The 72,089-nt window shown below is 34.0% G+C and overlaps 3 protein-coding genes and 1 long non-coding RNA gene across 4 annotated transcripts; all 4 read right to left on the minus strand.

Moving 5' to 3' along the window:
* Positions 1-21,859: 21,859 nt before the first annotated feature.
* LOC149796769 (uncharacterized) lies at positions 21,860-26,818 on the minus strand. Its single transcript, XM_089960641.1, has 3 exons — positions 26,573-26,818; positions 23,847-26,351; positions 21,860-22,003 (listed from the first exon to the last, which is right to left on the minus strand). The coding sequence occupies exons 1-3, from the start codon at positions 26,816-26,818 to the stop codon at positions 21,860-21,862; spliced, it is 2,895 nt and encodes a 964-aa protein (XP_089816767.1).
* Positions 26,819-32,784: 5,966 nt separating this feature from the next.
* LOC149796770 (uncharacterized) lies at positions 32,785-35,904 on the minus strand. The gene is made up of 5 exons (XM_089960642.1): positions 35,732-35,904; positions 35,315-35,360; positions 33,898-34,001; positions 33,416-33,715; positions 32,785-33,276 (listed from the first exon to the last, which is right to left on the minus strand). Exons 1-5 carry the CDS (start codon positions 35,873-35,875, stop codon positions 32,785-32,787), a joined length of 1,086 nt encoding a protein of 361 aa, XP_089816768.1. The 5' UTR covers positions 35,876-35,904.
* Positions 35,905-36,000: 96 nt separating this feature from the next.
* LOC149796771 (uncharacterized) lies at positions 36,001-40,784 on the minus strand. The gene is made up of 5 exons (XM_089960275.1): positions 40,415-40,784; positions 39,541-39,657; positions 38,023-38,112; positions 36,829-36,961; positions 36,001-36,136 (listed from the first exon to the last, which is right to left on the minus strand). Exons 1-5 carry the CDS (start codon positions 40,544-40,546, stop codon positions 36,042-36,044), a joined length of 567 nt encoding a protein of 188 aa, XP_089816401.1. The 5' UTR covers positions 40,547-40,784; the 3' UTR covers positions 36,001-36,041.
* A 210-nt stretch (positions 40,785-40,994) lies between these two features.
* Positions 40,995-45,127, minus strand: LOC149796772 (uncharacterized). Its single transcript, XR_016421633.1, has 4 exons — positions 45,044-45,127; positions 43,619-43,754; positions 42,953-43,112; positions 40,995-41,158 (listed from the first exon to the last, which is right to left on the minus strand). It is a non-coding gene; the product is annotated as an uncharacterized LOC149796772 (long non-coding RNA).
* Positions 45,128-72,089: the final 26,962 nt, after the last annotated feature.

The raw sequence follows: 72,089 nt of genomic DNA on the forward strand, positions 1-72,089 counted from the left end.
ACACTATACGCGTCAGCAAAATTCAAATATACATTGTCATCATTTATTGGGACACCAGAAAATAATTTCTTTTCCTGTCCCAGAACTTATGGTAAAACTTTAATTGAGGTCATATGTCCCAATACACAAGAAACAAAATAAATCTAAACTGCATTTGTACTCCCAACTGTGATTTGAAATAAAGCAGATAAACAAAACACTTGTTGGATAATATAATAAAAAAACTAACCTTTTATTGTGTTATCATATATATATTTTTTTCAATGTCAGCATTAAAGAATAATATATATCCACAAAAACTGTAAATGTACCATAGACTTCTGTACTGTAGTGTGCATCGCTTATGTGTGATAACATGAACATTGAGAAAAATTGCATTTGGTTGTGCTCAGAGGATTAAATGTTATCTGACTGAAAAGTGGATCCAACAAAGTAACAAACTAGATGAAAATAATTGACCAATATCTTGAAGACAGCTGTCATTCATGCATGACATGGTGTTAGTTGCAGAATCACCAAGATTGAATTATATCCAGGTCTACTGTATGACAGTATCTTGCAAATAAAAATAATTATTTGAAAACACATTCACTTGAATACTAGTGACAATCTTTTCTAAAGCATGGGTTATACAATTTTCATTAAAACAAGTTACTGCTACGTATACAATTTACCCACCGACGTCTGTGTTCCTATGTATTAATTATAACTACATATGCCAAGCACACAGAAGCCCGATCCAAATATTTTGATATAAAGCAAGCCAATCGCAGAAGCCAAGTTTGGATTCTTTTGTGTCGATTTTTGTTGTTGTTGATTATATAAAGAAAGACCAGTGAAAATAAAATCATATAATGAATTCGTGAAGGTCAGAAGAGAAGCAGATGATTTAGCCGACGGTATGATCATTAACATGGCGAAATTCTAGTGTACTTTGATCACATTCCTGGGTTGACTGATAAGATGGGGATCAAAAGTGACAATTGGCAAGACCGGGGCAGATTTGAAAATGTCCGACTTCTTGCAGTTTCTGCTTCACATGATGTGTTGCCGCTAAAAAAAAATTCATAGTAAGAGAAAGCTAAAAATATATACTGATACACTGAAGGAATGGATCATACGTATGCATGAGAAGGGTTCTATTAAGTTTTATATTTTTTAAACCTAAAGTGCATTTTCCGACATGTCATTTTAAAATGATTTAAAAGGTGTTCCACAACTTAAGACTAAAAAAAAATGATGTGTCCCAGAACATACAGTGCACAAAAAATACTTTTAAAATTAATTTGTGTCCCAACAAATAAGGTGTCCCAACATATACAGTAAATATGTGGTCAATATAGCATGTACACAATTGTGCCGTCATCGTGGTCCAAAACTTTTCAGTATGTTGTATTAATTCTTTCTTTGTCCTTGGATCCTTCATTTCATTGTTGCTTTTTGACCATTTATACCCCATAGTTTAATTAGAAAATGAATAAAAATATATTTTGAATACAATTCCACTGTCACCATCGGGGTCCGAAACTCCAGAATAAGTAGTATTCTTCATTTGTCTTTGGCTCCTTCTTGGCAATGTCCCTTCATTTAGTTCCAAGTCTCTATTGGATTGAGATCGCAGATTTATACGGCATTAATAATAATGGCTATTTTGTAAAATGTTGGGGGTAATTTCACAATGGGTGCCATTTTAGTAGTTCAAGTTGAAAATGAATTAAAAAATAGTTTGAACAATTTTAAGGCCATATAATGGTTTAGACTAAATCGTTCATGAAAGTCATTTACATTTCATGATTATTGATTCACTTTGATATCTCTATAGGTTACTCTGTAATGTACAGCCGGGTCATACCAAAGACTTGTAAAAATGGTACTAACAGCTGCCTCGCTTAACGCTCAGCATTAAGAGGTTAGTGTTAGGACTTGTCAGCCTGGTGTCAGGATAATGTGACTGGGTGGGACATCATGCTACATGTCTGCGACATGATGCATCAGTGCTAGACAGCACTATAATCTGCAACTCTACAGACACGATTTAAATTTTTTTGAAACTACATTAAAAATCCAAATCCCCCCTCCCCACACACACACATACACTGTGTCGCAGAATAGAAACCGAGTGGGTCTTTGGACTAAATAAATGAGACAAACACAATGTGAGAAAGATGGAAATTTAAAAGTGAATTAATAAAGATAAATATATGATGTAAAAATACAAGATTCTCTCACTCTCTCAACATACGATTGACTCAAATCACTCTACACAACATTCACACATCGAAAATAAACCAAAAATATTAAATCAATATGAACTACAGATCCAAGAAACCTCATGGATTGCAGATGTGCTTCAAACAGTATTTTACACTACAAGAAAGATTCACATAATCTCGAATATGAACTCCTATTAAGATTCAAAATAATCTTATGAACACAACTAAGATTCAAAATAATCTTATGAACATAAAAATGCAATTGGAACAATAACTGAACCAAACGTATGCTTCTAGACCCCATGTACAGTTGCACGATTCCTTGTGTTGGCCCACACTCTTATCAGCCGCTCGCACCCTTTATGGATCCACCATATGTACAGTCATACGTATACATGTACTGACAGCATACAGCATCCTTTTTAATTTGCTACGTCTATGTCCATGGCACAGACATATGTATCGACAGCACGCAGCCTTAAATACTTTGGAAACTCCAGACAGCTCTAAACAACTTTATACAGCTTCAGACAGCTCTAGTCATATTCAGTCACAATCACAGCGACAGTCGCAATCAGCTACAATGAAACCAAATTGGTCATGATAATAGTTTCTGTATAATCTCTAGATATATATAATACTTTAACATCTAATAGTGACTTGTAATTCAGAATTCAAATCTGCGTTGTAATAAATGTATTATTACGTGATGATATTACAAACCGACTAAGCTTTGCGTATCAAATGAAATGTAAATTTAACACTTAACCCTATGGCTGGAGAACAATGGAGAGCATAAACTTCTTGATGTGATCCAAAACGGCCAGTGTCGGTTTTAGAAATTGATCTTACTTAAATCCATAGGAGAGTGAGCAAAAGTCAGGGTAAAATACTCGTGCATATCATGTTATTAATGTTCCTTCGTCAAAAGTAATTTCTGGCGAGGTACATGTTAATACAGTCGTTTACCTGGATAAACACATATTCATCCTAGATAACATTGTACGCATGTACAACGAGAAATAGTCAAACAATTTTAAGGCAAAACCAAGTTATTTCTTGCCTAATTCTGTGACACACTGTGATGTACATTGTGTTCTTAAAAAGTATTCTGGTCCTTCTGTGTAACACTCCTTTCAAACAGATGCCGAAGATCGGTTTTCATTTTGTCAATTTGCAATTGATCATAAAAGTATCTAATAATTTCCGATGATCTTTCTGAGAACAATTGCTTAAGAAGTTACCCGTAGCCTTGCCATTTAACATAGTCAGGATAACTTGAACACAGTTCCACTGTCATCATGGTGGTACAGAATTTCTTATGTTTTAATTCTCATGTCCTGGGCTCGTTCTTTTGATTCGGGCTTTTGAAATGTTTTCATTTCTATCTTATAGTTTGAGTAGGATATAAAAAAAAAAATGGAACGATATTAAGGCCATATGTAATGGTGTAGACAACATTATGCAATTAAAGCAATAGGAAGCATGACAAAATATGAGATGATATATTTAATTCATGAAAATCGTTTACATCTCAAAATGTATTTATTATTTCGTATACCTGTCCTTATAGGTTAGTGTCTAAATAGCAGTCTATTCCTTCTATCTCAAGATGTATTTATTAATTCATATACCTGTCCTTATAGGTTACTGTCTAAAAGAGTAGTCTATTCCTTCTGTCTCAAGATGTGTTTATTAATTCATATATCTGTCCTTATAGGTTACTCCGCCTAAAGAGCAGTCTGTTCCTTCTACTATGAAACGCCTTTCCAATAGACACTTGGTTTTCATTTCATCAGTTTATAATTGATCGTAAAAGTGTAATACTTTTTCCTTATAATCTTACCGGGAACAGTCACTTAGGGAAGTTTCCTACAGTTAATATAACTTGAACAAATTCCATTGTCATCATGGTGGCTACCTGGTAATACTCCACACCTGCAATCTATGTCTACCAAATAGTATAAAATTCCCAAACCAAATAAGGAATTATTAAAATAGTTTCCAATGCTCTGGAACTTTGCTCTGGAATAGTATTCCAGTTGAGATTAGAAATGCCTGCTCTGTTTCCTTCTTCCAAACCCAATACATCCAGTAGCTTCAGAGATACAAATAAAATAAATAAATTCCTTTGTATGAGGGCCTTAAGGTAGATCAGTTCTTACACTAATTTTGTTACCTTTGTTAACACATTAACCCCTAGCGACGACTTAATGGGGCAGGAGGTAGTAGCCTACTGCTGAGCTTTGTAGCATCATGGTCATGCATGATACACTAAAGTGGGTGGTATTATAGAAAGGTTGACAGATGTAGCCCTATAATGATACCAAGAAATCTGGAATATCTAGTTGCACTTCAAAATACAGATAATAAAAACCTCATTTTTTGGACCATGCTTTTTTTTAACCAAAAATTCGCCCGTGATCGGAATCCAATTTTGTGTCCAGATTGTAGAGTTTTTGGTCTCAGATCTAAGGCAAACCGGTATGAACTGGAAACAGACAGATGGGCCTTTGCAATAAGTAGGATAAGATTGGCATTTGGAATAAAAAGTTGTCTCCATACAAAAAAAAAAAAGAAGAAAAATAATGAACTCCAAACTTTTACCATCCTGCTCATGCACGAGTCAAATAGCCGATAATAGAACATAGAGTGGAGGTGGAGCACAAACTGAAGAAAGGAATAGTCAAGTGTTATACAATAAACTTGAAAAATGCTAGTCATCCAGACCGACCTGATAACCTGCCCTAGCAGCAAGCAGAATTGAATTTGCGAAGTCGAAAACTTACAGAATCAACCAATAGTTGGATAAACTTGTCGACTTTTTAATTCCAGCATGCAGAGTATAGCTAATATATGTAGAACTGAAGATCCAGGGGTGTAACGATATTGATTATCCTCTTACAAAACTAACAAAATGACGCCACAGAAATTTATACTTAGGCACTGTTAGACAAGCTGAAAAATGTACTATAGTCGTAATCATATGTAATGTGTTAATATAAAGTAAACTAATGTGGCAAACCAAATGAACGTGCTAAGGTATTTTAAGGAAAAGGAACAAATATGGAAAATAATTATAAACGCATTTTTTTTATATTATTTTATTTTGTTGCAAGCACCCGTGATAGCACCCATTAGAGATTTATACAATACCTTTGTTTGACAAGTGCATGCTGTCTGCCCGGAATTTATCCCTGCAATCCTTGCTTTTGACGGGAAAAGGAAATTTACCATTGTGTTCCCAGAATATCATGTATGGATAGGAAGTGACTTTCGTCCGCAGAATTTCATTCACCGACCGTGCAATGTCGCAATAATTATAAGGTGTATGACCACCAAATATGAAACATGGAAGCATCTGGCACAATACAATTTGTTTGACATGGTACTCGTGATGTAATTGTGAGGTGAGTGAAACCAGTTTGAATGCTAATGCGTGGGGTGAGTATCAGTTTGTATGTCATTGTCACCCAAAAGCAACACAACAATATCGGGACAATGAAAACAAAGGGAGGACATGTCAAACTTCATCCATTTCTCCACTGTTCTTCCTCCAACCCCATGCAAATAGAATGGCCCGTAATTAGGGCAAGAGGCATATTGAAAATAGTATTGTAAATAAACGAGTAAAACAAATTTGTACACACATTAAGAATATCCCCAAAAGCTTCAAAGCACAATGCAAAAGGCAGAGGTGGGAGTTCAAACTTAAAATTCCACACCAAATATTTTCTGAAACCAGGATTGCATCTCTGCTCCTCTACAGTTCAGTTGAAAGTGATGCTAATTACAATTCAAGTAACTGCGAAGTTGCAAGCCCTGACAAATGATTGGCAAATGAAACCCATGTGACCACTACAGGGCAGTTCAAATGGCCCTTCCAGGCTCTGTTCATTGCCATAACAGATTGTAAGGTAAAAAGTAGACCCAACCACATCACACCACCCATAAATGTACTTGCGCAGGCGTAAGTAGTTAAAGCATGGATACAGTTTATTGCATAATCTGCATATGAACTATGGCAATTATACGACGAGTCAAGTTACTTAAATCATGGTCTAAGAAAATTTCCTAACCTGTTTTATCTTCAGGTGATGGAAACTTTTATTCCACATGTCCAAAAATGTTGACCGACTAACTGCATGGGTCATTTGTTTTTTCAATGCAGATTCTGCTCATAGATTGTTAATTTTCTAGATTTGTAAGGATGCATCATATCACCATTATCTGTCATTTTGTCAGCATGGTGGTATGCATAATCCTGAAGGCAAGATATTGCATGTTCTCTTCCTTGTCCTTGACCACTCTCCTTTCTGTATCCAGCTGAAGTTGTGCCACCCTTAGATTTCTTTATGTATTTGTCAAAGACGTTTTTGTCAGTCCTATACAAACAGCTGAAGCAAATCCACAAACACACTTTCCAGCGACCATTCCACAGGTCTAGTGGTTAGAGCATATGCCTTCTATACGGGAGGTTGTGTGTTTGATCCCCGGCCAAGTCCTACCAAAGACTTACAAAAATGGTACTAACATCTGCCTTGCTTGGCGATCAGTATAAAGATGTTAGTGTTTGGACTGGTTGGCCTGCGTTTCAGGATAATGTGACTGGGTGGGACATCATGCTACCTGTCTGCTGCATGATGCCCCAGTGCTAGACATCACTGTAAACTGTCATACTGTAGACATTGTAGCAGTATGACTGAAAAATTGTTAAAGCTATGTTAAAAATCCAAATCACACACACACGCTTTCCACCATCAGTAAAATAAGAAACATTCCTTTTTTGTCCTTCCCTTCAGCTATTTTGTCAAAAAAACCTCAACTCTGCTTTCAAAACAATTGTTTAGTATCAATATCTTGCTTGTTTGATATCAGCTTCTATTATCATCAAAGATGTAATTGTATATGCTTAATCATACATGTATATGCTCAAATCGTAGGTTTTAGAGTTAAAGAGTGTTACAAAATGTATAAGTTTAAATTTGTTTTTTGTTTTTATGTTTTACTTCACATTTTGGTACAAGAACATAAACATCAATAAAACACACTTTATAGCTATAATGATTCAACAATGAATATTTTATCTTCAAAATACAAGAAAATTTGAATTTTTTCGGCTTTCTTAAATGACACTAAAACCCTGAGCATCACCACATGCCCTATATTCCAGCAGCAAATAATGTCATAACTAATTAACATATTTCTTGCTAAAATGCAATTCTGGATAAAGTGCATACATTTGTTGTTGTTGGGTTCAACACCATTTTTCAGCACACGATGGGCTATACATGGTGGCCGGTATTAATGGTGGAGGAAGAATCCAGAAAGAACCACCGACCCACGAGAAGCTGGTGGCAAGCTTTCTCACATACCCACATTAGCCAAATCCAAGACCCGAACCCACGCAGACAGAGGTGAGATGGCAGTGATCCGTAACGGAGCGCTTTAGACCACTTGGCCACTATATTACATTTGATGTCACATGAAAACCAAGGATAACTATGATCATGAAGATCTTTAAAGGATGAAGTGAACATTTAAGTGTATTCATGCTGAGTTGTGTCCCTCTCCCAGTTTTGAGGCATAAATTGCATGCTAGAACTGGAAACTACATCAACAGATTAACAGTTATTTCTGTATTGCTGTGATGTGCTTATATTGGCAAAGTAAGAACTGTAAAAATTCTACACATACCTACATCTACAAAACGTATTGTTCCACACCACATGGTTAAATAATAAATGATACTAAATTTTAATTAGAAGTAGGATATTGAAGAATCATATAAAATAATGTAATTGCTAACTGCTACAGCTGAAATTAAAATATTAATTACAATCAGAAAAGATAGAATCCTCAAATACATTGCATTTATTTTAAGGTTTATAAATATTTTGTGGTATAACATTTAAGATGCTACATACCTTGATCAATTCAGTAAATGATGGGTTTTCCATCTGAATATCCATGAAGCAACTGCTTGAACCTGCTGGTTTTGTAGAAGTTATTGATGATCCAAATCCATCAACATCATCTTTCTTAGACATGTTGTCATCTTGAAAAGTTTTGTGTTCCTCTGCAACTGATGTATGTGAAGCATCATGACTTTTTGACAGATCTTCTTGCAGAGAACTTCCCAATTTATCGATAAGTGATGTACCCAGAACTTCAGTACTTTTGGATATATCATTATCCTGCCACACATAATTTTCCATTAATGAGGTTCCTAAAGCATTATTACTTTCAGTTTAATAATTGTTTTCCATGGAATTGCCTAGTTCATCAAAGACAAAGTCTGTTTCACTGGCCATTTCAGTGTTGTATGGCAACACATTCAAGGATTTACCTCAGGAAGCTTATAATACTATCCCATTTAATAAGCCATGTTTACTTTTACTGCTATATATTACCAGTTATAATAAAAAGCATTGGGCATTACATGAATCACATCTAGCATAGCTAATGTTAGTGATTGGATTTTCTCCAGTCCTATTGTTGACACTCCTTAGCCCCATCCCAGCACATGTAGCTGGTTAGGACTTAGAAGTGACACCCTATTTATCTCTAAAAGTGTTTGGTATGGGTTTTCCCTGCATCCCATAAGGTCTGTAAGTGTTTTTGTTAAAAAGCACAATGCGGTATTATTGAATTTAGCAGGGTTGATTTCTTTTTTATCCACCAAATTGTATTGAGTTTTATTTATCCCAAGAAGCATAATCTGTGTACTTTCTTCCCTTTGTCAAGGCTGACAGTGGGCCTGATTTCCAACAAATTTGCTTCAGATTAGGGTTGTACTATTACCCCAGTGGCAAATTATTGCCATCAGCTAATTTCCTTCCCTTTTCCCTATTTGTGTAGGAGTCAAATGTCCATTTTTGTAAAACTTCCAGGCATAAAGATTTAATAAGGACTAATTATCAAAAATTAAAAAATTTCTAAACAAGCTAATAATATATATATATATATACACACACACACACAAGCATTATCTACATTAAGAGGACCTTGTAAATCCACATACATTAGGAGGTCCACCTCAAGGAAAGCATTTAATACGCTTCCTTCATAGAGCGTTTTGTTTGATTTTAAACAAAAACATATCTCAGGGTCTAGATGTTTTGAAAAGCTACATTTTTATTTTATTGATATGGTTTGTTTTCCACATACTTTGGGGGGATGACACACATGTGGTAAATGGCATACACTACAGGGACAGAGATTTACACACCTGTAGTTCACTACACTTAAGTGGACTTCGCAGAATTACCTCCTCCTTGTCCAAGGGAAAATTTCAGAATTCCGTTTACTTTGTAAATGTTATTTATTTAATTGATCTTTGTTTTCAACTTTTTTTTTTGTGTAGTATAAAATAAAAACAGAAACAAAACAATATATAAGTATATACATTATTCCTATATTTGTTTTACTTTAGTATAAGCTATTCCGATGACTACAAACGACCCAAAGTTAAATATCACTTGTCGTTTTACAATTTTATGAGACAATTTAAAATTTTAAGGAATTTTATGGATCCAAATAAGACAATAAAAACATGCAATTACACAACAGTAAATTATTTTGGCAGTAGCATATTTTACAAATTTGTCAAAAATTTTAGTACCTATTGAAGTTTTATGTCGAGAAAAATAAGGCTGGATAAAAACGGATCAAGACTACAAAAACACTAACTTACATTTCTATGCAAAATGGCAACTGCTTTAGGCTTCTTTGATTAGAATATATCCGACTGCACCAGTTGTTAGTGACATAGCTTATGATATAAATAGCTTCCAATCAATACAAGCTGGAGTAAGAGTCTTTACTACACCTTTTTTCCTTCTTCATTCATCCGACAGAGAAACACATTATCTCTCAAGACTCGTTAAAGCGATTCCATTAATAACAAGGCCATTTAACAATCGTGACAATCATGTTCCCAGACACTGTTATTGGGTAGAATGAAATATCAATTTTATCCTCTTCGACTTAATACAAATTTCGTGTCAAGTAATGAACACACATTTAAAAAGTATTTAATTGGATCACCTCTATATTGATTTTTAATTGAAAAAAGTACACAACACATATATTTCTCTTGCGAATATTACGTAGAACAAGGTCATGTAATGTCCCAAACCCTACTCCATATAGTAAATTAACTTTAGATATATTTAATATGGTGATACAGTGCTCCCATATGAAATAAGCATTAATGTATTTAGGTCAATCCAAATTTATTTGATAGTCATGTCTTGAACAACCAAACATTTGCTCAGAAATCAGCCCACAAAACAGACGATATTTGTTTTTGATGAACGGAGTTTTCGGCTATCTGCCTGTCTTTGTTGTCTTTTTTCAGTTTAAAATCTGTTATAGAAGGACAGAAAGGATCTTATTGCATGTGCTGAAATTCATATCTCAGTATGATTTTGCTTTTCATTTCTTCACTGTTTTTACGTGTTTGGGGCTGGGTGGGTGGCAAGTGGTTGAGTGGTCTAAAGCACTCTCCGTTACGGATCATTGCCATCTCACTTCTGTCTGCATCAGTTCGAGTATCGGATTTGGCTAATGTGGGTATGTGAGAAAGCTTGCCAGTAGCTTCTCGTGGGTCGGTGGTTCTTTTCGGGGATTTTTCCTTGTTCTTCCTCCACCATTAATACTGGCCTCCACGTATAGCCTATCATGTGCTGAAAAATGGCGTTAAACCCTACAACAACATCAACAACAACAACAAAATGTTTGAAAATGATTTATACCATAGAAACTTAATAATTATTAACTTAGGATCTATAACTGTATCATTTCTACAAAGACAGCTCAAGTGGTCTAGTTGTTAGAGCATCCGCTTTGGATGCGGGAGGTCGCTGGTTTGAACCCCGGACGAGTCATACCAAAGACTTGTGAAAATAGGAAACAGATGTCTCACTAGGCGCTCAGCACTAACACCTTAGTGTAAGGACTGGTTGGGCTGTTATTAGGATAATGTGAATGGGTGGGACATAATGATGCATGTCTGCGGCATGATCCCCCAGTGTTAGACATCACTATAAAATGCCACAATGCAGACAGCATATATATATATATATATCTGAAATATTGTTAAAGGTTTGTTAAAATCCCACATTGCACACACTCATTTAAAGAATGCGTGTCCAGTAAGTTGCTATAACAAATATTCTATTGCTGTGTTTTATTGATCTTTTTTGATTTTCTGTTGGAGTTAGCTTGACCTGGCCCACATTGAGATATCGTTCTGTTGTGCAGTCAATCCTTTCGCATTTCACCACCAAGGGTCCGTATCTTTTCCAGGGAGATTATGTTCATTTATATGCAAATAAAGATTGTAATGTGTTAATTATCAAGGTATTGTATGTGCATTTTTATTGTACCTTCTGTGCCGCACACGAGATGGTATCATAAAAAAAAATGTACGTGCGCTCGTGCTGTACTGGCGCCCCACATGCAGATGCTTGTGATTAAAACACTGTACAAATTTACTCGTAACCATACATGAGATGATATTGATTAAAATTTAAGAGTGCGATTGTGATGTACGCATTCCCCTACACAAACATGTGATATAGCAAGTAGGTATATCATTATATAATAACAGTGTGGTAGTTGGCAAATTTGAGAAAGATACTTCTTTATTCAGACCCCATACCAAAAATAAAGAACTATTCTACAATTTACGCTAAACTAAATTAAATTCACTGTTTTGTTTCCAGCATGGTCGGAATATGTTTAAATGTATTAAAATGTTTAAGTTTCATATTTGGAAACAATATGTATTATGGCTAAGTATATCTACGAAGGAAATAAGATATTCTCATAGACTCTAATTTTGTTGGTGTATTTGTTACGTCTCAAAAAATATAAACCATCCTTTGCTATCTCATGATTATAATCCGCATGTATGTTTTTTGTCTCATTTGGAGTATTAATTTGTAAATGTATACTTTGCATGTACAATGATCACACTTTGGATTCTTTATTTTGCTGCAAGGTTCCAGATTTATTGGGGATTTAAATAACACATTTTCATAGTTGTTCTGAGTTTACTTAAGCAATACAAATTGAAGGCAACACCATAGGTCATATGTATTTTTAGAATGTTATTCAGTTGATATAGTATCAAAGCACTTTCAAGAAATGCAAAGTGAACTTTTCATTTCTCACTATCTGGGTCTTGATTATGAAAAAGTATAAAAAGTAATTACACCAGTATGGTGTATAGTGACTGTTGGAGAAGACAACTAGACACAAAATAGATTGACTATGAAAGAAAAAACAGACAAGGTTTCCATATATTTTGCTGAAGGTCGTTTGAATCGCTGTTAAAACGCGGCAAACATTCTACTGGTTAAAAACTCTGTTCATAAACGTTGATCAGAGATTTGAAAATTGAGCTTTCTAAAAATGATACCAAAGATTGTATAATCGCTATGGAAACATGATACACTTCGAATGGCTGAAACTACATATATTGATCTTAAATGATAGTGTACGTGTGTGTGTCTGTGTGTGTGTGTTGGGTGCGGGTGTGTTGCATTGTGTCCAACGCAGCATGAGATACATTGACTTATCACAACAATCATGGAGAGCAACATACAATATGTTTCGTGAAAGATCCATAAGATTTATGAGAGGATTTAAGAATATTGAACAAGTGACAGTAAAGATGCACGTCAATTATCTGAAACAAAACATAGTCTCGTATCAGTCCGATCAGCTCAGCTTATCACGAAGGCGGTGAAGCCAGGTATCTTGACAAGAACAATCAGACAGATTTTCATGTTGAGGTCATTCAAGAAAGATATTAAGCTGGAAGGACTATGTCTGTATAAAAATTTGTTTCGTTTTTTAATGATGACACATAGAAATACGCTCCTTTCTGATATACTGATGTGTGATATTTATTTTCTTTGATCCGCCTTTCCGACTGTCCAGAGATTATTAACACATTAACCCCTGGAGTGTTTTGTCGTTTTTGCCTGAAATTTGAGTAGGAAACACGCTTTGAAAGCCATTTCTAAATAGATCCGAAAACACCAAAATCCCAGGTGATCCTTTAATAAAATGCTACATATTTGTATTAGAAACATCATTTTCACTGGCTATTTGGCTCGCGCATAAGCAGAAGGGTAAAATTATAATTTATTTTTAAAACACTAAACAGAGCCATTATTTTTGTATCGAGACCACTCTTTATTCCAAATGCCCATCTTATCCTACTTTTTGCAAAGGTTCATCTGTCTGTCTGCAGTTCATACTGGTTTGCCTTAGATCTGAGACCAAAAAGTCTAAAATCTGGCCACAAAATCGTATTCTGACCATGGCGAAATTTGGGTAGAAAAAAATTGGGTTCAAGAAATGAGATTTTTCCCTCTGCCCTCTGTATTTTGTAGTGCAACCAGAAATTCCAGATTATTTGGTATCATTGTAGAGCTACATATGTCTGCATTTCTATAATACCACCCACTTTAACATGACTGTGATGCCACAGAGCTCGGCAGTAGGCTACTACCTCCTGCCACGTTAACCATTCCAACTAAAGAAATAAATATACATGTAATAGGCTTAATATTTAAGGACCAATAGATGACCTGTCTGAGCTTTAAAACTTCTAAAACATTACTGCATTTGTTCACTTTATCTTTGTATGGACTTGCATTTTGTGTTAAAAGCTGGTCAGAAAAGCATAGATGAAATTTCACATTCTAATGTATGTGCTCATTTAGATCATCTCATTGGATTTTTGCCTGCTTTAACAATTTTCTCAATGTGGTGTGTTGGTATCTTTTTCATGATGATGATGCAGCTTAGCAGAACAGTTAAACTTACAGGTGCGAAAGTTGGCTATCATTTGCTTATTAACGTTCATTGGATGCTAAAGTTTTATTCAAGGATTTATAGTAAAATTAATTTATTCCCTGTTATGTATTAACTTGGTATTTCTAACACAATGCCTTTAACTCATTAGTACAGACCCCCAAAGTAAGTAAATAAGTATTATTACAACGAAATCAAACAGTACAATCTGTGCTAAAAAGGCTTAGTGCAAAATTGAAACATTGGGATTTATTAGACTACCAGCACGACATAATACGTTAGGATCAAGTATATCAAAATTATACGTTTAACTACTGATTGTACTGTCTTAGCCATGCCTTCTTAGGTATTCGGGTATGTGGCTTAGACTTACATGATAAAACAACAACACTACACTAACCAAACAAACTAGATCATACAAAATGAAGAAATAAGTCTTTCTCATTATCGTAAAATATATGCTACCAGTAATGTTTTGTCATGTAAGTCTAAGCCACATGAATGGACACGTTGAACTTTACAGTTTACAGAAGTAGTTGTATAGGATTCATTGGAATCGGGGGAAACTTATGACTCATAAAGGGATTCATGCCAGGGTTTGACATCGCTCAGTCAAGAAACCCCTTTGGTTTATTGCAATATTTCTTGAGTGAGCATAATGCAAATATGCATACTGGCTTGCACTGTTTTCAGCCAGTATGATGTACATTGCTGAGATCTCAGTCGGTCAGGATATTCTTTAACAATGGTATCATTTATCCTAACACTTCTTTAAATACGGTTCCATTTCAATACGGTACCATTCACCCCTTGCAATAAATTATATCGGGTTTCGAAGATGAACTAATCGATAATCATTGGCTCTGAGTACTATTTTGGTCAATATTCTGATCTCAGTAGCAGGTTATTGTCAAAGAAATATATTGGTTATAATCAACGACACCTTTAGTTGTGTGATTATTAAAACATTCTTTATAAATCCAGCATGGTATTAGTTAATATTTCGACAGTATTGTTATATGTGCCCAGTACATTTGAACAGGTATGTTTATAGACATTAAAATTAGGTATTTAAACTGCAGAAAAAGAATTCTACTGGAAAATGATTCATCAGCATAAAGAACTCAGGATTGCCGAATCCAAGACTAGACAATATTTTATAGTACCTATATGTTCCCTTTTTTTGTTTGGAGGGGGGTGCACCAGACAGATACCCCCATTCTGCCAAAAAATATAAGTATTTTATGTTTGTGTTTCCCCCTTAGATATATTGTATGTTTTTATTTTTAAAAAAATTTTTTATTCAAAAATTTTTGATGGGGTATTTATTTTTCCCTAGTGTTATCTTTAGGGTTGTTTGTCCAAGCCTGGTTTTATTCACCTTGCTCGGAGTTCCTTCCCTAGAATAGTTTTTGTGACCTTTGCTAGGGGTCTCCTATGTCATCGTGTTTGCTATGTGTACGAGTGCTATATTGTGTATATGCAATATTGTCTGCATGCATGAGACAGCAAGTTTATATCAGATTTCTTTCCCAGTTGTCTTATTTCGGTCTGTTGGATTTAGATTCCAATATAATATATTTTAAATTATATTTCATAATTTTATTTGCAGTTTAGAATTTTGGTGATCGGAATGGTGCGGTATATTAATTTATAAAAAATATAAGCCTATTGTTTTAGTCAAGTGGGTTATGTGTGTCGTTCCTCGCAGCATGTGCTAAAAATAAAAATAGGATGTGATCGATTCAAGATCCACACTTTTTTCTTCATGTTATTTCTCTTGAATCGAGTTAGTACCACCTTTTTAAAAACTTTTTTTTTCATATTTTTCCAAAAATTCCAAAATTATTTGTCTGTAAGGAGTAGAATGATCAAACATACAGTACGGGAGCTGTATGTTTAGAGAAAAGATCAGTGGAGTGTATCTTATGTAAGCTATGCGTGTTTTTGTGATATGATCATGTTATGTTTGCTTATATCCTATATGGGGGTGTTTTCCAAGACTCTTTCACAGGCCTGTCCACTTCGCGTATTGCCATGTGACATAGCCACATGACGTTATTGTCCTGTAGTTCCCTCATTTAGGAACCCTGTCCTTTCCCTTCTACCCTTCTAATCTAAACAAGGAAGGAGAGTAACACAATTATCTGTCTTAAATTAGGTACTCTAGAAACAAAATTTAAACTGAAAACAAATTTAATTTGTAGTTTATGTTTAAGATTTAATATGGAATTTAAAGGTTCATAACGTTTGGTTGGGTGCATGTCTGGATCGGAGGATGAGATGGAAGCTCTGACCTGCACCCTGGCAGTATCTCACCCCTAGTGGGTGGCCAATCAAAGCTCTCCCTCCAATCCTCCTCCCCTTGATGTTCTACCTCCCCGAGGAACATAGAGTTTATATGAGGGCCAATATAATTATGTTTGTAATTAAATTATCTTAAATTTAATAAACTTTTGAAGATTTGGGCAGTTTAAAGATTTTCTTGGAATTATATCTAATTTTGTTTTACTGATTTCATATTTTGTCTTCCTATTGCTATAATCTGCCCACATGCCTTCATAGTGTCAACTATATATTGTTATTTTGTATAGAGTTCTCTTTGTAAATTTTTCCTCTAGGTACAGTATATTTTCTTTTTTGTATCCCCCTCCCCCCTTTGATTATTTCATTTATGACTCCTATTCTACAAGTTTTCCTATTTTTACACTGTATTATTGTATGATATTTAGTAAAAGGGGCCTTTTTGGCACAGTGGACACTTTGGCAATAATCTGACCATATGCCGTCTCACTGCCCCCTCTCCTGTCAACCATGCATTATGCATGTATTTGAAGCAGAGGTTCTGGACTTTGAAGGACCCCAGTTTAGCCCAGTGCCCCCACGCTCTCTCCCAGTTGACATGTACATTTTCTTGTTCGATTTTACATCTGATTATTTTGTAATTTCTTCCCTTATCCAATTATATGCTAGTTTCTCATTGGACTCCCATAGGTTTTTCTCATCCCTATATTTTAATAGTAAATCTTTTATAGTCTTTTGTTTTCTCTTTTCAGGCCAAATTTCACGTAATGGCTTGTTTTAGTAGATACTTGAATTCACTTGCTTGTTTTTGTGTGTGGTTTTTTTTGGCCCCTCGCACGAAATGCGCATGTGCGGAATTTAAATTGCGTTGCAGGACTTTAAAGGTTACCAGCCATACTACAATAAATTTCTTTTTACATCAAATTTGCATAACATGATTAAAAATAGTTATACTCGCAAAAAAAGAACAAAAAAATGTCAAGTGTAAAGAAGGAACAATAAATTAAAAACTTGAAATATAAGCATACAATGCTGTTACTTCCCCTTAGCTACGATTTTCCACCTATAGAGGATGCCAGCAGGAAATGACGTACATTATCCCCACAAGACAAAGTACATGCTTCTTTTTGTCGGAAAATAAAACACTATAAACTATGGATAGGGGACATTTAGATGAAACTATTGAAAACTAATTTACTGTTTAGCCTTATATAGGTATGCCCGATGCACTAGATTGTGTCGCTTTAAAAACTGTTCCATTGTTTCAATTTATTTTGAAAAATTCCATTAATACAGGTAAAAAGGAATCATTGCTGTCGGCTGACGTTATAAAAGATAAATATTGGCACACTTAAAAGATTCCAAAGAAACCAAACCTGGCTTCCTTATGTCGGCAGACTTCATAAGCAAAACTCGGTACACTTTAAAGATACAAAAGTCACTTTCCTCATTCGATTTACTTTGTAACAAAATAACCTTTGTACTTTATCCTTTCGATAAGTTTAAGCAAGGAGTTATTGCTCACAGCCAGTTCTGTTTATTCATCACCCAGGCTTCTATTTGTTTGCCATGTGTAATCATAATTGATGTTTGCAGGACAAATACTTGTTTTAATAATATTTTCGTAACCCATGCTAATGAAAAGATTATCATTTGCACTCACATTGGATGTATTTTAGAATAATGATTTTTTATTTGCGAGATATTGTCGTATAGTTAACCTGGATACAATACAATTGGTCCGTTTGGACCTTGTAACTTGTCATGCGCTCATGGCAGATGTCTTCAAGCAATCGGATGATATTTTCGTCCCTTTTGCGATTTTGTTATCTGACATAAGCGATACACATTATAGAAAGGATGTGTATGCAAGCTGGCATCCGCTACATATATGGAGTTCGTGGACATATTTAGTTCAGTAAATTTCGCATGATGAAACGAGAAGGAATACATGATAATGCAAGGTTAGTTAATTTCATTTTATTTTCAAACAAATGTTTGTTTTATAAATTTTATCATACTGTGCCGGGGGCGGGGGAGAGGGGACACAAATTCAACACAAAATTAGTTCCTTTTTTATTTGTATGGAATAATGAAGCAAACATGATCAACGATATTGACTAGCTTTCAATTTACACGCGTACACACTAAGACAACTTAAAAAATAAAAACAAAACAAATTTAACTGGTAAGAACTTCATATTGCAGCAATTATAAACTGACAAAAGGTTCAACATTTCTCTCTCTCTTTCTCTCTTATGTGTAATAGTGTATATTATATGCAGCAGTACTACAACCTGAAGCCTAAAATTAAATAATTTGTTATAATATCTCATTACGCTACCATTAGAAACATGTATGCGTAATCTATAGAATATTACCTGTTAAGTATTTATTTTTTTATAAACCAATATCAATAATTTGAAATGGAAGACTTAAATTGAGAACATCGTTGTGCAGTTGCATATGTTTTATTAGCATTAAAAATAAACTTATATAAATATTTTAACTAGAACGAGCAAGATATGTCAGTTTGTGTTTTCTCTCATATATATGTACGTTACGATGTATTATTATTTTCTTTTACAGAATATCAAAATAATTTGGCTTGTTTAAAGTAAGTTGTTTTCTTTGAAACCTATTCTTAAAACCTATCTTACATAGTATATACTTGTTGTTTCAAGAAAAAGAACTTGTTCCAATTATTGTTAAATAGGGCCAAATTGTCTTGGGCCGAATAGTCTTTGGGCCAAATTGACTATGATGATAAGGTCAAACGTTTGTCAGTAACATGTATAGATTTAATATTAATGATAAGTTCATAGTTGCCTATAGTTTCAAATATTTATAAGAGTTTTTCCCGATATAAATATTAAGCAGATGCCAAATCGTGTTTTTAACTGTATGAAAAATTAATTTTAAAGAAAATGAATTATTTGTAAGCGTTTGTAAATTTGCCATTTATGATTTAATAAGCATTTAATGAATACTAAGATTGGCATTGAAATCTGTGTATTACTTACCGTAAGCGTCAAGTATTGTTGTCTTTTAAACTTTTTTTTGTTGGGTTAAAGATCTAATAATGGTTTAGTGAATATTAAACATTATTTCTACTGAAATCTTAAGTAGCGAGTTTAATAAAATCTTATTTTGGGAGTAAATTGTAAAAACCCTTGTTAATGCATATAGTTTCCCTCTTCACAGCACAAATATGTGCTGATGTAAATAGCTATTGCTTATGCGCTGTGATAAAATTGTTCTAACGAGAAGAATAGTAAATCTGCATTCTTTTGAACTTGAAAAGTTTTATTTACGTTCTCCCTCTGGTAAAGAAAGTATATTCCTTTTGGAACGTCATCATAAACAATAACTGGAGTTGGTCAGATTACATTCATTTAGTTATTCATCTGCCATGAACTTCAACTAACTTAATGCAACTCCATTAAAAATGTATGTAAAATTTTGAAAGTTAACATATACTCATTTAAAGTCTCGTAAACGGTTAATACATAGCATTACTTTAAAACGTACGTTTTAATTAAGTACCAAACTTTATTTTATCAGTATATGGAACAAAAGAATCTAAATAAGCTTAACACGATAGGATAGGAAAATGTTGTCTTTGATGCCGTCTTGACCTGTACTTAACCGTTAGTTTTACATAACACCACTGCTTCATTTACAGCAGATAGCTGTGTTGCTATGGTGATGTGAGTTGAAAGTCTGTAATATAATACTTTGATTGGAGGTTTGCTATCTGGTTCTAGAAGTTCCTTCATTTTCCCCCGGTTCAATAAAAATTCGCTTTAATTAAACCATTCCTTACAACATACATTTAATGATTGTAATATTTTTCTCCTTACAGTGTATATAATAATTCTGTAGATTGTCACTGAAATGTCTGCATGAAATGGATTCTGGTGACAGATATCGAATATAGAATACAATGTACCCAAACTCTTCAGGTTTTCGGCCTATATCCTTCGGTTAAAAATATATTAAATGCTCAAAACTTCTGTCACTAGTACTTTTTTAAAAAAAAGTGTCCTTAACTGATATCTAATTGTTTAGATTTGAGACAAATGAGTTAGGTAACGTGTTGAAAATTAGTAATAGTTGTAAGAGTATTAGTAGTGGTAAAAATGATAGTGGCAGTAGTAATATTAGTAGTTGTTATCGAGGCTGTCTTTTGATAATACAACAACAACAAATAATAATAATAATAATAATAATAATAATAATAATCTCTGTTGGAAGTGACTGTTCCTGGTTTTATCAGAATGGCCATCATGACTGCAGTAAAACTTTGAATTATTTAATCGCTACATATATGCGATATTTTATCATACACATTAAACTTGAATTTAACACACACATTACCCTTGATCTGTATTGTCATTGAGTCGTCTTACACGCTCACATTGCTCTAGTCTCAGGAAGAGAATTTCTTCTGTATAGTTTGAACGTCTATAATGACTACAGTCCAGCTATTAAAGTATTACACATATCCAACCTTTCATCATACACATTACCCTTGACCTGTATTGAAATTGAGGGGTCTTGCATAATTATATTCATACAGATTCTAGAAGCGACTTTTCGTTGTATTGTTAGAATGTCTACAATGACTGCAGTCCAGTTATTGAAGTATTACAGGGTAAAACAGAATGAAAACTACGACCCAAGCTAACGAAACAACGCTCCACCTGTGAGGAGACACTGTTATATAGAGGATATTTGCTTGAAATGAGTGAATAACGGATATGTTTCATCGAGTGGATGAAAAACTCAGTATTTTCACAAGTGGCAAAGCCACGAGTGAAAATGCTAGAGTTTTTCACCCACAAGATGAAATGTATCTGTTATTCACTCGTTTCAAGCAAATATTCTTTTTATTTTATGCTCACATACGTTGACTACCTCAAGTTTGTGACACAGTGAATTAGCAGATTTCTTATGGTAATGTCAGCTGTTTACCATACATGTTCTGCTGTGCTATGTGTACCTGCGCACAAAATTAGTTCCACATCAGATTGATAAAAATTAACTGATATTTCCAGAATAACAAACTACAGGTTTCAGGAATGACAGACAGGGATTATTAATAAGAAAACAACCACAAGTAATTCATCAATGTATAATTGTTATTGTTTTTAGATATATATAATTAAAACAGAAAATCAAAAGGAAATATGTTCTGACCCAAAAAGGTAGTTCCTGTAGTGAAAAAGTATTATTTTTTCACTACAGTGAAATATCAATATTATTTTAATTAGAAAATCAAGTAGTTCACTGCTTAGCATAAAATAAAAACACTTTGTGAATGACAAGACTAGCACATTTATTATTATTTTTATTATTATTATTATTTCTAAAATCACTAGCGTGTACTTTGTCGGCAAAATGTATAACATATCCGTAATCTCTGTTATTAGTTGCTTGTTTAATATGATCAGTCGCACAAAAGGCCTTATCTTAATTTAAAATGTGATTCCTAAAACAGATAATTACTCCTTTTCTGAGTAGGAAATAAGTTTAATCAATTTGGAATTCATCAGCCATTCATCTTTGTTGATCATGTAGTTTGAATCCTGTTTCTGTAAGATTTTAGATATTACATGCTTGCCAAAGTTTAGCTTTTGCAAGGCTGTCTGTTTGCAAAGATATATCGAATAGAGTATATTTTTCTCAAAAGATTCACTGTACATTAAAGATCTAGTATGGCTGGAAAATTAAGGCTTTACACAGTAACAAACTCAAGATACTGCCTGGGGGTTTCGCACATGTTTCCGGCTTTCGAACTGTCTGCATGTATGGGCGCATAGACACGATTTGATGCTTTGATTTAATTGAACTTATTCTGAAAAACGAGTGGACTGTTGCAGAATATTTGATAAAATTAAATTGAGGAGGCTTTGTTTTAGCCACAAATGGTGATTTGGCACACTTAATTTTCCAATTTTTTGCAATATTGTTTTCTCTTTCTATACGGTTTGAGTCCTGTTTCATCTACCAATTTTTCAACATTATTTATGCATATATATATATATATATATATATATATATATATAGATAGTTGAGGTGCAGTAGTATGCATACCCTTTGATCCACCAAAATTGTTACGGGGTACAAAAGTTGCAAACAATAGCATCCAACACAAAGTATATTCCCAGCCAATTTTTAGTGTTCACCCAAGCTAGGGCTCAAGACGACTGCACTTTACAGAGAACAATTCTTTAGTTTTACACCAGGGCAATAGTTTATCAAAACAACAGTGGTGACAAATGCAGACTCCAACTCCTATGGGTCAGAATCTTTATCAGTATCAGATGTGAACTAGGTAGGATTTGTTTCTAACATTACCATATCTGACTGCTTAAAATCCTTTAAACTAAAACTACCATGTACACCACTGTCTCTTGTCTTAATGATAATCAATATTTATACAATAAATTGGAGGGAAATGTTAAGCATTAATATGACGGCAACACCTTCCCCCTTAAGAGAAAACTAGTTTTCGAACAACATGATAAAGGATGGACAAGCAAGATCGAAGGGTTAATATTTGGCTGTATACAGTTTTATGGAATTACCTTACTTCAGGAAATTTAAAAAGTTCTAGCATCTCCCTGGCAATTAGAGTTCTGTCAAATAGTATATAGTGTAAGCATTGAATGACTCGCTAAATATTTCCATATTACGAATACAACATTTAGCATAACATCTAACACAAACATTTTGGATTCGCTTAAAATCAAACTGATGTGCATTACGAAAGTACTTAATTAGTACACAAGCTTTAACACACATTATCATATGGGTCTTAATTCAGATAAGTCCAACAAGAATGAACACTAAAACACATGGTCTTAGACTCCAGCACGTGACAATCCATCAGCATTTGCATTCTCTGCTCCCCGACAGTGTTTGATCGTGAACTCATATGGTTGCAGACTAGGGCATAACCGATAAGCATTTTTCTACTGATTTCCGATTCCGGATTTTGGGCATGAAATTTTTCCGATTCCGGATACGATTCAATTAATCGGAAATGCTAAATTAAAAGGTTTTTCAAATTAACTTTTTAAACCGTGTTACACACGTTTTGCATATCACACCGATGTATTATCGTTTCACCCCGTTGTGTTGACCATATTGGACTTTTCTGACTTCTTATTTAACTTCATTAATGCACTATCGAATGACACGCAGTGTTAGACACGGTGCTATAGAAATTCAACTTTATTATTTTTATTATCCAAATCGGTCATTCCTGCCTTGTCCGACCCCGAGTAATCGGAAGTTCATACTATCCGGTGGAATCCGATTTCCGGATCAAAAGTCGGTTATGCCCTATTGCAGACACAGGGACCATCTCAGAAGCCGTTGGTTTTTTCCTTTGTTTTGGCTTAGCCAAGTTAGTGGGTTATGGTCAGTTTCAACACTGAATGGAGCACCACACAAGTAGTAGTGAAGAGATTCTATCGCCCATACTATTGCAAGGCATTCTTTCTCAATTGTAGAATAATTTTGCTCCCATGGCAATAGTTTGCGGCTGAGATATGCTATCGGATGTTCGTCTTTATTGTCATTGTACTGACTCAAAACAGCTCCAATGCACACATCACTTGCATCCGTTTGCATTACAAATGGGCGTTCAAAAACAGGATTGATCAAGATAGGTGCCTTTACAAGTGCATTCTTCAAGTCACTGAATGACTTAACAGCTGTCTCATCCCATGTAACACGATTTGGCTGTCCCTTCCTTGTCAAAATACAAAGCGGAGCCGAGAGCTCAGCGAAATTCCTGATGAATTTTCTATAATAGCCCACCATTCCTAGAAAGGATCGAACCTCTTTCTTTGTTGTCGGGAGTGGGAAGTCAACCTGTCCTCCTCCATCAAATTCATCACACACAGTTGCCGATAACAGTACAGCTCTCTTGTACTGACGTAATAGGTTACTATGGTAGGTTACTTGTCCTCGTCTACCACCAATGTTAATCTTGTAATTAACGTCATTAACCTTACTAATGACACGATAAGGTCCCTTCCAGTGAGCTTTCATCTTCGATGCATCAGATGGTAACAAAACTAGGACCTCATCTCCCGGCCTAAATTCCCATTTGGTAGCATTTTTGTCGTACCATGATTTAACTTTCTTGTGACACTCGGTTAGATTTTCTTTCACTAACTCACTTTCATCAACCAATCTCTGGCAAATCGAAAGCACATGTTCAACAACTGACTTATGTGTGTCACCCTCACCGGTGAATAGATCATTAAGAATCTCCATCGGCCCTCTTACTGGCCAACCATACAGCAGCTCAAACGGCGAAAACCCAGTTGCTTCATGCGGTACCTCCCTATAGCAAAACAGTGCATAAGGCAGCATCACATCCCAGTCTTCACCGTTCGTGGAACACAGTTTCTTCAAGACAGCTTTGAGTGTGCCATTCAATCTTTCAACCTTTCCATTGGATTGTGGCCTGTAAGGAGAAGTTGTGATCCCCTTGATGTTCAACATGTTGTAGAGTTCTTTCAGAAGTGTGCTTGTGAAGTTGGTACCTTGGTCTGTAAGGATAATCCTAGGTATACCAACCCTACTAAATAGGCCAATTAAGGCGTTGGCCACTGTTTTGGCATCAATGTCCTTCAAAGGAATTGCTTCCGGATACCTGGTAGCTTCATCTACTATGGTTAGTATATATTTGTTCCCCGCCTTTGTGCGCTGTAGTGGGCCAATGATATCCATCGCAATCTTGACAAAAGGGTCAGACACGATTGTTGGACACACCATTGGAGCTTTCTCCTTCCCTGTTCTCCTTGCTGTGTTTTGACAGATGTCACAGGCCTGACAGTGCCTCTGAATATCCCCAAACATTCCTGGCCAATAAAATGCAGTTGTTATTCTTACTTTCGTTTTCTCCCTTCCTAGATGACCAGCAAGCGGTCTATCATGTGCCAACTCTATCACTGCTTGACGTAACTGCTTTGGCAAAACTAATTGGATCCCATATTTTTCTCCATCCAACGACTTCCACTTCCGTTTTAAAATTCCATGCTCCCAGAAAAATGCATTGTCCATGCCTTCTACTTCACTTGCAGATGACAGGGCCTTTTCTCGCACTCCAGCCAACGAGCTGTCATTCTTTTGATACTGGGAAATTAATTCCACATTAACATCGTGCAGCTGATCAAGCGACAAGTTCTTGTCATCAGCCTCATCTTCACAATGGATGTCATCCTCATCCTCATCAGGACCATGATCACTATCTTCGTCCGAAAATAGCCTATCTAGATGCATGTCATCCAATTCATGGGATCGGACCCCACATTCTTTTATTTTCCTTTCACTTTCTTCAGCGTCCTCTTTCTGCACTCTTGCCTGGTTCCTCGTTACTACCATAGTCCTTTTTTTCCTACGTAGAATGTCCATACCCAGCAGCGCTTGTGCTGCCAAGTCAGATACCAGTCCAACTTGGACATGACCCTTGTAGTATGGCGTTTCTAATTCTACTATGGATAATTTCGCCTCAAAAGGCTGTCCAATGGCAGTGTCGAGTGTCAGGTTCTGTCCTTCAAGGATACATGACTTATCGACAAGGTCGTCACGTATCAAGGTCATTTCTGCGCCTGTATCTTTAACAAATAATACTTTCTTGTTGTTCACTGTTCCCGGTACATTTATTAACCGTTCACCAATGGTATTCTGGACAAAGTAGGTTGCTTGATTTTGTTGTTTTCTGCTGGGACAGTCACGCAAAACATGACCCTTCTGGTGACATTTATAGCACTTTTTGTCTCCATAGGATTTTTCTATCAAACCAGTTTTCTTGGACTGAGGTGAACTTGATGCTTGGTTATTTGCTTGTTGTCGGCTGTGCTTATGGTCGAACTTGCTGTCACTGATGGGCAAAACATATTCCTCAGCAGCATCGACAACAGAGCCATTGCCTTTATTGCGCCTTATCCACTGGGCCTGCACTGGTGGGAGAGCCTTCAAGAAGTATTCATCTGCTAAACATCTATGTGGATCACGACTATCAATGAACCGTGTTAAATACTGCTCTCTATACATGCCATCAGACCTCTGTATGTTTCATTAGCATCCCTTCTTATGCTAACTAACTGGCTGAAATATTCATGAGGTCTTTTCCCAAACCTATTTATCAGGGCCTTTCTTAGCTCAACATAGCTTTTACTTGTTTGTTGTGCTACCTCTCTTGCCTCCCCTGTTAGCAGCGTTCTCAGTTGCAGGGTTTTCATTTCTTCGCCCCATTTGGTGTGACCAGCCACGGCATCAAATTCTGAGAGAAATGTAAGAATGTCTTCATTCGCTTGATGATTGTAAGTTTGAAGCTTGACTTTGAATGGGAGGCTGTCATTCTTTTTATCTATGTCCTTCTGATGTTTCACCCTTTCTATCTCTAACTCCAGCTCTTTAAGTTTAAGACTGTGCTCCATTCGCAACTTCTCCCTTTCAAAGTCTAATTTTTGTCTCTCAGTTGAGCATTCACCCCTCTAACTGTAACCCGTCACGTTCAGTTTTCTTGTTGGTGTCCTTGGATGTTTTTAGTTTGCTCTGTGTTTTCTTTAGTTTTCTTACAGGCTGCTCTTCCTCTATTTCCATGTCATATGGTTCTTCACCACTGAAGTCTCCCTTAATATCTGTGAATTGCATCAAATTTGTTTGCTGTTTCCGTCTGGTTCTATCCCTTGCAATGCTGTGCTCTTCAACAATCGTTCCTACTTCCTCATCTATAACGCCACCTTGGGTCGTCATTTCAATCCTTATTTTGTTTATCCTTGGCTTAACAGGAATCTCACCCACACAAAGTTAGAGTATATCCAATAGCAATTTGCAGCTACACTACTCAGACAAAACTTTGGTACTTGTGCTGTTTCAATGTTACTGTCAAATTTCCAACAACTTTGCTATCCCACCGCTGCCACCAAAATTGTTATGGGGTACAAAAGTTGCAAGCAATAACATCCAACACAAAGTATATTCCCAGCCAATTTTTAATGTTCACCCAGGCTAGAGCTCAAGACGACTGCACTTTACAGAGAACAATTCTTTAGTTTTACACCAGGGCAATAGTTTATCAAAACAACAGTGGTGACAAATGCAGACTCCAACTCCAATGGGTCAGAATCTTTATCAGTATCAGATGTGAACTAGGTAGAATTTTGTTTCTAACATTACCATCCATATCTGACCACTTAAAAAACCTTTAAACTAAAACTACCATGTACACCACTGTCTCTTGTCTTAATGATAATCAATATTTATACAAATAAATTGGAGGGAAATGTTAAGCATTAATATGACGGCAACAAGCATATAAAAGTTTATTAAAAAGTAACGAGTAGTGTCTGGGTTAAGGTATATTATTATATTTTAAATTTTGATCTTGATAATATCTTGCCCAGAGGCGCACCTCACATTCATAGCAGATCATTCTTCCATAATTTAATGCGAATAAAATAATAAAAAATATTTTAGAAACCCCGTGTACGATACATTTTTTTATGTACAAATTCCTTTATGTATTATAGGTACTGATACATAGAAGTGTTGCTTACTAATATTGTCTTCATGTATGGAGTCGACTTTGTAATGTTTAATGCAACTGTCGAAGTATGGTAATAATTCATTCCTGTTGACGAATTGTTGCTTGGTACATTCAGCTGAGTTCTAAGATTACCAAAATAATTAAAACCAACTTCATATATATATATATAAGGACTCGCACTTACATATAATTATCACTTCAATACGTCTTTTCAGCATATAATAAAATATTTATCTTTGCCTACAAGTGAGGTTAGACAATTATTTTTAAATGCGTTATCACAGGCAACACGTATATGATTCATGTGAATGCCTTGATCTGTTTTAACACTAAATGACTTTAAATGCCGATATTACTCTTTTTCTATATGATAAATAATTGTTAACATTTCTAGATGATTTCAAAGTTGTCCACATTTTCAGGACAGACTGATGAATGTCAAAACTTGAGATTAAACAGAATTTTTTGTTTGAGTTTCGAGACTCTATTGAGTGGGTTCTACAAATTAGATACGATACCCTGAACTGCACTTGCATTGAGAGGACTTTCACATTCTTACAGTGTAAGTTGATCTGAAAATACACTTCATCATATTGTGCAATGGTCAGTCATTATTGTTATATGTTGTAAGACATACATTTGGAGGAACTGATTGAAACGTGTTGAAGTTGTTGCTAGAAGGTCTTGTAAAATATATCTTATTATTCTAAGATTAACACTATTTGCTTTATACATGAGCAAATACACACCTGATTTGTGCAGTCCTCTCAACGTTGGTGTGTAAACATGTCACCCGATAAGACCTCGCAATGTTAATGTGTATACATGTCACATAAGACCTCGCAATATTGATGTGTGAGCAAATTAAGTATTGAAATATCACAATGTTGAAGTTTACACAGTGCTGAAGGATACCTAGGTTTTGCAAGTTGTATTGTACACATATAGCCAGTAGTGTGCTGATGTGCTGTTAAAACCTTCATACATCTATAAATAAATACATACCACCCTGCAGGTATGTATCATGTGTGGGTGTCAAAATACCTATAACAAGTATGAAATTACATGTCTGACATTGCATGTTCATAAATTTAAATTTGCAGATGGTGTTTAAAATGTTTTTCGAACATGCTGTAAAATGTTTCGGAAACCTAGTGGATATGTGCAGTATGGAGTGAAATCTTAATAATATTAGAGTTCTTGATGAAACGCCGACCAATCTACTAAACTCATTGATTTACTGACGAATAAAATTTGCAGACCAAGCGCAAAATGATCATTGTAAGCAAGTTATTTCGTTCATTTGTACATTTTCATGATAAAACACAGTTGAGACTACTTTCTCGACGCTGGTCAAGAGAAAACATTTTGAAAAAATAACAATTTCAAGACCCGCTTTGAAATATACATTCTTAACTACGCTGAACAAACCGCAACACAACGGGTGCAATTTAGCAGGCTATTTAAGAGCAATTAAATGCAACATAACTGCCTGTTAACTAGTTTGTATTCCAAGTACATGATGTTTTAGAATAATACTAAGGCATATATTTGCATATATCTAGAGGAAGACTAATTAATTTCAATATCGTTTTTATTAGAACTATAAATAATTGTAAAATTTCAATCTCTTTTTTATGAGGACTATAAATACAATTTATTCTTTCATACCAATTCTAATGCTATTGTTGGTCTTCCTTTTGTATATATTTTCATATTTTGATCAAAGTTTTGACCAAATAATATATACTCTTCACGTGACTTTGGTCTTTAAATGTAAGCAACAGAAACAGTCGTTTTTCTGTTAGGTTTTAAGATAGTTTAAATGAGAGTAGTAAGTTAGTGTTAAAATAAGCAAGTAAGCATGACTTTGGTAGTAGTGGCACGCACACGCAGTTCATTTGATTATTAAAACTGCACCTGTCCTCAATTGGCCAGACGTCACTTTAAGTAGATATAAATACAAACATTTTAAGGCTGGTGTTGAAACACTGTATATAACTAAGTTTCATTTATTTTGCATGGTTACGGTTACATTTTATGAAAAGGATAATTGAACTAGTCACCTAAAATTACACAGAATTGATACATTGATATGCCACTATATTGGTTGAAACTGTACACATGTTGTAAATGATGCCTAAATATAGTTGAACCTAACGTAAAGGCAACCTCCGTTATGCGAGTACTTTTTTTCAACAGTTAAATGTGTAAGGGTTTTGCATCAACCGGAAGAATTTTTTTCCAGAGGCTATTCGTCTCACTTCCCAAAGGTGGCTGCCTAAGAGAGGTTTGACTGTAGTAATCTATTAAGACGTAATACACAAGCAAACCCATTATGGAAACGTTTATTTTGTAAGTAGAAAGAACAAGATTAACTACATGGAAATAAAACACATTACCACTTTCGCTGCAGCCAATGAAGGCCAAGCACACATGTACCTAGTATATTTTTGTTTATTAAGTATAACGAAATAAATAATATTCTGGAAATGGCAATGTTTAGCTTCAAATAAATTCTATCAAATTTCAGAAGCTCCAGTCCAGAATCTAAATATCAATGCTCGTTTTTTATATGTTACCCGTTAGTGTAATCCTTAGAAAGTAATGCACTTGAGAAAATCATTAATTCGTTTAATTAAATTATTTTTGGATTTCATATACCTCATAAAATAAACTCAATAGTATGCAAGTTAGCATAAACAATGACGTATTTGAACTTCTCCATATTCTTGACTTAAGCCCGCTGGAATGTTTATTAGCTGAAACTGTTATTTCGCGTTGCAATATGTCAATACGTGTACATGAAAGTCTTACAGATTTTTTTTTACAAATATCAAATTTTTACCCAATATTAGTATTGCATGTATTATTTTGAGGTACTGAATTTGATAGCTTCTAAATATACTAAGTTATTCTTCATCACATCAGAAATGAACTTGATATTATACAAACGTTTTGGAAACTGAGTCTGTGTCATATTTATCGAAATGACTTGAATAAATGTCAGTTTCACTACACCAAGAAAACCAGTATTGTTGAATTCATAGAGCCATAGTACAATATGTACTGTAATATTTCTTGTTATTATAGCATAATGAGGCATGCTGTTTTGGTGCTTTAAAATTCTACAAACTTCATTACCGGTACGTCATCAATAGATGATCATATTCGATTTTCATATAATTGCATAAATGTTTAATTACACCTTGTTTTGAAATATTAGTTGTTCCAAAAATTTTGAAACTTAAGAAAACCACTAGAGGAAGCAGTGTAATTTTGGAGGTATAATGGTATTTAAATCTGCATGAGCTGCTTAAATATTTAGTTCTTTACAGCATTTTCTTTTATTTTGTGTGAAGTGTGATAGGAAAGGTGTAAATATTCTTTGGCAGAACCTTTATTGCAGTTCAAAAAAGACATGAAATGTTCCAGGTGCATTTGTATGCATATGTAGATGATTTGAATATATTTTGATGCAATGATATAAACCTGTAAAAGAGTCCCAAGTGGGTCTGAGATCTCTTGCCTGACTTCCTGACTTAAAACTACCTCAAACTCCAGAGTAATTCGCCCAACAATTTCGGTTAGAATTAAGCTTCCTGACCATGAAAGGTTTCTCCGAGTTTAGTAATGTAACTTGTATTGAATGGCAGGTGGTCATAATTTGCACAATCTTGAAACAAATGTTGGTCTTAACTGCTGCAGGAGCCCAGTTTCTCTTAATACTTGTGCTATTGCTGCATGTTCCTTTGCTGAAAAATAGAATGCTGTTTGGAAGGTGAATAGTTTGAATAGCCTTTAAAAGACTAGATGCGAAAGAACATTGTGTATTTATCTTTCTGAGCACATTCTTTGATACTGCAAAACTTATTCCTTTAAATCACATATACTTTAAATGGTCATGACCATTGATTTTTTTTCCTTTCTCGCCATAATGTATTGTTCTTTATACACCTATTTCTGAAAGATTTAGTTTTCTCGCCATTGTCATTCTTTTCAAATGGTTGTTTTTCTGGTACAAGATTATGTCGCCACTAATACCTTTTGTGGTAAGTATTTTATCTTTATAAGCGTTCTTTGTTCCTTAAAGAATACTTGCCTGGCTCAAAAATTCGGGCTATAATGCATACCCCGTGCCATAGAGAGAGAGTTCATACCTTTCATGACCTTTATGTCTTTCTGTACATCACTTTTGACAGGTGTCAGGCCTGTACTGGGTGCTTTGAAAACATTAAATATGTAGTCCGTTTTGAGACTGATATAAATAAAGCATACACACATATTAAATTTACCAAACCAAGCATATACAATCAATATTGCTACCTATGGCCAGATTGCAGGAGAATCGTGAAGAAGGATGTGTAAGATGCAATAACATTAATTATATGTTACTGATTCATTACGATTATCAGTAAAAACCTTTTTATAAGCATAGGTGAAGAGCACAGATATTAATAGCTGAAATACCATCCCTACAATATAAGTTGTAACTTTGATGTCTATCAACTATTTTCGTAAACTGCGATAGTAAATGTTAAAGGTGCTGTATTCGAAGCATCCCTTACTAGATTCCTTCAACAATACATTTATTTTTTCCACGTAAAATTTGATCCCTATATTAAAAACTGCAATATTGCAAACTTATTCATCGATTATGCAAGTAGAGTGTGTTTACTTTTGCGTATTAAATGTTTGGTATTTTGCTGTATTTTGATATTTTTATTTTTATCACAGGTAATGAAAGTTTTAATTCTTTTTAAATTGCACATTAAGATAAATGAAAGGTATTTCACATGACAACATGCACACTTTGGTCTTACTTTCTTTGACAACATGCATAATCCTTTAAGTCTAATCAGTACCTTGTATCTGAAGAGAAATTGGTTTCAAGTTTGCTTTGACAATTCCTTGTTCTGTGGCACAAAGTACTCTTGCTACTTTGGTTAGTTCAACTGTTGTGTCTTTTAGCCTGTACCACTTCTTGTGAACATCAATGGAATGTCCAAGATGTTCAGTGACCCAATGAAGTTCAGGATCCGTCATGTCTAGCAATTGAAGAACAGTAGCCAGGTACTTTCTTATCTTGGTGGAGGCTAAAAGTTCCGGATACCTTGCACCACATTTATTTGCACAAAGTCGCACACTGTCCCACCCACGAATGTGCCCATTTTCAGACTTTTGTGCAGCAAAAATAAACTTGTTCGTATTGAAAACCCCAGCAATGGCTCTGTATTTAATTGTAATCCTTATTCCCCGTGTAACATCTGGTGTTAAAATGATTGGCACCTTCTTTTGTCTTTTCCCTGAAATGTAGCAAACGTTCAGTCTTGGCCAACATCTTCTCTGTATCGTCAGTTATCATTTCAAAATCTTCTTGTATCCATTGCCTTTCTTCTGCTTTGATCCAAACATGTATCGGCAACTTTGCACACTCACCACCTCTTCTGGCATTAAAGGAAGTACAACGACACAACAAATATACATTTAAAGCCCTCCAGTCGTCTGCATCCAGCTTTTTCTGTCGATCAGCCCTGTCAAAAAGCTTTTTGATCTCCTGTTGACAGAAAGTGCTGAGCTTTTTAACATCTTCCGTCAGGGGTGGTTTCTCCGGAATATCATCTCTGTTTTCGTGTAGCAGTTTCTGTGCATTAGTGCTCAGAATGGTCCATTCACTGTCCATCAGCTCTAAGAAGTTTCTACTCTTCGTTATTAATTCTTGTTTGTTTTCCTTGATTGCTTTCCCTCTTAGTATAATCCCTAAAGCTTTCAAACTGTATCCTATCTGCAGAAGAAGGCTTGGTATGCATATGTGTATGCCTTGTTCATCCATTGTGTAGCAGCTAGTTCCTTTGTGGAATCAACAATCATGTCAAAAAATGCAGGATCGATGAAACTTTCCATTTTTGCTGAGCTCTTGTTTGTTGAGGATCTCAACACTTGCAAAAGGTGACCCAAATTCCTGACTTTGTTTGAAATTTCTTCCTTGCGCTCAATACCCACTGTGTCCAATAGGGTCTGTCCATATAAATTTAAAAAAGTGTCATTTTTAACAATAAGATAAATTTCATCTTTATTCATCTTTTCTTTAGATATATATAAACATATATGTACTGCGTGTGTAATATATGGATCGATAGATAGGTTAGAAAGTTTAAAAATGATTTAATAATACATATTAAAGTAGAAGTCCATGTTTATTCAATATAGCATATTTCAATATAGCAACATATATACAAACAATATATATTAACTAGAATGTCATATCAAACTCATACAATGCAATCTCTTGTTCCTTTGTCAGATTTGTTCTTAGTTTCTGAATATCGTCTTCGATATTCTCTGTGCAGCTTGCAAGGTATTTTTCAGAGTCAGACTCTGATTTACTATAGCCAGATATTCCTTCTGTTTGAAAGTACCTTCTAGTTCTGTTGTGTGTAATAAATACAATAACATCTTCTGGAACTGGAAACATGTATACACCATTGACATAATAGAAATATCTCAAATCAAATATGTTATCTTTATTAATTGGAATACCCAATTTAATACAGTCAGGTAAAGAAAACAGACAGGCGGGTAATAAAACTTTGCCAAATAATCTTTCACCATATGTAAGATATTCATCTACACCGATTCTGGTATGGAACCATCGTGACCAGTCCTGGAAGTGGAAGAGTTAAGAAGTGTCAGATCCATTAGTTCAAACTCTATGGTAGCTTGGTTATATTCATTAGTTAAGGGAAACTTGAAATCTTCTAATGTTATATTCTCTTCTCGCAAGATTACTGTTATGAGATTGAAACATTCAACAAAGAACATTGGGTTTGCTTCAGTGTTTTCTTCAGCTAATTGTCTTAAACTTTTTGATTCTTGTGTGAATGAAATCATGTGAACTCTATTCATAATAGGTTGACACTGATCTGGGGCAGCTTCCCATGGCACCAAATTTGATGTCATAATGATAGGCTGTCTTTTCACCGTCTGTGTTGCTTGGTTTTTAATTGCTACTTCTGTAGGCAAACCTTCTTTACTGTCTCCGCCTTTTTTCACCTTTCCATTTTCTACCATCTGTATTTTGGGCCACATTAATCTACTGTGTAGTAGAGTCGGGTTCGTCCTGTTGCTTACGACGATATGGTATAGATTGGAGGGATCCAATGCGCTGAAGATAATGCTGGGGCCTGGATTTCTTGATTGGTTTGACTTCTGGAGGCTGCTCGTCATTGCTTTTTCGGCTCCCTACTGTATGGCTGTTGCTTGGCCTTTGAACTCTTTCTTTTAAAAATAGGGAAGCAGTCCGGTTCGTCGTATCCGTCTCTCGGTTCATCTGAGATTGCTGTCTCTGCATCTAGAAAATTATTGAGAATTTCATATTTATTACCTTTCTTTCTGATTGAATCAATCATGAACTTTCTCATTATTTCATTCTTTTTGGAATTTATAGAATTTTCTAATGAACTTACTGATTGGACCATATATATTTGTTGAACACGTTGTATGAACCATAGGTACCAAATACTACTGTATAATTGTTTATATGCTAACATATCTCTATAAAATGATGGACCCATGAATGCTGGACACGTGGCAACATTGTCAATTATAGCATTAGTAACTAATGGTCCAAATACATGTGCTACTCTAGGTAAGATAGCTTCTGATGAACGACTGTAACAATCAGGTGTTTGAAAAGTATCACTGTGTTGAAATATTTCAATGTTAGTTCCAGGTTTCTTAGGGTCAACATTACCTACTTCTTCATCAAATGCATGTTCTCTGGTCCTTTTGATGTTCAAGCATTTTCTTGGTATTTCACCGAACATACCTTGCTGTGCCTCCATAGATCTCTCTCTCTGTAAAAACCATAGCAGTGTGGACAGCATCCATATTCATCATACTTTCTTTCATTTCTGTCTTCAACTGGTCTTCTTTGGACTGTCATTTGACCTCCCGATTTCAATACATTGATGTTCCTTTTATAATCCCCATAGTTTGAGTTTTTTTAATAACGTTTTTCGTACTTTGGATCCTTTAGGCTTTGACAAGGCTTCTGAAACTTGTGGATTAGTTACATGTTGTTCTAGATGTTTTGATATCTTCTTTACATCTTATCCACAAATAAAACAATGATGAGATTTAGTCCAAACTCTTATTCCTGATGCAGTTGACTTAGCCTGCACAGCAATCTGGGTTTGAGTTCTATCTGTACAAAAAACATGGTAGTATAAATTAAAATGAGAATATTTTTTGAATAAGTACACTTTAGTTAAATGGATCATTATATATATTCAATATTCTTTAAATATACAAAATAAAAGGGAATTACGAGTTATAACAATTGAAACTGTCATTTGCGCTATTTCCCTCGCGCTGTCATGAAATTGTACAATTGAAACAAAACAAAACGTTTATATGAAAGAAAAGAAAATTGTATTTGTAGCATCCTTCATAACTTTGAAACAAACGAAGAAGAAAAACCAAGATTAAGGAACAGATACAAAATAGGTTAGGGAATCAATGACAAAAAGTATTATGTTAGATCAGAACACAGTTATTGCAATAATAAAAAATCTAAAACTATCGAAATGAAGACATGAATATGTTAATCTTGTTTTACGTTGATATTAATCTAATAATGCATACAATTTTTGGCATTATTTTAATAACTTGCAATCCAAACCCTAATGCATAGCTAGTATCATCATCGAAGAAAAGATTTATTTTCAGCAGATAAATATGGATTGGTGGGCATTTGAAATGGACTATGTGCTGTGTCATGATAGTTTCAGAATGATGTATTGACAGGAGAAATGTTCTGTCAAAATCAGTTTCAGTTTATGTAATGACAGCGAGTATTGGGTTAGAGTGTTATTGCGTGATTCAAGTCATGCTTACCAAAGTGACCTCTACATGTTCTGGAGAAAGCGGAGTTCAGGGTGGATTTAGTATTTACAGTTTCGTCAAGTGCCATTATAGCTGGAGACGAAATGTCAGCATCACACTTTAGGACTTTGGCTTCTATCTCGCCCTAAATGTGAAAAACAGAAGACAATCATATACCAAAGGAATGAACAAAAAATAAACACACAGCACAAGAGCACATGTGATAAAGTAAACGAAATGGTCTGAAGTTTTGCATTTGTAAAAGATTAGATGATTTTTCTGGAATATTTAGCTTTTGTTTTATACAATATCTACACATCTTTTGGTAGACGGAAAGTCTTAGGAATTTTCATATTGATTTACGTTGCTAATGAAACAAAAGAGGATTTGATTATGATTCTAAAGTTGATGTAAGTCTTCGTCTTGGTTAATTTTTGTTCTTCTACTACATTATGTTGCCATACTGTGATATTTGTAACCAAACACCCCTTTAGATAGGATGGTTGTGGTTTGATTTCTATATCATTATATCACATATTGGCATCCCTTTAATAAAGTGGATTGAGCAGCCCGTGTAAATCGATGCTTGGACATAGGGGCCAAATACATGCTGATTGTTGATGTTTTTAATATTTTCCCCCATTAGTATACATTTTGTCGGGATAAATTGAAGAGACACACAGCTACTGTCAAGTTTTACTTTGCTTCAGGTGTTTTAGTGGTGGTTACTTACGCTGCAGCCTGAATTCAAGTTAATAGTATGTCCGTATTTATCCTTGATGTATGAAATATGAATCTCATTGTTTGGATGATTTTCTGGTTATAATAGAACAATCTGCTGCCATAGTCCTAAAATGAATGTATTTCTCGAGTCACTATAAAAAAGACAGCGTTTAATGATAGATTCATTTAGAGACATTTTAAAAGAATATAATCATGCCTATAACAAGCGCGTTATTATTGTTTTGCGAGTACATTTGAGAACCCTATTTTAACTTCATTATTATTACATATTCATGTGTTCTAAAATGTGCAACCGTCTAGCAGGATATACTTTAACATCAACTTTTGTCAAATTACAGTATTTAGTTACCCAAAGACGAGATTAGGATAGCCATGAAATATTTTCCTACAAGATTTTGTCTTGAAAATGGAACTAAACATATAAAAAGTTACACAACTTCGCTTAATATGGAAGACACTTACTGGCTGTTTGTTTGGGAAGCAAGATTGGTTTTGTATTGATTCTGAACCCACGTTTTCCTCAAGATAGCTACTTCCGTCAATGTCGGCTACCTAAAATACAGTTGTAATTCAATTATATAAAATCAAGCAAACATATGTAACTGAAAATACTTTTGTAATTTACTATTAAGACACGTGTATTTCATAGCTTTAAAATGAAACCTATATATATCTAACGAAAATACTGATTTTTTTTTTCTTTTTTAAGGTGATTTGCACGTCCTTGCTCGCTCAAACAATACTGTAACCGTTTCATTTGTAGACATTGTGCATGATGGCACATGAACGTTTTGTACAATCAACTATCGTCAAACAAGATATATCTTGACATTAACGTCTATCGGTCAGCAGTATACTGTCTCCTAAAATTTAGATATACTGTTGTGCTGATTGTCTTTGAAAATGTTTCAAACTCAGTGCAACAGTTTATAATTTACATTTTCACTCAAACACAAAAATATTCAACATACGTCGATGACGATAAAAGACATAAAAGACATAAATGAGCTCTTATTTTAGGACTAATTATTATGCATTTGAAGATCATGGGAAAGTATGGTAGCAGAGCAAATCTATTTACCTTTGATCTTCTGAATTTACATCAGGGCCATGATTAATATTGAGAGTCAAAATGTCCTAATATATTCTGTAAAGAATATGCTTGTTGAGATGAGAATAATTTCGTTTCCCACCAAGTTGCTATGAAGTCAAATCCTTGAGCGAGAGGTCTTAGCCATTTGGAGAATAGGTTGCGTGCTTGGCTGCTAATGAAACTAAATTTTAATATGAGACAGATTTTGGAAACAATTTGAAAAGGATTTTTTTTCAGGAACATTTTAGTCGAATATAATTTACAAACAATTAACCGTTCTAGATGAATACTTGATGCTGACATTTACCAACCTATTATCATCGAAGCCACATCGTATCTACAAGGGGAACGCCGCAACAATTTTGATAGAGGACGTACTAAGAAATGTTCATTACAGTTAGATTGTATGGAAATTGGCAAATTGGATTTGGAGAAAATGTCACAAGTAGTTTTTTCAACATAGTTGCTACGAAGCTACACCATAACAAGCTATACACCTTACTTCTAAAGAAGCGTACCTGAAAAAGAATTGTTTTTATAGATATCGGTGTTTGTTTGGTGTTCTACTACAGAGCAGCACAGGTTATGCAGTGCTCAGCCAATCGAAATTCTTTTCTCCAAGGCAAACCACGGTAGCTGACATGGGCTGATACGATGGTATGATTCGAAGCCATACCCTATTCCGTCACAAGACCGGCAATACGGCACTATAACAACTGAGAAACTGTGGCTTCTGTATTCAGTAGTCGGCTCTTACGACATTCAGGATGGCACACTCAGAAGTGTTGACTAAGGTATTTAACCTTGTTGCTAGCAACATTTTGCAAAAGAATGCGTGTTAGAAGACAGATGGACACGATATAGTCAGGACCGTGTCATAAACTCACCTGGCCTTCAGTCGGGTGAGCTAGATATTTTGTCTGCTTTCGGTGTGAGGAGTTTCGATATGGTATTCTTTCTGATCCGGTATTATCTTCAGAAGAGTCATTTTCACAATCCATTACCTGAAATGCAATTATAGTTTCAGTGTTTATAAATATTCATGCGAAAATGTTTTTAATTGCTTTATCACAATAGTCATGATTTAATTTAGAATATTTTGGTGATGCCATATATATATATATATATATATATATATATATATTGTTTTTAAGCATAAACGCAACAGAAACAAAAATCTAACAGATCTTTAATTCAATGTACTCAGTTGAAAAACAACTTTGAAATTCATCTTAAAACATTTTTATGTCTGTACTTTACTGCCCAAGTTATTGTTGCTTTTAAAAAGTGTGACTTTTCCGTTAAATACTTATCATAAATCTGTTTTAATTATAATTAAAATTTAATGTCTTGAAAAATCTAGCCTCAAATTCCTTGAGACATGTAATGTCAACTTAGCGAAACGGGCTCTAAATAGTATTGCTACTTTGAATAGTTGAATATGAATACAGCGAAATAGCGCAAAATAAAATAGAATGATCTAACTTAATAAATCACAGAAGTTTTAATATTTAAACATTTTCTTTTGTTACTCAACTTGAATTAGGAGAAGCAAAGGAGGATATCCTCATAATGTTAGTTTCTCCTATTGTTGGTGTGTAAACATGGTTTTTTCCTCCTAATATAGGTAATGTGTACAATCTGTTATCTCCTATTACACGAATCAAAATAATTTCATGCTCAGTTTCGAAATTATTATATAACAAAAATGTTATATTGTGTGGCTAAATTATGCCATGCAATAATGCAGTTCATAGTTACAGCTTTGTTTTCATTGTAATCTTTATCCGCAGGATCATCCGTATAATCATCACATTCACTGACAAATCCCAAAAGTTCATCCATCTCCCTCTCCCTAATAAGAAATTCTAAAACAGAATCTTTTTGGCACATCTGTTGAAAAGGAAATGGTAGTAGTTAGCATAGGTCATTATCAATATCGTGAAACATCAATGATGTTTACGTTTAACCACACGCGTTTATAAATAGTTTTGAATCACTCATACTTAATAAAATCTTTACAATATAACGAATCAAACAATTAGATGCGTTAGATAAGCTCCTTTAACGAATAGGTTTCATTTTTGCATGCACAATATATAAAGAAACCAGTGTTGCAAATGTAGAAGTAAAATACAAATGCTTAAAGCGACTCAAAATCTTCAATCTATCTTTACAGTAGTAATTACTGTAGTAAATTGTCTCTCCGCGTTTACAAGTGTATTTTTTCGATTGGTTACTTCTACTAAATGGATACTTGTAAACACGGCTTTATTTTTTTGCACTATAAACATGGCGAATCACTTAAAAAAAATCTCTATAAATTTTCCGTGACGTAATATTAACTCATAAAAACTTTGAATTCAACCTTTTTTCCCGATCTTATTTTGGTCATTGCAAATGATGAATCGGGTGTATCTTCCAATGGTTCCATTTTGAAATTAGCCGAAGAGGTCATCAGCCAAGTCAACCGTTGAACTTTAACTCGTATTTTCTTTTCACCATCTACATATGAAGGTAATAATTCTTGTAAGAGATATAAATATGGCGATAAAAAGCATAGTTGATAAAACATTTGAAATTTAAAAGTTAATTTGTACACTGCTGTCGGGCATTTCTGTGCACCTAAGGTTTTCATTTCCAATATTGAAACAAAACGCATACCGAATTCGACCGATTGATGAAAATAAAATACAGCAATGCTTGCCATTTGAAAAATGCAATTTTCACCAGAATATTCTGTTCAAAATAAGATTAATTTTGGACACAGGGGATACCACACCCTTTTTCCTGACTCGCGATATGTCGGCCTATTCTGCGCATAGCTTTGAAAAAATGTAATGTTTATCTATCGTGCTATAGAAATGAAATGTATTACTTTGAACTGTTTTTGTCAGCTGTTCAGTCGAGTAATTAGGTCAGGTTTATAGCTAGTTTTACAAACTTCAACATAAAAATGCCAATAAATGGCAAGAGATATTAATGAAACTAAACCGATCTATTAAAAATGTTAGGAAAATTCCAACATTTTATGAAAAATAAGCTATTACCGGTACATGGAAGAGAAACAACATTGAATAGGATGTAATGTGTTTACAACGTCTTGTTGATGGGGAAAAATTACTACAGAATTTAGAAACAGACTATACACCGGTAAATTTGTTGAGAATTTATGTTCAAGCGGCAAGTAGATCGTTGGGTAGCGGACGATTTTGTACGTGTGGTACAACTTATTGCAAAATTGGAAACTTTGATTAAAATACAGTTTCGTTTTAAGGTACACATTTCCATCTTTTATATAACATATTTATTTGTATGATTCTAAAAGATGCATGCTACATTGAATTTTCTGGGTTACAGGTTCAAGAAGGTCATGGAGTGGGTCTTCACGTTCTCATTTAGAAATCACATTTTTATGTGCATTTCGAGTCTAAATGTGGTATATTTTTGTACACTCTATGAATATCACTTTCCTTAATTAAAGTACGATTTTTTGAACCAAAATAACACGTGATCAAATGTTTACAGAAATGGCGTTTCATTGCGCAGAATTACACGACGATCAGAATTAGCTGACATGGTGGTATAGATGAAACCTCAACACACCGTAATAACATTAATTTGTATTATGAGTGTGCATTTGTGTGTGATTTTGGATTTTTATCGTAGCTTTAACAAGTTTCAGTCTCATCTCTACGCTGTCTGCAGTGTGGCAGTTTATAGTGATGTCTAGCACTGGTTGTATATACTTCCTAATAAACCTGTCACATTCATTGCAGGGAAGTATTACTGAAATAATGTCATGTACTAAATAAATAACCTGCATATTTATTCATAAAAGAAATCAATGTGTGCATTTGATGAAAATATAATGTACAAATTTACAATTTATATGATGCTTTTCAGAGTATCATTGATGGAAATAGCCACAGATTTTATGTGAACGTAAATTTATGCAATCATCTAGTATGGGCAGGTGTTTACGTATAAGAAGTGGTAAATATATCAACCTAATAGAGCTAAGAAAGTTAGATATTGTATATAACTATAGTGGTGTACTAATGGGATTAATTACACTTTGTAATTATTTATAGAAATGTAACAGTGTTTGCCTCCTTTGAAAATAAGCCAAAGAAAACAATTGACAATGTGACAATGTTTCTTTATTTATTACTATGCTATCACAAGCATGTGTTTCTTGACATACAATATCTTCATGATTTTCTTTTAACAGCTTTGATCAAAATAGTCTAAATATGATTGATACCTTAATTTTTTGTGAAATAAAATATACTTTACCTGTTAGTAGCTTCTCTAGATCTTCCTTAACAGTATCCTGATTAGGAATATTTTTCTCATTGTCAGTAAGAAAAATCTTGAGTCTCCTTTGTGCTGGAATATTCATTCCGATTTAGAAGTATCTTTCCACCTGACATCTGTATGAGACCGTGAAGCTGTTCTGTAAATGCCAAATTATGAGATATAATAACAGTTGCATTATTAGCACTGTGCCATGCCCATCATAGTTTACAAAGGAAAATCTTTGGTAGTTGCATATAATATTTAAACTTTTATAAACATATTGCTGTATATACAACTGTGCCAATCTCCTGAGCTTAGGTAAATGAAACCTCTTTACATTGTAGAGACTGTCATAATCATCGAACTTTCAAAATTTCACTTGATTTTTCTCACTACAAATAGTTACAGACTACCCTGTATGCAGAGGTAATAATTATAGATCACATAAATGTAAGTCATTTAAGTAATTTTAGGAAATTTACAGCAAACACGTTTGTTATCGATTTTATTGTGGGGGTTCATGAATATTTTTCATCCTTTTTGAGCTAGTAACATCTATGTTTGATAAAATTAAGATTGTACCAATTGTCAGTGTACTTAAAAAAATCTTTCGAAGAGGAGTGTGTGCTTTTTAATATATTTTTATGCTAGAAAGCATCTTACCAATTGTTATTCCTTCATATTGACCATGACAATAAAATTCAGTTTTACTGAAAAGCCACAAAAATGACATTCTGGATCGTTGCGGACCTCTGTGGTATTCAGCAGTGTCTTTGTCCCCTAAAATTTCAAATGTTTCCTGAAAAACAAAATATAACATTATTTACAATTATAGAGCGTTTTCTGGGCATGACTTTTAATTAATTAATGACATTAATTTATGTTAAGTTACTCGTACACAAGCTGATCTTCCAGTCAAATTTTCGAAGCAATTCATACTGAAACTACTAGGTGTTTTGGCAGTAAAAATAATGTGTAAATAACAACTTGTGCACTTTCGTTCGCCCCCTGTTGATAAGGCTGATGGAGGCTTATGTTCGAATACATTTGATGTAGCAACATCTAGACCATATCCAGTGCAAAGAAGGAAAATGGCTTATGATGCATATGGTTCTAAAGCACTTATATATAAATGTTATAATCGTACTTCTTTATTTTAATTAAACTGTACAATGATAACTGAATCACCTTACAAAATATCGTCTTTTATTGTTTGAGATTCTGTTCAACAGGGTATTAAGATATGTAATTATAGCAGTGTGATGAGATTACTAATAATCTAATTTTCTTCTACGCAGTCGTTATGGTTTTATTTTATGTATACTGATGTACACACATTGTTTTTGTAACTTTTTAATCTTCTACATGTATCTTTCTCTACAAAAGCAAATTACTTGCATTTTAGAGGATTTAAATAAAACTAGGTTGTTTATAGATGAAACATTTAGAATTTTAAGAAACCTTAGTTTACTTAAACTATGTTACTCATAATTTATGTCTTTAAACCTTTTGTTCTCAAGCGTTTTTGACAAAGTACATGTTAACGTCACATTTAGATGACTTGGAAGATACTTGACCTCCCTCTGAGAGAATTTTGTTCACCTTGAGACATTCCTCCACCCAACAAATGCTGACTAACCAAATTTTACTTGCTACTGCCTGCATATATTTCAGTGTTGTTGGTGCCTTGTGATCATCACTGCCTGTTGAATCAAACATTCCCATTTTCACATAATTACATAACAAATACGATTGAAAGATCTTTGTTTTGCATAAAATATCATATAATTATTCATTAATAAATTCCACCTAAAGCCTGGCATTTGAAAATGTTTTGACAACTGCATGTTATAGTCAATAGACTTCTCATTTTAGAATAAGTCTATCAGTGTTACTTTGATGATTCATGGGACAATCTAATGTATTAGATGAAACGCAATTCTGATGTTGAATCAATACATATTGAAGTTAATTCTAAACATGTTAGCCAACATGTTTACTTTTTAAAAGTTTATTGTACGTTTTGTCCATGTTATTCGTTAATCATTCAATCTCGTATTAACCAATGTATACCGCTAATGTACTTACTGCATGATTTAATAATCACATGTGTCGTAGACTTTGAAAACTCGTCAACTCTACACCCCAGTTTCTCAGCAAATGAGTTAACCTGAATAAAAAGATTTAGTTGTTTATGAACTTAAATGTTACATGTATCATTCTCTTTAATTGAGATTTACAAATGAATTTAAATATGCATAATAGTATTTGTTCTCTTTGCAAACGTTATATGGTGAAATGGTATTGCATTATAGAACTATATCTGGTATTTGTTTGGTACTGTAATTTTAAAATTGGGCAGTTCGTATGTACAAAAATATATTTCTGATTCCTAAACTAGTGATACTACTTTGATAAATTTTACTTTTTCATAGATGATGAAAGAAAGAAATAATTCCAGTTCAGGTTAAGGGCGTACAAAATAATCAGATGGCAACACATTTAAAGATGACTGTTTCAAATTATACACCAGCAAGAACCTTCAATTAAATTTTAACAGTATTGACTTTCATGATTGGTACATTAAGCGCATATTTTTCAGTCTTGGCTTACATGCTTTATTGTGGGGATGTTAGTCAAGTACTCAATGACAGATTTCTCTTCCGTTAATTATTTTGATGTCACAAATGTTAACAAAAATTAAATCTTTTTATTACCATTTACGGTATCTTAAAGCAAATATGTATATTTCTTTTCAACAGGACAACTATTCTTTCTTTTTCAAAACGATTCCATATATATTTATCCATTAGAAATTGTATTGATATTTCACTCATATTCTCTCTATAAATTCCATACCTCATATTTATGTTTACCGAAATATAGACGTTACAAGTATTTGTATGAAATGCTCCAAAACTTTGAAAAATTCCCCCATCTTTGAATTTTAATTTGTATATGCAATTTCAAATTAGTTGGGATTATTCATTAATTTAAAGGCTCACCTTTTCATTCTCCGTCTTTAAAGCCGATGTTACGAACAACCATTTCTTTCACTGCTGTCCACCGAAACAAGCATCTACAATTTTTGAAGCAGAACGTAATGATTGATTTGTAACAAATAAATTGATGTCCTTTCAAAATCCAATTTTACCACTAAATCACCCCATACTGGCCAGTTCGCCCTATGTAATGTTAGTGGAACATGTTTGAACACTAAAATTAATATTAGTTACATGCAGTGCCCTTGGAAGTTTTGAAAACAATGTCCGCCTTCATGTTGGGTCCCAGATTGTTAACATGCATGTAGCTTTGATTACTTTGTTTCTTTTTTAATGACTGTTTTACGCACTTGTTTTGACGGTAAAACAGGTTGTATTTATTGTAGGGGATTATTATCATGCTCTTCTACTCTAGGTCTGACAGTACGTATATAACACATTGCTTTTACATCCATTCTTTTAACTGATTTATTTAGATTATTATATGACTTTATGAACAAAAGCCTGCTGGAAATCCATTGAAAAATTTCATTTTTCCTTGTCTGATTGACATTACGAATTCCTCTTCTGTTTTTGTTTACCCATATGTACAGTTTCTATAATTACTTTATTTTTTTTTACCATTGGCAGAGCTACAAGTTCCCTTATGACATTAGGATGGATTATTGTTTTATGTCAAAAAAACATTTTTGATGCAATCATATAGGCATCACTATGGCTAGTGGGACAGTGTGTGTGTGTATATATATATATATATATATATATAGAGAGAGAGAGAGAGAGATACAGACATGTATCGAACATAGTTAAAAGACGATAATATCTATCAGTTTACCAATCGACTAAATTGCATACCTCCATAACCCATGTATGGCATTAGAGAAATAGATAAATACCAGTCTTTTGCGTTTTGGGTATCTCTGCTGCAGGTTCCTTCCTATTCGGCATCAAAAATTATTAATATTGGTAATACGTTCAGTATCACATGAAGGAGAAGAATATGATGAACTTCAAACACTCCAGAATGGGCGAAAAATGTCTCGTTAAAGAATGCAAATGGTCAAACATAATCAAATTTTAATATTATTTTAAAAATAGTTAAGGAATAAAAATGCATTTCTTTGGCATAAAATATATCATCAAATTTTAATATTATTTTAAAGACATCCATATTTAGGAAATAAAAATGGATTTCATTAGCATAATGTGTATATATTAATTTTTCTTAAAATGCTGACATTTAAGTGTGCACGGCAGTGGCTGGAAATGCGATTTTGTAAAATATATATAATTTTATTTGTAGTTTTGTTTCAATAGATTTCCACCTACTGATTACATTAAAATAGCATATTAGCTTCCACTGTAGACCATCAGTTGTCTTCCGAAAGAGAAAATAAGACTAATTGTATTTTTTGATGAAATACCAACATTTCCAATATATTCCTACGAGTATTGCACTTTGGAAGTAATTTAAAAATATTTGTAGGCCTTTATTTATTAAAGAAATAACACTGTAGAATTCCACAAATTATAAACGCTCTACATTGTAAAAATGACAAGTGTCTTAATTAAAAATCCAAAAACAAAAAATATTTTAAACAACCAAAATAAGAAAACACTTATGCCTATTTAGAATCATATACATATAAGACAAAATAAAATGGAAAGTCAATAAAAATGTTCACTTTTAATATCTGAATTATATTAATTTCATAAATATACAACATTTTACTGTTTCGAAAAAACCTCTAACTTTTAGAAATAATTTTTGAAAATTAACTGTATCTACTGCATATTTGGCGCCGCCATATTGCATACGTAGGATCGTTGAATAAAGTGAAAGCATCCGATTATCTTTGAATGGCTCGATGCGTCACGAGGATGGTCTATGTTCATTACAGTATTAAATGCACCAGAACTGAGAACGGTTTTCGAAATAAAAATGTTCATACAATCAAACTTTAACCACACTTTAGACTCGAGTTGTGCTTGCTTTGAAGCTGTGCCTGTTTGCTGATAAGGGCTTTAGTCTATGATTATTTCCAACACAAATAAAGTAAAGATCTAATGCCGTGTTCGCTTGAACGATCATTTGAAAACACACAATGTATGCTATACCTGGACCAGAAAATAAAAAAATCGGTTCCTATTTTATATTCAAGACCAGGGAGTAAACATAGTTTCATTATCTTTGTTGGGTTCTGTAATCACGAGTTGAAACTGCACAGTACTGTGTAGAAACTCAAAACAAACCATCCTTGTGATTTCAGGGCAGTCTGTAATGCCAGAGGACAGTGTTAATGACAGAAAGGTACTTTAAAACTATTCATTTTGTGGAAATGCAAAATTCGTCGGTTCTGGCGTGAAACGTACATAAAATAGGTTTCCTGACACTATTTGTAACAAAATGCAATGTTGACTTTCCTTTTAAATGTAATAAATAACCAAGATCAATATCCGCAGCGGATACATGTGTCATGTATTAGCAATGTATGTACCATTTTGCAAAAGATATGGAGAGCTGATATAACACATTTCCTACTCAGCTGAGAAGTTGAGTTTTCTCCATCGCCATTTTTTTCTTCTCAATTTTATCTAAACATTCTTCAAGTTATTATACCTTATTTCTCCAAGGATAGAATCCGGGTCCATAGTTGTATCTTATTTCAGTCCCCTCTGCGATATTCATTGTTGCAAAAAGACACAAGTGTGGGGAACCAACAACCTTCAACAATTTCATAATAGCGTTTGGCCAATTATGCTCGTCATTTGCAAGTCTTCCAAATGTGGCGTTTTCTTCACTAGCGTCAATCCTTTAAAAGTGAATCTGAGAAACAATAGCAATCAACATTTGTGATGGTTACATGATGATCACATTTTTCCATTAATATTTATTAATATTAGATAATGGTTTAATATGTTTAATGATTATATCACATTTAAACACGGTAAAGGTCAATACAAAAGTAATGACAAATTTTATTTTAAATTCCAAATACTGAAAATGTTTTAAGGATTATATTCTTAATTAACAGGTATAAACAAAATATAAAAAAAATAAATGCATACCACATATAGCGTCCATTGTACTTGAATTCATAGATGTAAGTATCATCTTGTGCTGAACACTTTTCAGTAAGATGCCCTTCGTATTCGCACAGATAATCTCCTTTACTGTACGACCGTGAAGTAAATATTCCTCTTCCTAGAATAGAGATCCAGTTAACATTTTAAAAACAGTTGCAGCAATGCACGTAGCTAGAATACACATAGACCAAAGAATAAATGCCCACTGCTGAAGCAAAAGCAAACACTAGTGTAGTGAAAGTGATTGTGCAAAACGATACTAAACAAGAGACGGAACATACCTGTCTTAGAACGTGGGTATAATGATACATACAGACTAGCTACCCTGTCTGGTCTTTTTAATACTTTTCTATAGCTTTTATAAGATTATTATCATGACTGTTATGAGATTATTATCATTACTATTCCAACCTGTTTAAAGTTCTACGGTTTTGTACTGCTGGATATTGCTTTGTCCCTTCTGTTTCTAGCAGCCTCCTAATATTGTTTCTGATACAATATTTAACTTCCGTAACGATACTATTACGTGTCATGTGCAAATATTAGAAGCAAGCCCACGAGAAACAAAGCAGATATTAAAACATTTTAGATCATATTTTGGCAACACAAAATGTCTTCCAATGAAAGAAATAATCCTTATATTTTGCAAAAGAGGAGTAAGCAGATTGTGAAAATCCATGTTGTAAATATAACTGCAGATCCGATCTTTTTTTATTGTATTCGAGGGTCATATATGGTGGCTTTGACAAAATTGCATGCTCCACTGTGTGCAATTGTGTGATGTGTAAATATACTAGTATAATTGTTAATGCTACTTACAAACACATCTTATCATTTCTAAAATGGACGAAAAGTGATTGGCACAAATAATGATAATATGACAGTAAGCTATTTTAGTGCCGATATAGATACTATGTTACTATAGCAGTTTGAAGATAAATGCACATGCTGTCCTATACGCGTATGGTGATTTCAGAGCTAAGGTGTATGTTAAAAGTCAGTGGTAATGAGTCTGATAAAATCACAGGTTGTTGTTGTTGTTGTTGTGGGGTTTAATGCCATTTTTCAGCACGATAGGCTATACATGGCGGCCAGTATTATTGGTGGAGGAAGAACCCGGAAAACCCCGGAAAGAACCACCGACCCACGAGAAGCTACTGGCAGGCTTTCTCACATGCCCACATTGGCTGAATCTTAGACTCGAACCGCCGCAGACAGAGGTGAGATGGCAGTGATCCGTAACGAAGAGCGCTTTAGACCACTCGGCCACTCGGGGCCCCCAAAATCACAGGTAACGTGTAGTTTAAAGTCTAGGGTAATGTGTATGATAATGTCAAGGATACTGTGTGTGATAAATTCAATTGTAAATCTTCATGATAAAGTCAAGGGTAATGAGTGCAATAAAATCAACGATAATATGTATGACACGATAAAGGAGAATGTGTATGATAAAGTCAAGGGTAATGTGTATATGTGTGTGCGCATCACCTGAATTAGGAGGAACACCTATGATTACACACCAGCATTAGGATAACTTCCAACTAATAGGTTATGGTAAAGTCAAGGGTAATGTGTTTGATAAAACTAAGGGTAATGTGTTTGATAAGGTCAAGGTAATGTGTTTGATAAGGTGAATGGTGATAAAGTCAAGGATAATGGGCATGATACAGTAAAGGATGATGTTTTGTAAAGGTCAAACGTAAAGTCAAGGGTATTGTATTGGATAACATCAAAGATAACGTGTATGATAAAGTCAAGGGTAATGTGTTTGATATGTATGACAAGGTCATGTTCATGATATAATCAAGGGTAATGTGTTTGATATGTATGACAAGGTCATGTTCATGATATAATCAAGGGTAAAGTGTACAATAAAGCCAAGAATAGATATGAATGATGATGTCAAGGGTGATGTGCATGATAAAGTCAAGGGTCATGTGTATGATACCGTCAATTATAATGTGTACGATAAAGTCAAGGATAATATCTATGATAAAGTCAAGGGTAATGTGTATGTTTGTGTGCACATCACCTAATTAGGAGGAAAATCACATGTTTACGCAATAAGATTAGGATGACGTCTGTCTAATTTATTATAATAAAGTCAGATAATGTGTACGCTAAAGGCTAGGATATTGTATGTGTGATTTGAATTTTTAACATAGCTTTAACAATTTTTTTCAGTCATATCGCTCTGATGTCTGTAGTGTGGTAATTTATAGTGATATATAGCATTGGGGCATCATGCCACATACATGTAGCATGATGACCCACCTAGTCACATCATCCTGACACCAGGCTGACAAGTCCTAACACTAACCTCTTAATACTGAGCGCCAAGCGAGGCAGCTATTAGTACCATTTTTATAAGTCGTTGACATGACTTGACCGGGGTTTGAACCTGCGACCTGCCACATCTGAGGTGGACTCTCTGGCAACTAGGCCACTGGAGCGGTCAAGATAATATGTATAATAAAGTAAAGGGTAATGTCTATGATAAACTAGAGGATAACGTGTTTGATAATTCGAAATTTGTTTGAATATAATCACACCATGTGCATTAATGAACAACTTTTCTATAAAAGCTATTTTGCGTGTCAGTTAAAATATCATTTGTCACATGTTGCTCTCAGCAGTAATTATTTTTAGTATTATCCGAATAAAAATATATTAGAAATCTTCTTCATTAAATCGAGACCAAAAGCAGCTGATAAACCGCAAACATTTAAAATGTATATCAATAATTTAGTCTCGTGCTTATGTACTCACGTTGTAAATACAGATCAGAGCTGTCGCATTTAATTTAAAGAATGCGTTACCTTTGTTTCTAGTGATATGACTTATGTCCATGAACCCGATTCATAGAGGGATTGTAATATCTTGTAATACAGTGATAAATGTTACTTTTATTTATATGTTAGAATTTAAATTTGAAATTATGGAACAATGACATGATTTTACAACATTTTATTTTTCTTAGTTTCTGGCTTAAATGGATTGCAACCATCTTAATGATATTTGTGATGTTATAATATGTTGAGAAGGAGCACAGGTAATGATATTATACCTTTTCTGAATTATTGTTTTAAACGTTTCGTGAAAAGATAAAACCCAAACTGGATTTATGTTAAAGGAGACAAATGATTTGTCTAGATTCTAAAGAAACCTTTAATAAGGACACTGTTTATTACTTTTAGTTCATATGAAGTTTTTTTAGCTTTCACCTTGTTAGCCAGAGTTTGGAACATACAGGAATAATTTATTTTAAACGTTCGAATTATCTTAGCTGCAGTTTTAATAAGGATTGCAATCATCCAATAATATACCACGTTTAAATAAGTGTGCATTGAGTGTGGCATGCTACCTGTAACATCCTTTCCTTTATTTCAATTCTCTCTTAACTTCTATAATGAAAGTATTACTTACCGATTTCGTCACTAATTATTATTTCCAAACCATCGGGTGGCACTCCCTCCCTTATACAATATTTGGCGAGCTCTTGAGGAGATATTCTTTTATGTTTCACTGGTGATTCTTCTGCCTGAAAATGAAGAGTCATACTTTCTGATAAACAGCAGTTCTTGATATTATTTTTAATGAATTCAAAAATAGTTTTAAAGTCTGTCTTCGCAAATTATTGTAAACTGATACGTACAGTAAATCTATAAGTTGAAGGTTTCACTTAATAAATTTGCTCAAATTCTTCATGGTGGTTTCATGAAATTTATGCAGAAGCGAGGGAAAAGTATAGGTACCATATTAAGTTCAGTGATACCTAAAATGCGTACACAGTGTACAATGCAGTAGACGGCTTCTGGAATGCGATCATGTGATCGGTCCTTAGTATGCATCAGTGTCGGGCATATACACAAGGAAATAATGTTGACACTTCAGAGAAAAATATTGTCATATGTCGATATTATTCAGTAAACTCTGTGACTTACTTGTTTGACGTATTAATTTAAATTTTACTAAAAGAAACTGAATGACATAGTTACAGCTGTTTTATTTACCAGTGTACTGGCACTCAATTAAATTTGTTTGTAAACTTATAAACAAAGTTTTTCCTATTCTACTCACCATGCCTGTGTTGCATCCCTTGAAACTGTCCTTTTCAACTGTTAAAATAAAAAAGAACATTTCCTTACGAGAAATTTTCATGATCAAGCATTTTACGGCATTTGACTCGTGTTCATGTATCATTTCCAGCCTCTTTATTAAAATGTAACATACGGTATGTTCGGCCAATATTAAACGAATGGAGTTTAGAAACAGATTGGAGATATAAAAAAAATAAGCTGTTTATGGATATAAGTGCGTGTATGGGCCTGTATTTATATAAGCAAGTCGTCTATAATACTTAACATCTGTCAGCCTATTTGTAACTGAGGTGAAAGAAAGAAAATCTAACTGGACATTTTCTCTGACAGGTCAGATAAGGCTCTCAACGCCAGTACGCTGCTGAGCACAGTTTACGTTTCACAGCTCTTCATACCACTGGTGTTTGTTTTGGGAATTTCACAATTATTATGTTTAAAGATGTAAATAGAAATTTTCCTGAGGATATAATAATTAAAATTATTTCTAACAAAATGAAATTATCAGATTTCCATAATTAATATTACCTAGCAATAAATACCAGACAAAAGCTCACATTCTGAGCTGTAAAGGCTGAAAAAGGAGCAGTTATAAATAGATTTGTTTGATTAGTGTTCCAGTGATCTCCAGATAATTTAGCGGCTCTCCCATGGGGCCCATATAGAAGGAAAAGCAGCTTCTCAAAACAGTGTTTCTGCTAACGTCGTTACCCTAGTTATACTATTTGTATATTACTTTATATTAGTAATGTTTGAAAACTTTTCAGCAATGAACTAAAATAGAGTAGCAATAATTTGCGTTGTAGAATCATCCGGTATAGAATTTAATATTCAACCGTCCTCATAACTAATATCTAGTTTTAATAAACAACTTGAAAATTTGATTCCAAGGTCCAAGTTAATAAAGATTAACAAAGAAACGCTGGCTACATTGCAGAATTAGTGGAAAGGAAAAAACTAATTGGAAAAGGTATATGCAGGTTTTCCTTGATCGAAAAAAAAAAATTCGGAAGTTTTTCCTTGATCGAAAAAAAAAAATTGGGAAGTAAACCATGCTTAAAACAATTTACAATTTAAAACGCTTCACATTTTACTTGTATGCGTACAGGACATGGAAATGTAAGATGAACCCAGTTAAAACAGTCATTGAAGTTTCCACTATCGGAGATAAATTTTAATCATTTTCATATTGTTTTGCAAAATTATTAAATCATGAAAAGATTGAAATAGGTAAGCTACACCCCGCTCCACCCATTTCGGTTTACCCCAGGGCTGAAAATGCAAACATAAATCAGACTCTTTGCAATGAAATTATTAGAGGAAATAGATAATGCCAGAAATCAAAGTTAACTTACCGTAAATTTGGTATAAGATCCTGAGCCAGGGAGGATCGCCACCATGAATGTCAGCGTCAAAAGCGAACAAGAGCCAAAATCACTATCTGCTGACCATCGCTAGGATAATGAGGCTACGGACATCCATTGTGAAAATGAGTTCGGACATTCCTTAGAGTAAGAAAGTAGCCTTGTGATACCTCTATTCCATGAGGTGTGTTATATACAGTACATTTAATTGTAAGACAATTTACTGGTTGCAAGTCAATATTGAATTGATATAATATGCTACACTGGCATAATTAGTGTAGCCTAATCTAGTGTCAGTAGGTAACAAATCGCCATTTTGGGAGGTCTAGGAAATTAAACAACCCCCCCCCGTATATTACCCCCCTATCAATTATACCCACCCCCCGGTATATTACCCCCTTGCCATTACCCATCCCCACCCCCATTACTATATAACATATAATTGTTATATCTTAAGAGTAAATAATAAATTAAAATAAATTTCAAAAGAATTTATTTTTAATTTTTATTTTAGTAAATGAATCTCAGACATGAAAACACATACTTGTCCTGGAATATTCAATAGTAAAATCATCATATCATAATGTTATATTACCATAAAATATGTTATATTTATAAGATTACAGCTGAATGTTATGTGCAAACTTTATCCATGGTAAAAATATTTCTGGTGATATATATTTTTAAGAACATATATATATATATATATAGTTTTTCTGGAGCATGCACATAGAAATAATTTTTGCTTGAAGTATATTCAATGAGGTGAAGCCAATACCCTTATCAGATTGTATTTGTGTACACTTAATTAGAAACCATTTCTGCTCGAAGTATATTCAGTGAGGTGAAGCCAACACAATTGTATAGATGGACCACAGATTAAACTGCTAAAATTATTTTTATTGTTGTGAAGCCAATGCTCTAATCAGATCGTGTTTGTGTACACTTAATTAGAAACCATTTCTGCTCAAATTTTATTCAGTGAGCTGAAGACAAAACAATAGTATAGATTGAGCACGGATTATCAGATTGTGTTTGTGTACACTTTAATTAAATTTGTCATATTTGCTTTAGTTCAATTTTGTATCTGTATGTCTAAATGATGCTAATGACAGGGGGTAATATGGGGGAGGGGGTAATTTCCTGCTCCCATTTTGGCTGCATTAAAAACTTGTCTCAAGACTTAGCGAAGTATCTGGTCAACATATGTGTAACTAATCTGACCATGACTGTCGTTATTAGGGTCAGTCAATTGTGCATTAGATTTTACGATTTCAAATAAGTCAGCTGATATCTGAGACAGTGGCATTTTTGTGTTAGAATTTGTAGAAGTTAATTATAAGAGATGATAGATGGTAGATAGTCAAATGTGAAATTAGATTTAAGTTAATTATTCTCCAAGAAAGAAATATTACAAAAAGATTCAAATGAATGAAACCATCGAGCGAAGATCATATAGACTATTTTTTGACAAATAATCATCTCAGTTCTCAGCATTAGCATTAATTAAACATGCCAAGTGGTTCAGCGCTGAGAACTTGCATCGCTTGGGGTAGAAAGAAATTTATCCCGATGTTAACTTTGCTGTCGAGGGTGTCTTGTGTAATTATAAAATATATAAATCGTATGTATTGTATAATCAAGGACATTAATATTATTATTATTATTATTATAAAATCCTAAGAGTAATGAGACAAGAAAATGGATTATTGATGAAAAACAAGATCTTGGAAGTACTTAGCAACATAAAGTCACACATTTATGTATCATTTCTCATTTCCATCGAAGTGAATATTTATATCGGTTGTACATGAAATATGTGTGATAGCTATAGAAAAAGACCAAATACACGATGTAATTTCCAAAACAAAACATCCTAATCAATCTTCAAACATCCGTACAGTATCAGTGACTCAAAATATACACTAAAACGATTTGACTATTAGGGACAAATAGATAACTCATGGAAATGCAAAATCCTGGATTTTCTTGTTAATGTACGTTTTTAATTTTTAAAGAAATTCCTGTATTATTTATGGAAAAAAACTTGGCTTTAAAAATGTATAAAACTGAGTTTATCTCCGATAAACCAGGTTTTCCGATTATTGTCATTATGTTTTTTAGCTTGGTTGGTTGTCAATCAGACTCGTAATCCAAAGGTCACATTTTCGATACTCGCTTAGGCAGTCGTGATTGACTGCCTTTGTGTGTCCTTTGGCACTTTTCTCCATTTTCAACCAGAACCAGAGATAAAGACGCATTGTTTACATGCGTTCATCACAGGGACACAGCATAACCCCAGAAAGTGTACTTCGAGATTGTATCTAACTCTAAGAGGGAAAAATGTATGCGCTGGAAATGGTATATTATGTATAATTAAATTTCATATATAAATATAGAAACCTTTTTAATTAATGACATTACTTTTTCATTTCAAAATCTACGAGGAACAGTGAATATCTCAGTTTAAACATTCATCAGAGACGGCTTCTGCCGAATTCATGAAAACCCATTGGACTCTTGTTAAAACTAACTTCAGTTGTCTGATTATGTAGATACATTTTATTCCCATTTCGTTTAAAAAAAGATCAGATTATGTACCTATTAACTGTATCCAAAGTAAATGAAAATAAATGTTTCACTTGCATTTTTTTTAATTTCCTTAAAATTGAAATTTCACATATACGGCATATACAAATCAGTACAGTCGACTCCACTTAACTGCACATCGGTTAACTGCACACTCCGGATAACTGCACGTAGTCACGCCGGTCCCGTTTTTTACCAGTGCTTTTCAGTGGGAACAAACTTCGGATAACTGCACTTCGCTTAAATGCACACTCCGGATAAAAGCACGATAAATGTTCTGCCCATGGCACATTATTCATTACAATTTTACTCCGGTTAACTGCACAATGTATAGTCAGGATCAGTTATTGCCAGTCCACTGCTGTAGCGTTTCAAATAAGCCGACAGTTAAGCCGGTAAATGCGACTTTGTAAATGATCGACATGTAAAGGATGCCATAGGTGGTAGATACATGTATATTCCCGCCCACCAGGGAGCAATAGCATGGGAACAGTCATATGTTGCAATAGATGACGGTCTTCAGACAGAAGGTGAAATCGACGACTCAGTAGAAAATGACGAAAGAAGTGATGACAACGACGAAGTAGATGACCAGGTTTCATCTAAAGTTGCTATTCAGTCACTCCAGAATTTACGCAGGTTCATGGAACAGAGATAATGTGAGCTGTTTGAACCATTTTACAAACCAGAGTCGGCAATTCACCAACTTATTTGTAAAATTTGTGTGCAGACATCAATTGCCGATTTCTTTCGGAAATCGTCAATTTCATTGTGTTTGATTTAACAATATTACGTTAGTGCTGTTCATTGTAGACTCTTGTTTCATTTAAGTAAACGTTGAAAGAGTGGATTCTAATCATCTTTATACATTATTCTTCACCTATATTCTTCACCTATATTCGTGCCGTGCTGATTTAAAGCTATACTGTATCGTACTTCGGTTAACTGCACACTCCGTTTAACTGCACAGTCTCGTGATGGGCCCAAGGCTGTGCAGTTAACCGGAGTCGACTGTAAAAGGAATTGAGCATGCATTACGTTCCATTCCCTTACAAACAGGATCAAGTCAATTATTTATTTGAAAGATGAAAAGCTTAAATAAATTATGAGATCTAGATATGTTCACATGTTACTCCACAAACATTAGGAGGATACTATTATGAGGATAACCTCCTAATGTCAAAAGTCCTCCTAATGTTGGTGTGTAAACATGGGGTTGTCCTCCTAATGTAAGTAATGTGGCTTTGATGCATACATCGAACACATCATTATACACAGTGATGCATTGAAAGACCACCTGGAAACTATCCGGAAATTCTTACTTATATTGCATGAGACAAACTTGACAATTAATTGGACTAAAAGTGAGTTTTCGCCAAGCTTGTGTTAAATTTGTAGGAAATAATGCAGAACATTATGAGAACGATTTAACTGTTAAATTTAAGGTCTGATCTTGCAGTAATATAACTTCTGAATTAGGCACATCGATGGAAATGGGAATCTGATTACAGATGCGCTTTCACCTAGCTTTATACTATAGTGCTTCCTTTTGATATATTTTGTGTCATTCTTGAGGCATCTTTCTTTTCCGTTAGGTGAGGAGATGTTATGTATATATACATTCTTTTTACTTTTAGTGCATGGCTATATCTACATGTTTGTTTAAACTCACGTAGATTGCATAGGATCTGTAAATAGGTGTTGTCAAGTTTCTAATAATTAACCTGTTTACAATATTTGGAGCAATAAATGATTGGCTACTTAAACTCAAGTGGTTGTAAACATGAATAAATATTGTGATATGTTAAAATGAATTGTAAGGTCAATCAAGTGGGGTATATTGCAACTATAATCGTCATATGTTCTTGGAGATGTAAATAAGGACAGAACTGAAATATTTATTCATTCCTTATTCAGATTCATTAAATAAAACAGATTACAATACATCAACGTAGACACGTACATCATGAACATTTCTTTTCACTTTCACATTAAAGTCCTTTATCTCAGACAAAACTGGGGGTATTAAAATAATTTACGGCAGTAACATGTTTCCGACCTAATTAAGAAAAGTTTAAACTGAAGAAAGTATGAATGGGTAAGTTCAGAATCACACTAGACCAAATGTTTTTGAAATATTATCCATGCAAGAATACCTATTTTATATCATCTTTCATATGTACCACTACAAAGATGTTTATCCTCATGAAATGCATTTTGTACCTTATAAATATGATTGTCTTCAAAATAATATTGATTACATGATCGAAACTGATCGTGAAATTGCTTTGGCTCATTTACTAGAAGAAGATAACAGATACCGGTAATACACATTACCTACATTAGGAGGACAACCCCATGTTCACACACCAGCATTAGGAGGACCTCTGACATTAGAAGGATATCCTCCTAATGCTTCCTCCTAATGTATGCAGAGTAACACATGAATATATTTAGATGTTAATACTTATATAAGCTTTTCATCTTTCAAGTAAATACAAACTTTGACCAAACAGAATTATATTCTGTTGCTAGCTAATTGAACATTTTCAGCAAAGGCACTTCATATGCAATATGAAGCATTAGAACAAGTAATTAGTCAGATAAAGATTAAGTAAACGTGTTTTTTCTCTCTGGGTCTATGACATAGGAAGTCGCCCATATAAAACCAAGTCTACCTGATGTTTCCCATGTTCTTTATTATAATTTAGTAATAGACCTTATCTTGTTGAGAACTTAAAAATATCCTAGAAATGAACTTTTGACCCCCATCCTGGTCCTATTATGTTTTAGGATTTAAAAAAAAAAATGAACATGTTTACTTGAGAAAGTACTCGTTCTTGCATTTAACATCTGATGCAAAATAAGTAATATTGTTATGTTAAGTATTTCATTTGGGCAGAATTATTCATTCAAGTTATTATTCGCCAGAATTACAAAGTGCTCATCAATAATATTCTTGGACTGGAACATTAATTTGTAATTTTGGGGAATTCACACAAGAAGACTTTTGGATTATATTACTGTGATGCATCAAAATTTTGTTAGCACATCGTCACGCTACAAACCACTGGCATATTAGCATATTTTAGATTACATGTGCATCAAGATAGTCAATATTAGAAATTATTTGGAATAACACTGGAATTCAGTTTTAACATCATAAATTTTAATTTGTGATAGTGCTATTAGGAGTGCTTGGGATTTAATTCGCATTACCGTTAGTTCTTGCAATCAGACTGTAGTGACTTTGGATTAACCAGTCTTCAGAATTCCAATATTTGAAATAATCTGGGCCAGACACTTTCGCATCTCCATACACAATAAAGGTTTGGGTTAAAAAATGCTGATTGTGAATATGTGTGCTTATTTCCAGATGTTCCAACACTAACTAATGAAATTTACCATGATCTTGAAATTGTAGATTCTACGCATGTGAAACGTCATCTTTACAGGACGAATCTTCTCCAGCAGAAATGTTTGAAAAATGCAATTGAATATATGTTTCAGAATTATTTTATTGAACCAAGTGACGTAATTGGAGTTCGCCATGTATACTAGTACCAAAAACAGATAATACTTTACCTATGTGCACTAACTGCAGTACATGGAACAGTGTCACCAACACAGATTCATTTGCAATACCAACAAAGAATGACCGCATTGACAAAATTGGAAGTGAAAAATATGCTACCAGTTTATACGTGTAGAGAAAATTTGGGCGAATTCCACGTACGGAAGTGCAAATGAAATGTCTGTATTTGTATTTCCGGGTAGAATTTACCAATATAAAGGGATACATTTCGGTAAGAAAAATTCTCTCTTAACGTTTGAGCATTTAATGAACATGGTACATCTCATGTAGATGGCTATGATGCATACGTCGAAGACATAGTTATACACAGTGACGCCTTGAAAGACCACCTGCAAACTATCTGGAAATTCTTTCTTATATTGCATGAAACGCATTTGACAATTAATTGGACTAAAAGTGAGTTTTAGCCTAGCTTGTGTTAAATTTGTGGGAAATAATGCAGAACATGGTCATGCTTTACCTGTTAAAGTTATGGTCTGATCTTGCAGTAATATAACGTCTGCATTAGGCACATCAGAGGCAATGGGAATATTATTACAGATGCACTTTCACCTAGCTTTGTACTAAAGTGCTTTGTTTTATATATTTTGTGTAATTGTTGAGGTATCTTTCCTTTCCATTATGTGGGGAGTTACTATGTATATATATATTCTTTTTACTTTTGGTGCATGGATGTATCTACTTTTTGGTTTAAATTCTGTCACATAGATTGCATAAGATCTGTAAATAGGTGTTGGCAAGTTTCTAATAATCAACATATTTACAATTTTGGAGCTATTTATGATTGGCTAGTTAAACTAAAGTGGTTGTTTACATGAGTAAGCATTGTAATATGTTAAATGGAATAGTAAAGTCAATCAAGTGGGGTATATTACGAAATACAGCCGTCATATTTTCTTGGAAAATAAAATAAGGACAGAACTGAAACATTAATTCATTCCTTATTTAGATTCATTAAATAAAACAAATTACAATACGTCGAGGTATGCATGTACATTATGAAAATTTCATTTCACATTAAAATGGTTTATCCTAGACAACACTGGGCATTGAGATAATTTACGACAGTACAATTTTTCCAAGTAACGTGAGAGAGGTTTAAACTGAAGAATGTATGAATGGGTGAGTTTAAAATCACAGTAGACCAAATTTGTTTGAAATATTATCTATGCAAGAATACCTCTTTTATACCAGGTTTCATATGCACATCTATTGAGATATTTATCCTCATAAAATAAATTTTTTATTTCTAAAATATGGTTGCCTTCAAAATAATACTGATTGCATACTCTAAACTGATCGTGAAATTGCTTTGACTCATTTAATGGAAGAAGATAACAGATTATACACATTACCTACATTAGGAGGACAACCCCATGTTTACACACCAGCATTAGGAGGATATCCTCCTAATGCTTCCTCCTCCTGTATGTGGATTAACACATGAAAATATTTAGATGTCAGAATTTATATAAGCTTTTCATCTTTCAGGTAAATCAAAATTTTGGCCAAACAGGATTACATTTTGTCACTTACTAATGAAATTGTTTCAGCCAAGGCATTCCATGTGCAGCGTTAGCACAAGTAATGATATAGACCAGGCTCAAACATCCTGTAAGATCAATGTTTATTTCAGTGACTGGTTAGCATCATTTCTACAGTCTTGAAAGAGTTTCATTACAATTTTAAGATTGTAGAAATGATGCTAAACCTGCCATCGAGTATGGCTGCCATTGCATGAGACAGTGAAACTTTAAATGTCATAAAAGATCATTCTGACATAATTTGCACTGCGAAATACCACGGCATTTAGTTTTTTGATGTAGTTTTTCAGTCAACAAAGACTGCTGAGTCCCACCTGGGACTATTGTTAAATAACTGACTTGATCCTGATTGTAAGGGAATTTAACGTAATGCATGTGAAATGACTTTTACTGATTTGCATATGCCGCATATGTGAAATTTAAATTTTAAAGTTTTTTTTTATTAAAAAAAACCAAATGCATGTGATACATTTATTTTCATTTGCTTTGGATACAGTCAATAGGTACAGCATCTGATCTTTTTGAAACCATATCTGTAAATAAATGTAAATAAAATTTAACTTACATAATCAGAGAATTGAAGGCTTAATTTAGTTTTAACAAAGAGTCTAATTGGTTTTCATGAACTCCACTAAAGCTCTCTCCAATGAATGTTTAAATCGAGATTTAACAAGGACGAATTTATTAAGGGATCCAAACCCATGTCAATAATAATAATAATAATAATAACAAAGTAGTTCAGTTCTGAATATCAGTCAAGTTAATCCAACAGTGTATTTTACATCTTCATTATTGAACTAACTTGCCACAGATAACATTTGTAAACAATATTTTAAAAAATGCCAAGTATAACGTTCTGAAAGGAATTACTATCATGGAGATGGAATAAGCTAAATGGAAGAAAACATTACGTCATGTACTATGACGTAAAGCAACACTTATTTAATAAACAACATGATGCATAACTAATATTTTCCTATGAATGTAAAACCACAATTTTGAAAATGTTTAATTATACATTGCTGTAATTGTCTGAAGATGGAAAATGTCATCTATTCATTGAAAAATTGCAGTGCGAAATAAGTTGTCGGCTAATACATGAGATATTTCCGCAATATGATTTAGGTTCTTTTTAGTTAATAAATCGACCTATGCCAGGTAAATATTTGCTTGGCCTTCATTGGCTGCACAGAAAATGGTAATGTGTTTAATTTACACGTAGTCTAAACTTTATTTATACTGTATAAAATAAACAAGTTTCTTTCCATACTGGTTTTGAATACTGTACAACCTTTTAAACAACTACCTCTGGCAAGTTAAACAAGTAGCCTCTGTAAACAATTTTTCGTCTTAAAGAGGTTAATTTCTTCTACTTGTTTGATGCAAAACTCTTACACATGTAACTGTTGAAGAAAGGTACTTGCATAATGGTAGTGACATTTAAGGTAGATTCTTGTAATGTTTCGCCTCATTTACAGCATGTGTACAATTTCTCACCACGAATGTCGCTGCATATGATTGTATGAACTCCATGTACCTTAAGGTAACTCCTTCATTTATCCTTTTGATACAAAATAAATGCCCATAACCTTGCCAAATAAATGAAAATGTTTTTGTGACGACAATGTTTCAGCGCTAGCCTTAACATGTTTATGTTACTTAAAGTCACGTGTAGGAGTGGTGCTACTTTAACATTTAAATGAACTGTGTGCGCGTGTCACTATCATCACAATCATATGTACTTGCTTCTATTAATAACTACTGTCATCGAAACTATCATAAAGCCTAAAGACACAAAGAATGTGATTGTTGCTTACATTTAAAAATCAAATTCATGCCAAGATTAGATGCTGTTTGGCCAAGTATTAGTTCAAAATATGAACGTGTATATAAAGGATGACCTACAATATCATTATTATTTACATGAAAGAATATATTTTATCTATGGTTCTAATTAGAACAGGTTGGAATTTAGCAATGAAATGGATTCTTCAACGTAATCAGGTTTACTCTGGATATCTGCGAAGACAAGCCTGAGTATTATTCTACAAAATAATGTAATTGCAATAAAACTGAGTAACAAGGCAGTTATGGTGCATTTAATTGTCCGTAAACGGTCAGTCAGTTTGCATCGGTTTGCATAGCGGTTTGGTCAGCATATTGAAGAATTGTTTTTCTTGAAATGATGTTATTTTGCCAATAATTCTACTGCCACTCTCACTCTCAAAAAAAAGTATCCAAGCTGTCTGTTAAAAAAATAACAGACACTTATTATGGTTATTTTGCACTTGGTAAGCAAATTGTATTCGTCATCAAAAAGCTGACATTATTGGACTGGTCAGCCTATTGTCACGAACTCTAATCATATTTAAGATTACATCGGTCAATCTTGCACAGGTCCATAAGCTTCCAAAACATTGATAAAGACTTTTGAAACATTTTAAACACCATCTGCATAATTAAATATATGAACCTGCAAACTCAAACTTGTAACTTGTAACTTCACATGTTATTAAAGGAAGATAACACCCACAACTATTACATACCAGCATGTATGTACATACGTATGTATGTATGCATGTGTGTAGGATTTAACAGCACGTCAGCACACTACTGGCTATATGTGTCAGATATAACATGCTGAACTGATACACAACAACATTGAGAGATCGTATTATTGGCATTAACATCAACACGAGATATTTCAATAGTTAATTTGTTTACACACAAACATTGCGAGGACTTATCATGCGACATGTTTACACACCAACGTTAAGAGGACTGCAAAAATCAGGTGTGTATTCTCTTATTTTTAAAGCGATTAGTATGAATCTTAGAAAATTAACAAAGACATATTTTTTGCTATTAGAGATATCTTTAGCAAATCATTAAAGTGACAATTGGTACACATTTCAAACAGGTTCTCCCAAGGTATGTCAGATAACATAGGGAAATATTGTTTTACACACTTTCTTTACCTATTATCATATCCATCCAATATTTTGACCCACCCAATATGACCAAAATTTATTACGATCTAACTTAACAAATCATACAAATTCCAATATTTAAATTTCTTCACATGTTACTCCACATACATTAGGAGGATATCCTCCTAACGTCGGTGGTCCTCCTAATGTTGGTGGAAAACATGGGGTTTTCCTCCTAATGTAGGCGATGCGTGAACACACACACACACACATTACTTTTAGTGTGCATATCCAATTTAGATTTTCAGACTAATGTAAATCTGGAAACTATGTTGTGTACTGTTTTTCTAATAAATTATTTGTGATTGTATTTTACTTTACATAAAAGCTCAACAATCTTTAATGGAATCACCAAGCCTATTTTACCTCTACAATTTTCACTCTTACATGTACCAGATCCTAATTTTAGTTCTGGCTAAATGCCAAGCTACCAAGAGAGCAAGGTGTGCTTCAGTGAAAGTACTGTGCTGACATTACAATAAATATTACATGTAATTTTATGCAAAAAGTAAGAACTTGTAATGAACTATCCACAGAAAATAAACCACAGGCTGTTATCTTAATTACCTTTAATTGCACAGACTTTGGTTTTATCAAGGCATGGTTGAAGGTCCCCTTCCTTCACTATGTCATGCCCTGTCCTCTTGAATTGGCCAGTGTCTCGAGATTAAAACTTCAGGCAACAATTAACTCTTTACCTTCTGCTAGTACTTGCTGCCCTGGCTACTAAGCCTGATTAGCAGCCTGCCTTCTAGCAGCTGTTTGTAGGCTGAACCCCAGAGCATCATAATAGCTGCCTGAGTGAGAACTTCTTGAGTTATTTACATGCTGTCTACATTTTCTGTATCAATTTTGTACCATGCAAACTATGTAATTTAATGTAAAATAAAACTTTAAACACTTACCAATGTTTTGTGCCACTCATTTCCACCACCAAGTACATATAATCCACAGGAATCAATGTTTATATTCACATATTTATAATTTAAAAAATATATCTCAATGTTATGTGTTTAAAATGTATATTAGATTACTTTTCTCACCACTATTTTGCACACCAATATGTCCACTATTTTATTGCAGATTTGGTAATTTTTGATGATACTGCCTGAAGTACGTAAAAAGAAATATATTTCCCTTGCATTTTCTTCTAAAATAAATGCTGGCCCTGAAACTGCTGTAAAGTTGTCCACATTTACCAGTCTCTCTTGTTCTGACCAGATTTAATTGTCTCGCATTTCAGATAAATCTGAAATGTCAGGTGTCAAAACAGGACTTATACTAATGTCCAATCCTTCATCTTGAATCTGGTTAAAATCAATATCATCACTTTCAAATCCTTCAAAACTTCCATCAGAATCGGTGTCAGAATACATGAATGTTGACATTTTGTTTTTACTGTCACCGGTGACCTCGTTTTCAATAGAATTTCCCGCTTATATGCTGTAAAACTACATGTACTAATAGAATATGTTCATCATTTTATGTAAGGACTATTTTCATTGGCTAAATATTATAAAAGAGAACAGATGTTTGTAATTTCATCCAATACAAAGCTTTAATATGAAACGTGTATATGCGTATCGGGGGTTTCCCAACCCTTGGCCGGAAACGCATGTATGAGCCAGCCGGGACAGAGAGAGTATTATTAGCAGCTTGTATATGCATCTCTGGGGTTGCAAGGCTATTTTTATGGTCGCATATATGCGTTAGCAGAAGGTAAAGAAATAGCAAAGTGTAGCCCAGCTTCTGGGATTTCTTTGCAGCTGAAATGGCCTTTTCTCAGTCCATCCTTATGAACAGTCAAATCATAGGCCTCAAGTAACTTAACTTGCTGAACAAAAAGAAACAAAATAGTAAAATTAGCTGGAGAGTTCTTGGTCAGATATTTTCGCATGTGTAGCATTGCAATCACACTCTCTTGCAAATCAAAAAATGTTATATATTAAAACTGATCAAAATTAAATTAATGCAGTTATTAATTATTCCGTTCATGGTAGGTTATATGCCAATCCCACCTTAAAAATCAAGCTATATCAAAATCCATTTCTGCCTATCAATTGGGGGGGGGGGGGCAAGCTAAAATTTTAAATTTGTTTTCAATTTTCCAAACAGCTTGCCCTAGACAAGCTGATTTTTATTTTTTAAAAATTAAATTTCTGATATAAATCCAACAAAATTGATGACTAGTTCAAGGTTTTTTTCAATCCTGTTAAAAAGGATTTGGGTCAGAGAGAAAATGGGCAACATCAAGAAAATGGGCAACATCAAAGAAATATTACTCTTCAACTGTCACAGTAGGATGTACAAGGAAAGCAAGCAAAATTACCATGTTTGACTATGAATCTTCTTGGCCAGTGCCTGTAAATTCTTTTCTAGGAGACCTCCTTAAAACTGGTGCTTTGAAAGTGGCCTTATGTGGGGTACTAGTAGCCATTTCCTCCATAGAATCTGAAATTACATTTCTTTCTGTCTGGAAGGATGAATCCTGGGTTATGCCTCCAATGTCCTTTGAACTTTGTTACATTTGGTAGCAGAGTAGTACATAAGGGACTTTCTGTTACGTTTGGTAGCAGAGTAGTACATAAGGGACTTTTTGTTACGTTTGGTAGCAGAGTAGTACAAAATTGCAAATAACCTATGCATATGGCAGCTGATTATTATTATTATTATAAAGCTTTTATAGCTAGTAATCCTTTTCAAAGTGAGAAACTGTAGGTAATTTCTTGGTATTAGTTCCTCTGATTACCAGGTATTAAGTCTACTGAAAACAAGAAAATTTTACTTCACCCTTCCCTATGAAAATTAAAAATAACACTGAAATTATTATCAATATTATGATACAGGACAGCAACACTGTTCTACATACAAACATTCATTCAAACTATTATTTTCCTCTTAAAAATATAAATTTAAGTGTATTTCATAAAGTACAAATCATTGGTACAGTTCTAATCAGTGTAATAATATACACAGAATCCATCTCCATAGCAGTTCAACTAATGTCTCAGCATACTCGAAGTTCACAGTGAACCTAAACTGACAAAAGGGTTATTGATTGTGAGAGTCATTGCCACCTTTGTTGGCTTGAATAGTTCTGTTAATGACTGGTTTGAAAGGTTGTTTTTTTTTGTGAAGTGTTATCTGAAGAAAATACAATGAATAAGGAATATAAACTGTAAATTCAAGGACTATGGTACCCTGCTCAGTACATCTGTAGTACGGGCTTAAGAGCTTTCTGCCTAAACCATAACAACTGTACTTCAGCTTTCTATTAAACTGCCTAATGATTCTTGGACATTACTGGGAATCAGATGATAAATATCCAGTAATGGATCATAAATTTTATTTTGACAGACATTATCAAATAAGATTTAGGTTTTTTTTTTGTCTTTTTTTTTTCTTGCACACATAATAATAATAAGACTTTTTATAATAGAGAAGGTAACTCACTTAGTTACAGAACTAATCTACCTTGAGGCCTTCTATCTGTGTTCTACAGTTGTTTCATGTTGCTGCAGCAATAACGAACGTTAGTGGTACCTTCATCAAAGCACGCCAACAACCTTTGATCAAAGGAAGTCACCAACAAACTTAAATCAAATTGTTTCATTTTTCATAATAGAGCAAATGTTGGCTGCTACATAGCTTTCTCGGTGAGCTAAGAATACTTATAAAAACTCATAACCTTCGTTTCTTTCTCCATAACAGTATTTTTTTTCTGGTCTTTTCCTCCTGCTTTCATCTTGAATTGCGATTGGTCTTGGCTACTCGGATCAATCAAAAATGTTGAAAATAACAACTTAAAAACAAATCAAATTCTTTTGCATCCATGTCTAGATTTGTTACTGGTCCTGTGAAGGGCATCTTGTCAATGTGTTTTATTATTTGTGATAATCTTTTGTTTCATTTTATCTTCTTTCTGTTTGTAATAAGATGAACCGGGTTGGGGTCAGATCAACACGAAGACAGAGAATGGTAGTGAAAATTTTATAGATGATTAAAGACAGAAAAATCCTGTACCAATGAAGTGTGCAAAAAATCCAAATATTGGATATTTAACATAGTGATGTGCACCGAGCTAAATAACTGATATAAATAATACAGTTCCTGACTGGAACAAATTGCAATTTAAAGGAAAAACAGATTTTGAACAGAGATTAATAAAAAAAAATTAACTAGATTAATAATTGTTCAAACCAAGTGATTTCACTCAGATAACAATAAAAATGATTCACATAAACAATGACAAGATTATCACACACAAAGTGATAAATGACAAGTCTTCACTCAAATAAATGATTGTAAAAAGTTGGTCTTGTGTAATCCTATTTATCACCATAAGGTATTTCAGCCCCAAATTCTCAGCCAGATGGTCAAGGAGCCACCACAAATGGTCCACCCCTCCTGGTCTGCCTAAGGAACTGTAGAACCTCTTGTTTCTGGCAGACGTGTTGGTCCCAAAGCTTTGGTCCTTAACCATGAAATAACCATTATCTATTCTGGGCCAACATCACCACCGACAGCAGCACACTGGGTATATACTAACCTTAATTCGCATCACAGCTAAACCGACACCTTGATACACTATAAAGAATAGCTCTTTCACTCCGTCATTCCTTTTACACAGTTATACAGGTAGATGCTGCATTGTAATGTGGACCGCTCACTTACAAGACTTTCTTTAATGTAATTTTTTATTCTACCATTTGCCATGTACACAGGCGATGTTGCACTGCACGACATGTGCGCTTATGGCATATGTTTTCCCATCATAAGCACTTGTGCAGCGTGGATTGAACCAACTATTCCAAATAATCATAATAAATATACACAATTCCTTGACATTTGGATTATCATGACACATCTAAAATGTATCCTAGATAAAATGTACCAAGACATTGTATTTTAAGGATGTTTTACACATCAAAGAATTAGCTGGCACTTATTTTTACCTTTAAAAACAATGTGATGAGTCAATTAAACATTGCTCACCGTCTTCTAACAAAGAAGTATCAAATGATATGGTTTAAAATGAGAAAGAAAACAAAGAACCAAGTTTATTTACCTTGAAAGATTATGCTGAGTCAACAAAGCACTTTCTTCCTTTGGCAACACCAGGCTTTCAGATTAAATATTGCTGACTGTACTGTAGGAAATAATCAAGCCTATTTTCAGAAGAAAAGAAAATGTAAATATTGCTGGTCAGATGCCCTGTAGTAATGTTTAGCAAAGCTTGACTGGCATTGATTGCAATACAGTGAACTTAGGACAAAATTGAGTCACTGAAGTCTTGATCACTGTCACAGAGATGCATTGTAATAATGTTTAGCAAAGCTTGACTGGCATTGATAGCAATACAGTGAACTTAGGACAAAATTGAGTCATTGAAGTCTTGATCACTGTCACAGAGATGCATCAGATACTAGGATATAAAATGAGAAATAAAAATAAGAACCGAGTTTATTTTCCAAAGATGAAATATTTTCCTAATTCATTGTTTGCTTTTATTTCACATTTATGAATCTTATGCTCTTAAAATAAGTAACACAAAAGAGGGAAAGGCAACAAGCTTTGTAAAATTCAACAAATTTATTTCCCTTCAATACAAAGTGAAAATGTAATAAAAAGGAACTTAATGCTATTAATTAAATCACACACAATACACAGGTTCAATAGACACTTTATTATACATATAAAATAATCTTTGGCATAATGGTGGCAAATCTTGTCACAGCACACTGCACCAGCCAAGCTGAATTTTGTTTCTAAAGAAATACCTCAGGACGGGAGTTCATAGGATTGTGAAGAGTGTCTGACACCTGTATGTGGAGCTGCAAGGTATATAGGACACTGATAACCTAAACTTGACAAGTCTGATCTGAGGATTGCTGTAACAAACATCAGCTGATGCTCCATACATGAATTTTGGGAAGCGGGTATGAAGTATATGGGCATAATAGTTTGATACATTTAAATAATGACACAAATTGGAGATCAAAAGCAAAGTTGTTAATGCATGAAATACCAGGATGCAAGTATGTATGTAGAACACTGGCAGGATGAAAGTTTTGACCTGTTTGCCTCAGCATCTGTGTACAATGAGCAACAAAGTAAAACAACACAACAGGGGCAAATTAGATCTGAAATCCACAATCCTACTATAGTAAGAATGCCCTGCAGGTTTGGACACTCATTGTATAAGCAGATATGGAGCCCATAGCCAAAAAGTCTCACAAAAAAATTTACTGTATGCTCCAGGTGAAAAGTAGTCCTGCTATAGGAAGGCACTTGCATGGTTGCTCCTCAGATGTGGGTGCCAGCTGCCAGAATTGAGCCATTTTGTCTGTCCTGTTCTATGTAATTTGTGTGCTAATAACTCGCTCATAACTGAGGGGCACTCAGGTCAAAGGCTAAAAACGGTTTCAAACTGTCTTCGTCTTTAATGGCTTTATTTTAAAGTAAGTAGTCCACACAAAGTCTCCTAGATCCAACTTGTCTCGCCATATCCAATACATCTGTCCTAATTCTTTTCCTTAGAATTACAGACACAAGTCCTACTAATATAAAGTCCTGAATAAAATTTACTAGAAGTCCAAATCAACTTCAAAACTGAAGGTGTCGATGTATCTGTTGTAGCTTGTAAAATGTTGATGTGTCAAGTCTTTCGTTGAATCACAGTAATATAATCCCAGGTTTGAATTCGCTATAAATTCCAATGAATGTCTCTGTCCAGTAATTTTATCATAGCACTTCTGTATTTCCAGAGAAAATCACTTGAATCATTTGAATAAATATAGATCCAACCCAAAATGAATTACAGGCACAACATGGGCAATTTGATTGTGCTTGATGTTAGAGCATGA

The sequence above is a fragment of the Sinohyriopsis cumingii genome, chromosome 6 (assembly GCF_028554795.1).
Source record: "Sinohyriopsis cumingii isolate HCF-2022 chromosome 6, ASM2855479v2, whole genome shotgun sequence".
Lineage (NCBI taxonomy): Eukaryota > Metazoa > Mollusca > Bivalvia > Unionida > Unionidae > Sinohyriopsis > Sinohyriopsis cumingii.

Excerpts from the sequence above, each read along its gene's own strand:
- LOC149796770 (XM_089960642.1), bottom strand. The coding sequence starts at position 35,875 with ATGACAGTCCAAAGAAGACCAGTTGAAGACAGAAATGAAAGAAAGTAT. Across the intron at positions 34,002-35,314 it reads TGATTCAATCAGAAAGAAAG|ATGAAATTTATCTTATTGTT; the intron begins GTAATAAATATG and ends AGATGAATAAAG. Across the intron at positions 33,277-33,415 it reads ACGACTGGAGGGCTTTAAAT|AGAAGATGTTGGCCAAGACT; the intron begins GTATATTTGTTG and ends CTGACGATACAG.
- LOC149796771 (XM_089960275.1), bottom strand. The coding sequence starts at position 40,546 with ATGTGCCAAAAAGATTCTGTTTTAGAATTTCTTATTAGGGAGAGGGAG. Across the intron at positions 38,113-39,540 it reads CTCACCCGACTGAAGGCCAG|GTAGCCGACATTGACGGAAG; the intron begins GTGAGTTTATGA and ends ACTGTATTTTAG. Across the intron at positions 36,962-38,022 it reads GCTTCCCAAACAAACAGCCA|GGCGAGATAGAAGCCAAAGT; the intron begins GTAAGTGTCTTC and ends TTTCACATTTAG.
- LOC149796769 (XM_089960641.1), bottom strand. The coding sequence starts at position 26,818 with ATGGAGCACAGTCTTAAACTTAAAGAGCTGGAGTTAGAGATAGAAAGG. Across the intron at positions 26,352-26,572 it reads TAACAGGGGAGGCAAGAGAG|GCTCTCCCACCAGTGCAGGC; the intron begins GTAGCACAACAA and ends TACTTCTTGAAG. Across the intron at positions 22,004-23,846 it reads AGAAAGAATGCCTTGCAATA|ACAGCCTTGCAAAAGCTAAA; the intron begins GTATGGGCGATA and ends CTTTGCAAACAG.